General features: G+C 44.5%; 1 protein-coding gene across 2 annotated transcripts; it reads right to left on the bottom strand.

Annotated features, from left to right (window-relative positions):
* Nucleotides 1–1,392: 1,392 nt before the first annotated feature.
* Nucleotides 1,393–36,019, bottom strand: LOC115086951 (GDNF-inducible zinc finger protein 1-like). 2 transcript variants are annotated; one of them, XM_029593470.1, is made up of 8 exons: nt 35,969–36,019; nt 32,625–32,712; nt 27,405–28,715; nt 25,053–26,009; nt 19,273–19,367; nt 9,972–10,139; nt 6,800–6,957; nt 1,393–3,753 (listed from the first exon to the last, which is right to left on the bottom strand). In XM_029593470.1, the coding sequence occupies exons 3-8, from the start codon at nt 28,712–28,714 to the stop codon at nt 3,529–3,531; spliced, it is 2,913 nt and encodes a 970-aa protein (XP_029449330.1). In that variant the 5' UTR covers nt 28,715; nt 32,625–32,712; nt 35,969–36,019; the 3' UTR covers nt 1,393–3,528. The 2 variants fall into 2 exon arrangements, with proteins under 2 accessions (XP_029449330.1, XP_029449329.1); XM_029593469.1 differs by lacking the exon at nt 35,969–36,019 and having other exon boundaries at nt 32,625–35,779.
* Nucleotides 36,020–60,948: the final 24,929 nt, after the last annotated feature.

Genomic DNA, 60,948 nt, shown 5'->3' with positions numbered 1-60,948 from the left:
CATGTGTGCCCTTGCCTGGTCGCGTAGCTGTTGTGAGGCCCGATCGCGATCGCATGCGATCGGGCCTCCCTACCTCTTTTCCGCCGGCGAGTCGGCACGCCATCCTTCCGGCCCCCCAGAGCACGGCTCGCAGCGTGCAGACGTCCTGCCGTCGCGGGACGGCATCGGGTGCGACGCGGCTAGCTCCGCCCCTTAAAGGGGCAGGATCGCGAGGACGAGGCCGGCCCCGGAAATTGACGTCAGCAGGGAGGGAGATTTAAGCGGTGCAGTGCAGGCATCAGACGCCTTCACAATAGGTCCCGTGCTTTGCTGTGCCCTGGTGTGACTTTGCTGTGCCTGACTCTGCCTTGCCTTGCTACCTGCCTACCGACCCGGACCGTGCCTGACGCTGCCTTGCCTTGCTTCCTGCCTGCTGAGACCCGGACCGTGCCTGACGCTGCCTTGCCTTGCTTCCTGCCTGCTGAGACCCGGACCGTGCCTGACGCTGCCTTGCCTTGCTACCTACCTGCTGAGACCCGGACCGTGCCTGACGCTGCCTTGCCTTGCTACCTGCCTGCCAAGACCCGGACCGGACTTGACTCTGTTTGCCTGCTGCTTGCCTCGACCCGGATTGGATTTTGCTCTGTTTGTCTGCCTGCCTGCCTCGACCCGGATGGGACTTTGCTCTGTTGCCCGCTGCCTGCCTCGACCCGGATTGGACTTGACTCTGTTTGCCTGCTGCCTGCCTCGACCCGGATTGGACTTTTCTCTGTTTGCCCGCTGCCTGCCTCGACCCGGATTGGACTTTACTTTGCGCCACCTGCTATCTGTCCGGACCCGGATTGGAGTTGATCTTCACAGACCCCTGCTTCGCGTGGAACCCGGCTTGGGCTCGCTGGCCTGTACCTGTCTGCCTTCTCTTGCTAGGTACTGAGGGGTCTTGCTCCGGATATCCACCCTCCGGTGACGAAGGACATCCCGGTTCCTCAGGTGGGTGTTCTTCTGTGCCGGGTCAAGGGTCCACTGTTTAACAGTAGCATCCTGGGTGTGCAGGCAATTGCAAGTCCTCTGCCGCCTCGGTTCCTCCCGCAAGCTGCTCCGTGCTTCCTTTTCTGCATGCTTCTCCCCTGCCCTTAACCAGCATCCGCTACCCAAAGCGGGCAATAACATGGCGGCTCCCACGTGCTGATACCTGCAGCTTCTGCTTTATTAAATTACATCCCACCGCACTTGCAATTTGGCAGGAGAGGTTTGAAAATGTCCCTCCTTCTGACACCACAATTCAGGGGTGTGGGGGAGGCCGCCCCCACCCCTCCCCCTGAAGATATGAGAGACCCCCCTCCCCAACTCAAGGTGCAGCCTCTTCTCCGCTGCCTCTGTCTAAACAGCTCTTCTTATACAAGGCTGAGGGGCTGCAATTCGTGGCTAACAGCAGCTTCTGACAGACTAAATCACTCTTTACAGAACAGGTAAGAGAGCTGGAGGAGGAGGAGGAGAAGCAGAATTACAGGCAGCAAGGTTGCTCCATTTTTAAGCGTTCCAACAGGCGGCTGGTCTTAGCCATAGGTTTCTTAACCCCTTTCCGGACCACCCCGAATATATTTGTCAATGAGCCTATTGTATTGTGTTTTCTTGTCCTGAAAGGGGTTAAACAGCCTTGATCAGGCATCCGAAGAGGGCATGAAGGCCTTTGAGGCCATCCTCTTCTCAATTTTCTCTACCAGGGACAAGGCCTCTTGCCAACAAGACGCACTACCATAGGGCTGCTCTGCACATGAATAATGATTAAGTAGCTTTTGCTTGGGGGTTGGCTTTCACGCCTCTTTCTACTGCACCATCTACAGTATCACTGACCTTTTTAACCTTTTGGGGGTTTATATCCCCTGGTGCAGGGTCTATCTACCCTTACACAGGGCAACAACTGCTAACAAACAGAACACATAATGCACCACTTTTATTGATGACAGTTAATTTTGACAGTTATATAAAAGTATGAATCTACAGTATTTACATATCCTTTTTACATTTTTGGAATGCAAAAAAAATGAAATATCTACAAATAAGATCCAATCTTTACAGGATATTGTAAAAAATAAATTAGCATCGTTGGCATTATTAAAACAATTTTCATGGACTCTCTCGATGACTTTGCACAACTTTAAATTAATTACTTGAAAACATATTTTTTAATTTACAGAAACAAACAATGAGGTTGACATTGAAAAGGGCTGGGTCCAGATTACTTTGAAGTCTCTTGGACAAACCCCTCATTTAAAATTTCCACCCCCTCGCAGAGGTGAACTTTTCACCAAGCGAAAAGAGGCAGGGCAGGGGGCATTCCATGAGCGTGACTAAAACGTATCCAGCTAGCGCCGATATTCAGCACCAGCTGGATAAACTTAGCCGAGTAAGTCTGGTCAGAAAAATCACAGTCCTGAAGTCACCCGAGTCTATTCAGCGGAACACTGACCCAGCTATGATCCATCGAGCAGAGGAGTGAAGTTACCCTCATAACTTTCCCGCTCCCTGGCTTTACCAAACATTTATTTTCTCTTACAACTGTCATTTTTAAAAGGTCATTTAAAAAACAAAACAAAAAACCTCCTTACACAGGTCGTATCAAATTGGATGCCATGTTTCTCTTTGGTGAGGAAATATGTGCAGTTCCCCTCTCTTTTTCCTGATTATAGGCTCAGCTCGTCTTCAAATGATCCCAGTCTTGCTCAGCCTATGTCCTCACATCTGCTTCCAGATGCCTGTTTCGAATCAGGGTTAGACTGGAAGAAAACCAATCCGCCAGCCAGGGAGGTGCTGTGCTATGTTGCTTTGATCTCCTAAAAGGAGACACTGCTGTTTCTCCAGGATGTTTATTTTGCCCACAACGATTAGTTTGACAACTGAGCTGCCTCTAACTTTAAAGGTTATTTGTCTTACTTTCTCATCCAAGGATCGGATAACGAGCGGGTCGCATTTTGTGCAGGTATTTCTGGCTGGCACAGATAGTGACGAGAAGCACAACACAGTTAAGTGACAGTGGAACATAACACGGCACGGGTTGTTATTAATCAGGGTCCCAAATCTGGGATCAGTCCATGCATACTTAAGATTCCTTCGCTTGCAATTTCCCATAATATGCACAGAGAAAATCAAATCTCCAGTTAGTTAAAAAATCTGAGATTGGGAAGGGGGAGAGGGGAAGGGAGAAAATACCGTGAAAGCATAGACCATGACTAACATTTTGAAACCATGAACTAGAAAGCAGCAGACTTCCACAGCTGGGAGGTTGCAAGCTTCAGAAGATTAGCTGATTACAAGTAGGACTCATGACAGATTAGGGACCAGATTTATAAACTACACAACCTTTTTTTCTTTTCAAGGGAAGATAATAAAAAACACTTCCCAATAACTTAGGGATAAAGTCATGGATTGTATTCATCCCTATATGCTGTACCAGTAAGCAAGAGAAAACATTTACAAGGGTAAAATGACAGGCTTTGATCAAAAAGATATTTCCAAACACTCCATGCTAGAGAAACATGCTATTACAGACTACATGTATGTACGAGACTTATGTTTGTCTTTAACACTAACATTTGGGGGTATGTGTTCTGTATTGGCTGCACTTGTATTGTCAGATTTGTACGGTTTACCTTCATGTGTTGAGTCCTCCTCAACACAGGCACCTGACAAAGTCTCAATCTTGGACCAGTTGTGGTCCTTTTTAGTAGTCAGATCTATTAAGAAACTCCTCCAATGAACATTCCGATCATGGATCTAGGAAACAAGACAGTGACAAACAAAATGTACTTAAGCAGGTAAGTGGTTTTTAATTGGCATGCATTAGAATAAGCAACAAGAGCCTCCCTATGAAATCACAGGTGTGTGAAAAGAGTTTTGTAAAGCTCTGAAGTCTGCACCATTGATTAGAGCCAGGCAAGGGGCAGACAAAGCTTAACCTCATGACCTACAAGGCCCCTGGCCATCATACAGGTTGGTAATACCTCAGCACACTATAAACTGATTAGGGATACTGTGTGGACAACTATCAATCCCAAATTAAATGATGATCACAAAACTCGTTTGACTTTTGACTTTAGCAAGTGTAAGGGAGTCTGTGAATTTTCTTCTCGGTAGCATAGTTCCCCCTTGCCAGAGTAGATACAGTAGTCTCAACAGACTCTGAATGCCATGAGGGATGTCAGAGTACAGTAAGAGTGTTCAACCCTACCCAGTGGGAGATGTCATGGATTTAATAAAACTCCTGTGCCCACCATATCAGTGCAGTCTTGGGGGTGCATTTCCAACAGATTGGTACTGGTGTGGGTCTTGTCCTCCACAGTCATAGGACCAGGAGTTGGGCCCTCTCTCAACAGTGGGGTGTGTGGAGAAGAGTTCTGTCTTGGAAGAGAGGCTGGAGCCCTAGGTCGGGATGGCCAGGCCCACAGGACTGGGAAGAAATAGTCTTAAGGAAGAGAAGTTTAAGTCCATATTACTCATCTGTTCAAAGGGGAGTGTTTTAGAAGTTTGAATAAGAAGATTCCTTTATGGCAGGCACAGAGAAAACTGCCCGAGGAAGGTCCTGAAGAGTTTCTGACTGACAAAATGAATCAACCAGGGGCTCATCTGAGTTTGGGAAATGAGAGATATTCCAGAGAGGATACAAAGCTGCATCTAGAAACAGATACCAGGGGAGAGCCAAGAGAGGAAGGTTCCTTCCCCAGAGAGCTTATCTGCCAGTGTGCGTAGCATTGTGATACTGTGAGAGACTGAGTTAATTTTTGTGCTTTTGGACTTTATTTTTCTGAACTGTTTGGTGCACCGACTCTTAAGGGTCAATATTCAGCTACAGGCCTGTCTGCAGGCTAACTTTTCGACTTCTCTGTTGTATAATTCTGACTGCTGGACTGCTGTATTAGGCCTTAGTAAGCCTGTGCCAGCACATGTCAAATATATGCTGTGCTGTTTCTAAAAGGAAAGTAGCTCATTACAACTACAGGATGTGGGCCTAAGTCAGCGAGAAGTGAAGGACATCTCACAGGACATGTGTATGTGTGTGTGTGGGCTTTATGAGAACCAAAGGAGAATATAGAGCCTGATAAGAGATGATCTATGTCTTCCTACAAAGTATTGTGGGGAGATGAAAATAGAATGGAAAATTGGACCCGAAAGAAAGGAAGAAGGAGAACAGATGTTGGGGTGCAGGTGGTCTAGGGAAAGGAAGCCAGGCCAGAGTGACAAATTTAGAAATGATCAATACCTGACTAGGAAACTAGAAAAAAAAAGTATAAAAGCCTTGCAAGATTGTGACATAGGCAAGGATCTTATGCATTCCTCCTTCCCAGTCACACATACTATGATTGGCAATCATTTATGTCCTATAATAAACATTTTACTAAATTTCTAAAATATTTCTGAGTCTTCTGTCTGGTATATGGGCGCTAAAACCATACACTATGGCACAACCAGAGTTAGCCGGATAAGTTATCCGGCTCACTTAACTCTGCCCCAGAACACCAGATAAATACCCAGAAGATTCAAAAGTCAGTATTTAGCTGAATAACTCACAAGTCAGCCGGCTAAATACCTTTGAATATGGACCGCTTAGTGTGCTGCTGTGGATTATATTTTTCCTGCCATTAGTGACAAGTGAAGATTTATTTTGGACAATTCTGGTGTACAGTGTAGTGTGTTTGTGACTTTGACTGGACTAGTGTGCAGAAGAGCCCCAGAAGAGAGAAAATCCTAAGGGCCTTGAAACTTTGCCTCCCCTCCCCCTACCCAGGCAAGAAGAACCAGGGAGGCATGGGAATCGATCTGGCTCGTGACCCTCTCATTAAGCCTCTGGTGCCTGGATAGAAAGCGGGGTAGGGGGCTACACTAGCTCAAAAGGTCACCCTAAGATTAACGAGTAGTCTGAGCTGGTCACGGCATAAAACCAGTGAGCCCCAGGTCTGCTATGCCTGCGTGTAGGTCTATCTCTGCCCTGAAAGAGTACTCCAATATGCTGGGTACTGATGCTAGTGGTTTCCTCAACAAAAAATTATTTCGTTTCTTGCAAATAGCAATGCCTCGAGAGACATAGAGGAAACTCTCTTTCCTTACTCTCATAAGAAAATGTAGTATTTTTCCTCTGAAGCTTTGAGTTGACTTGGTTCCTTTCTAAACTGAAGGGCAAGTGATATATCTAATAATCAGGTTAGAAAACATATTGGAAGGTATTTCAGCCTGCCTCCAAATGCTGGCTGAGTCGATATATTTCCAGACATTGCATAGTGTCACACAGTAGGTGGCTTTACATTTAATTTTCATGTAACTTCTAAGGTTTCTCTTGCATGCCATGCAATCAGCTGCCTTCTAACCTCCTGCTCAGCTCATCAGGAAACCACTATAGACAAGCAAGGCTTCCCAATAGGCTCCAAGGTAGTTGCAGCACTACTGGAAAGGGAATCAATGTTTTCTTAATGGATGCTAAAAGTCATGACCTTTGGAGAGTTTATAGCACTATATATATCATAACCTAACAGATGACAGCAGATAAAGACCAATTGGCTCACTCAATCTGCCTAGCTGTATACCCTTGGGCAGCATTTCATCCTAGCCAGCTCTGAGTGGGCTAAGCGCAAGAATATTTTCCCATAAATTGATCTGCCCTCGCTGCAATCTTCCTCCTTAACTATTTTGTGTTTCATCTTCCAGCATGTGAGACTGTCTCTCACACTAATGTTGGGAAGGCTGACAGATATGTCCATATACAATAATAATAATAATAATAATAATATCTGTAGTAAAATATATTAATCTAAAATTTAGCTTGTTTTACCGATACATGTCTTCGTAATGTAGACATATCCGTGAAGGTTCTCTCGCAGGCTCTGCATTTGTACGGTTTTTCCCCTGTATGAATTCGTTGGTGGCGCCTGAGAGCTCCCTGCTGGGTAAATGTTTTTCCACACTGGTCACAGAAATAAGGCCGTGTTTCTACAAACCAAAGAAACAGAACAGAGTGACAATCTGCTCAGCCTTGATCTCAACTTCCAGTAGCATCTGCACAGACTACATGACAAGGCATACATTAAAACACTAAGTGGTTTCTAAAGTTTTTTTTCTAACTCATTCAAAGTATTCCCTCAGGCTATTACTAACTGAGTACAGTTTTAGTTTTGGTTTTTTATCCCAGTAGGTCTGACAATGTGAAGTTGTGCATTTCTGTTCAGTTTAAAAGACATCCCAGATTCTGGTATTAAATATTTAAAATCAGCAATGCCCAATGCGCCAATTAAGATATCTGAACAGACTGAAGAATGTACAAATCGACATAGCCCAGTACAGTGGGTTTTTAATCTGCCATCCTATATCAAAAGAATCCCCAAAGGCTGCTCCATGGAAGAATGCATTTGCTCTTTATTCTGGAAGCTTACGCTGCCATGGCTAGCTTACTTCCATATAGGAAATGTGTGAGCCACCTTTCTACATAATTTATTAAAAAATGTTGAAAATGTAGTGAGAGAACAGGGGGAAATACACAGATGGTAACCGTTTGCCTAACAGACAGCACACTGTCTCATCATCGTAAATCCCCTCTCCTCCTTTCAGCAACTCAATTTAAAAAAAAAAAATTGTGCAATTAAAGATATATATATATATATATATATATATATATATATATATTTGTATGTTTTAATATTCTTTAAATGTTTCTTTTCAAATAAGCAAATGTTCAACAAGTTTTCATTCTATGTGATGTGCTCAGCACATTTCCATTAAATACATAATGTCAGCGACATATGATAATCACAAGAGTCCAATATAGGCTGTGTTTCGAGAGAAATTCTTCTTCGGGGGCATGTTGCTCCTTTGCGTGCTCTAACAATTCTTCCGGACAGCCTATTCGGAAGTGGCATCAGACGCCAGCAGCGACGAGTTGCTGATGCAGCCCAGGTTGGTCATGAGGTTACCTTAGCAATGGCTTCAGAACGCTACGTGTGCCGAGTAGGACCGAGCTGTGTGAGAACCCAAAGTGGATCACCTGGAACTGTCCAGAATCGAGTCACTTTTCACACTAAACTAAATCATTAAACACAGAAATGCTGCCAACATATCAGGAAAGTCACAATGGCCCAAAGAATGCTAACTAGCCCTGACTGCCCAATTTACGCATTTATACCTTTCAAAAACGGCACGATGACAATTTTAAAGCACACGAAATGCCCAAGTCCAAGCTGAGGGTTTATCTGGGACCTCTGACCCTTTCACACATGTCTCCATGTCTCCCCTTATGAATTTTTACTGATTTTACTATGTTTTTTGCTCAGAAAAATTGGTGGTAAAACTAGAGACATTTTTACTTTTTTTCTTTTTTATACCACATTTTGCATACTGTATTCTCTTTAGTTTTCATTTTTCATAATTTCGCCTCTCTGTGCTTCCTTTTGTATTTATCAGTTGCCCTGTTCCCCCTTTCCCTGTTTATTGTAATTTCCACCTTTTTTACGTTAAAATGTAAACCGATATGATGTGTACTTTAATGTCGGTATAGAAAAAGCTGTTAAATAAATAAATAAATAAATAAATACATAAAATAAATGATGGGGGTTTACTCAATATCCCTGACCACTGTACACTTGCCCAATTTTTATTTGTATTTATTTATGCTATTTTCACTTATTATTTATTTATTTCTAAGCCTCCCTGGGCCGGGACAGCAACCTAGATGTGACATCACAATGACGTCACAAACTTTGTGGTCTTTACCTCCAAAACCAGACTGCGGCAAGAAGCGAATGCCCCAGGACACCTCCCCAGAGCCTCTGCCATTGAAACTATGGCAGTGCAAACTCCCACTTGACACCTGTGTGGTCCAAAAATGAGCAAGAGTGGGGGCAGCGGTCTTGATGTCTCAATGCTCGCTCCACCCTCCCCCGCTCCTGCGACATTCCTATTATTGTAGCTCACAGCCGCCGGCCGCACAATGCTGCCTCACCTCTGCTCCTAGGCCCTTCTCTCAGAAGTAGCTTCAAGCCAAAATGCTCCCCCTACCCCACAGGCAGCCCCTCTCCCTGCTGATGCAGTACTATGCTGCCATCAGCCACAGGCATCCCTTTATAGGACCCCCAAAAACAAAAATAAAAAAAACAAACAGCTCTCTGGGCAGGCAAACCCTCACTCAGCTGCCCTCCTAGCCACAGGCCCACAGTCTTAGGACCCCCCCTCTACATGCAACCACAGCCACCAGCCACCCCAGGGCACCAAGGGACAATTCCAGGTAACTCATTTTATTTCTGTAGCCCCTGTTTACATTTTACTATTTTTATGTTTTGGCCCAGAAGTTTCCTCCTTCTCCTTTGGGCTTCCAGCTGAATCGGAACCAGGGCTGGGGGGGGGGAGGGGGGGAGGGGAGGGGATCTGGTGCCATGAGTCTTCATTCTCAAGTGGCCGGAGATAATTCTCCCTCAACCCATTCAGTGCAGCAAAAATCCTCAGCTGGAGCCATGCACCACGGCTCCTTCCAGGACCTTGCAATTGTAGGCCCTAAGCCTGGCTCCTAAGTGTCGCTTTTTGCATGACGACAGAGATGTTCTTCCCCCTTACTGACTATGACACAGCCTCCACAGCATCCCCAGCCCCAGTCAGCCAGAGACACGGAAGAACCGATCCAGGAATCAAACCCACGTTTCTCCACATGGCACGGCGTGGGCCCCAGTTTACTACTATCTGTATCCACAAGGCACTAGACCTTTGCATGTATGATTTTATATTCTACAAAAGGGCATAAGGACACCACCAGACAAGACACTACCAATGCATCGAACACCCCTTTTTAAAATCATTCTCTTAAACAATAGAGCCCTCTTAAGAGATGGAGAACTAGATACAAACATTTCTTAAAGAGAAACTTGCTAACCTTGTGTACACAGACAACGTCTACAGCAGGGACAGAGACTGCGGTTGCCTGTGGCATGCAGCAGGTTTGTGTGCATGACTGATTCTCTTACCTGCATGGACATTACTGTGCTGGGCCAGGGAGGCTCTCAGTCCAAATGTTTTCCCACACACTTCACATTTGTAAGGCTTTGCTCCCATGTGACATCGTTTGTGACACTTTAGGTATTCATTGGTTGCAAAATGTTTTCCACACACATCGCATTTGAAAAGACGCTCTCCTATGTGGATGAAGAATCATGTTAAATTCCTCTTGCCATTTGTAATAAAACAACTTAGCTCTAAAATAGGTATGCATATGTCAAGGGTAAAATTGGGTGTGCACATAAACTTGGAGAAAAGACATTCTGCTTTCTGCCTTCTACAAAATCTCCTAAGGGAATTTAAATGAAGCCATATTTCTCCTAATCCTCAAGCACCGACTTAATACACTAGAATTTTAAAAGGTATGGATTATTGACAAATAGTAGGATCTTTCCTGGAACAGGAATTAGGGACATAATCAACTGGCACGATAAACACATTTATAAAGTTTCCCTAATATCAAAGGAGCCCTTTTTTCAGGGTGCTGGAAGCTGGTCAGTTTTTCTAGTTAGCTGAGACTTGGCAAATACACCTGCTAGGTGCTAACATTCAGCCCTGCACATTCTCAATAACCCCAGAATTGCTACATTTAGGAAGTCAGGGCTCTATTCACCCACAACCCAGTGTTTTGGTTTTTTAACTCTGGAAGATGAACCTCAGGCTATTCGGGTTTTCTGAAGCACAATCCTGATCACACCCAGCTTTACATATGAAATAGCTCCCAGGCATCTCTAAAATATGAACAAGCACATTCACTGTGGCCACAGACTGCAATGCTGAATATGCTAGGACTCCGTCAGTCACACATTGTGGTACCACAAAACTCTACTATATATTGTCTACACTCTAAAACTACACCTACTCGTAGATATAAGCGAACTCTTACACAGCCACTCCAACACACACAACTCTTAAGTCCACATTCACATCACCTCACACACAATGCCTAGAAGATATGGCACCATAAATGTATTCATATTAAAAAACACATTTTACAGGAGATATAAAATATTTTTAAACAAATTAAGTTTTGTTTTATTTTTCTTATTTGCTCCTTTGGGGGTGGGGGTGCAGGAGAGGAGTTCTCCGATGGGAGCTGCAAAGTCTCTGCATTTTAAGACGATAAGAACATAAGAAGTTGGGAGTCAGACCAAGGGTCCATCAAGCCCAGCATCCTGTTTCCAACAGTGGCCGATCCAGGATACACTGGAGGCAGTATATACAAATATCTCTCATGCATGTTCATCAGGGATATCCTGATAGCCCGACTGGGTGGGCAGTAGTGAGGGGTGAGGACCAGCGATTTATAGCGCTCGGAGTCTCTTGCTATTTCTAGTAGAAGATCTCTGTTCTAAGGCTAGCATGCCAGCTGGACCTGAGAGATGGTGCTCACGGCAAGGGGGGTGACCATATTCCCTCAGGAGAATTGCCTGAACTGAGAGTCAGATGTCCCAGGAAACAACCAGGACATCTAACAACACGGCAAGGGCAGTGTCGCTATTCAAACACATGGAGGACAATATCTGGAAAAGCAGCAAGTGGACAAGTTATACGGTCAGAGTTTTTTTGGGAAAACCTGTGACAGATATTCAGTGGGACAAGTTTCCCACTGAATACACTCACCAAAGATTTCTGGATATCGTTCCCCGGATATCTTTCAATCTAACTGGCTATATTCTGAATAAAGATTTAAAGGTATCCAGGTCCGTTTAACCGGATAAGTTTCACTCTACCCGGATAATTTCAGAATATCGCAGGATAACTAAAACAAAAAAACCCCAAAACCCCCCCACCAGCAAAATTACCCTCCCGATCCTTCTGGCCTGACTCCCCAGCTCCCCAAAACACTTTCACATAAGTGCAGGCCAGTACCCGATCCGCTCCCCAACCTCCCTATCCCCCAAAATAAAAAAAAAAAAAAAGAAACAGACCGAAGAGATGCAAGGATGGCCACCCCCCCCCCCTCCCTCCACACAAAGGCACTGAATCCCCTTCTGTCCCCCAGCCCCACTCCCCCCCACCCCAACAAAACCCCAGGCAGGAGCCTGATCCCGTCTTACCCGCTCCCGAAATCGCTCCGACAAAACCATCGCTGGCAGTCACTTCTGGCATTCCCGACGTAGCAACGCCGGAGGTGCCCAGGAGCGGATGAGACGTTACCGCACTCCTGGCTGGGGTTCGGTGGGGATTCGGTACTTTTCCAGTAAATGTAATGGGGGGGGGGGGGGGGCTGTTCTCGAGTCGCTATGGCCAGCTTTACGGGTTGTTGTTTTTTTTAATTTGGGGGGTTACAGGGTAGGGGGGCAAATCGGGCACTAGCCTGCACTTAGGAGTATTTTGGGGGGCTGGGGAAAATTGGGCCAGAAACTCTGGAAGGATTTTTTTTTTTTTTTTTTTGTAATATACTTAAGTGTCTATATTTTGAATATAGCTAAGAATCCAGTTATCCAGGGACACATGCCCGGATAACTTTAGGATGCTCAAAGGCAGTTCTAGAGAGTTCTACAGCCTCATGGCTGAGGTCCGATGACTGGGGCAAGGTCAGGTTGGTGCCATTTTGAATAACGGCATCGACCAGGTGGGATGTGGGGAGGCCCTGGCCCTAATGAGGGACCGGAGTTGAATATTTAAAGTTCAGGGGGTACAAATTTTTTAAATTCACACCTTTGGGGGTGGGGGGGGGGGGGGCCAGGACTCTTGCCATGCGGACATATTATTCTAATTTTTAACTTTTGGGGAGCTGAGGCCACCTCAAGTGGCGGCCCCAGGTTGAGCCAGTGGTCACCCCTGAGCCTTGCTCAAGCTTTTTTTTTTTTTTTTTCCAGTGGGCAATTTTTAAGCGGCTGGCCCTTTAAGGCGATGGCAGTTCCTTGAGGTTGGGGCTGACATCACGTTAAAGGGCCACTAGCCGCATTCTTCTGTCCCACGCTGTTTGGCCGCAAGACAAAAGAATGCGCCATAAAGCTGTGATGATTTTTGGGGGAGGGGGCCCCCATTATCACAGCAACACTGTCCCGCGATAGTGGGACCCATCCCACAAAAAAAACAAAAACAAACAAACATCGCAGCTTGACGAATCCCGGCCTGAGTTAGCCAGATAACATTACTGCGCCCTGGAACTCCACCAAGTGAATCGATGGGATTTTCATAATCTGTTGTTTGTCTGACAAAGTCCCAAACTTATCCAGACAAATGCTTTGAATACAGACCACAGAGAGGCCAAGTTTTAAAGCCATTTATATCATAAAAACGGATCAACACAGCTTGGGTTGCTCTGAATCCAGACTAGCAGAGCGCGACAGCTCTTCTCGCAACGCATTCAGGGATCAAGCATAGCTGTTAGCTCTCCAGCAAAGGGCTTGAACTAAATCCTGCCCTGCACAACTTCCAGCTGTGCGCTGGAACTGTAGTAAGAAAAATACAAGTTATTTTAAAAAACGTTTTAAACATTTCAACACTTTGAACATTCCTAGCGCTGGCAGATTTTTATAGTTTGATTGCCATGACATTCAACAATTAATCGGTAGTGAGGAGCAAATTATAATAGCAGCACCCATAATTTTGATTTGTGCAATACTTTCCATTACACAGCCCACCTCCTAAGAACATAAGAAATTCAGGCCAGTGGGCCATTAAGAGCAACGTCCTGTCTCCAACGGTGGCTAATCCAGGTCACCTGGAAGTACCTGGCCTGTCCTAATGGGGAGATTCGTTTGCTCTCTTCCAGAAGAGATGATGATCCCCAGCTATACCTGGCTAGTAATGGAGAGAGGGGGCTGCCCTCCATAAACTCTTCCAAACCTTCAGGCCGATACGGTACCGACGCGTAAAAAAAAGTGCAGCAGTGCCGGGCGCCCGCGCATTTGGCGCGCGCACATTTTGGTTCGCAAGCCGCTCAATTCAGTATTCAAATTAGACGCAAATCCAAGCGGCGGCAAAGAAGCGTCAAAAGCGCGCCTATGAAGCGGTAGGCGTTCGCAATCCATTTTACTGTATAGAGCGGTATACAGCGCCTATACAATATCCAGGGTGCGCTGGCGTCATACCTGTCATTTCAAATGTCATTTCAAATGTCATTCCAGCAGGTAAGTGGATGGTTCTTTTCTACAGACCCCGCATGGAGACCGGGGCCGCTGCCCTGAGTAGCTGGACGTCCTTGATCGGAGGCCACCCCCTACCTTCCACGTTCGGGCGCTTAAGGACGTGCAAGGGCGTCCGGGCGTCTGTGAAGGTTGGGGCCTCCGAGCATAGACGCCCGGAAAGAGACGGGAACGCTGCCTTCCAACGTCCATGGCCGCTGCCTTGAGTGCCCGCCCGGACGTCCAAGGTCGGGGCTTCCGTTCATGGGCGTTCCCGCCTCTTTCCGGGCGTCCTCTGATACCTTCCCTTTCCTCGCCTCGGCCTCGCCCACCTTATCCTGCAGATAGAAGTGCACACGCTGTACAACAACGCTTGCTCTTTCACCCGCAGTCAGGGGGACAAAAATCTAAAGGGTGAAAATTTTAAAAGCCCGGCGGGGAGATACGCGCGTGGACGGGCCGCGTGCATTTTCAAATGCTTACAGTCAGTTTTTAAAAAACTGGCAGACCGAGGGCGGGGGCCAACTGGGACAGCGCCATTAGCCACTGTTCTGGTGAAGCGCGCGCAGGCAGCCGGCCGGCACGAGCTACTTACTACTGCTCCGGAGAGCAGGTAAGTATAGGGGGGAAAAAAAACAAACAACTTAGTAGAGGGGATTTAAATGGCAGGGAAGAGAGGGGAAAAAGGCAGGCAGGGTAGGTAGGGGGTGTAGGAAGTACCCTCCCAGTTCACTCCTTTATTGGAGCGGACTGGCAGGGAACTGGGGAAAGGCCCAGCTTGCTGCTGCGTGCATTTTAAAAAAATGACTCCCCCCTCCTTGTGCGCGGGCAGCCGATTTTATAACATGCGTGCGTGCCAGGAACCGCGCCCACGTGGACGCTCGCTCGTTTCTTTTAAAATCATCCTTAAACTGTTTTGTTATGTGGGTACATGCACTGACCCAGGTAAAAATGTTTCATTGTTTTGCCCGTAGCTGCGATTGTTTTGCCTTATGTACATTACTCTGTACTTGTCTGCATTCAATTTCATCTACCGTTTAGATGCCCAGACCAGAGTCTAGCAAGGTCCTTCTGAAATTCCTTACACTTTGCTCATGTTTCAAGTATTTTGAACATTTTTGTGTCATTTGCAAATCTCATTGCCTCACTTACTGGTCCCTTTTCCGGATCATTAATGAATAAGTGAAACAACCCTCATCCCAGTACAGATCCCTGAGAGCACAAGACCCACTCCCTTTTCCTATCCTTTAACGAGTTACATTGCCTTGTATCCCAGCACTTTTTCTTTTCCTGCAAAGGTCTCTCCAGAGGGACTTTATGAAATGCCCTCTGAAAATCCAGATGTTTTATTTTTATTTTTTTATCTGATTTATATTCCACCTTGCAGGCCCTTCAAAGTGGATTACAGTTACGTACTGTAGGTATTTCCCTACCCCAGAAGGATAATAATAATCATAGGGATGAATTTTCAAAATGAAAATATATGTACATACTTTCACTTTTGCATGCGCACATACGCACGTATAAAAGGGGCGGTGTATATTGGTGCGCAAAAATGTAGTTCTATATTTTATAACCCGCATTTATATGATATGTGCGGGTTACAAAATATGGTAAATGTACCCTACAACATGTGCACGCATGTAAAAAGAAGAAAAAATCATGCGAATAGGTATTGCACTTATTCAGATAATTTCCGGCTAAGTAGCAGCAAAGTCAGGTAGATGGATGAGTCTCAAACAGAGCTACTTATCTGGATAAATTCCGATTTATCTGGATAAGTGGCGCAAAACTTCTATACCAGCAAAGTTTTATGTCTATCTTTAAAAACATACGCATGGAGATTTTACCTACGTAATTTGCATGCATTTGCCCCCGTAAGTCGGGATTTATGTAAGCTAGAAGATTTTCAAACATGCACGGCAATAAAATTACCAGTTTTACCAATTAGTCTACCAATTCACCCAGATCATCTGCAGATCATTGAGACCCTCCTGGCTCTTCACTCAGGCCCCCTACTCAGTCAGTATTTCACTTACTCAAGATATAGAGCAAGCAAACTGCCAAATAAACGTTTGTTAATTCATATAACACAGCAACTTATACGTGTTGCTGCTGGCCTCGCACCCGGAATGCCACTGGCTTGCTTTTTTTTTTTTTTTTTTTTTAAATCATGCGCAAATTTACTTGCGACCCATTACTTACGTGTGTATGAGGTTTATAAAACAGCATATACCATGAGTACAAGCTATTTAAATGTGTATATGCTGATTTTTACACACTCAGCTTTTCAAAAATTCACCTTTAAATTTGTACCTGAGGCAATGCAGGGTAAAGTCATTTGCCCAAGGTCACAATGAGCACTAGTGGCATTTGAACCCTGGCTGCTGCTCTAACTCCTCAGATACACTATAACGACCGGCTTACCCTTAGCCATATGTTTATTTGCACCTTCAAAGAATTCTTGGTTGATTGCTGTTCTAAGAGAAGTTGCAACAGTTTACAAAGCAAATACATAGCAATACATACAGGGAGCCCAATTTTATAACATAGCGCTTAGTGCTGAAGTCCATATGTAGGACTTCAGCCATAATTTGCAAAGCGGACTTATGTATATAAGCTTGTTTTGGCAATTAGCAGGCGCATGTGAACCCTTGTGCAGCCTATATGTGCACATTTATGCTTGCATGGGAGCAAGTGTAAATATTCACTTGTATATACATTTACGCACATGCTTTCGATTTTAGATAGTAGGCATGTAAATGGTTTCCCTGCCCTAACTCCATCTTGGAACGAGTACACATAAAAGTACAGGTGAAACTGCTTCTGTGCGTACTTTTGGGAAACAGTCCCCAGGGTAATTTTCAAGATGCCTATATCCATGTGTAAAACAGAATTTTATGTGCGTACATGCTTTTGAAAAGTCACTCCATACTGTACAAAGCAAAAAAATCCCCACAATTATATACAATAAATAAATAAGCAAAAAAGAAAAAAAACATATTTAAAAACTGATAATTAAGCCAAAGATCCGCAGTAAAGATACTCGCTTGAGTAACCACTTAAGATTAGGGGCACAGGTGCACATGGTAAGCGCATTTTAAATCACAGGCGTGCAACTGCGTGCCCGATTTAAAATTCCAGCAAGTGTGTGCTTGCGCGCCCAATCAGACACCTGCTTGCTTGTTTTACGTCTGTTCAGCTAATTTAGATAGCTGGCTATCTTTTGAATATCTACCCCACAGTGATCAGCTTCAATTTATTTCTTCTATAGATTTATATTCTGCCTTTCAGCCACTTGTGGTAATGAAGGTACTTCCCAGTCCCCAGAGGGCTCACAACCTTACTTTTCTACCTGAGGCAATGGAGGGTAAAGTGACCTTGCCCAAGGTCACAAGGAGCAGCAATGGGATTTGAACCCTGGTTTGCAGCCTGCTGCTCTAATCTCTAGGCTACTCTTCCACTCAATTCCCCCTACCCATCTGGTATGGGTATGTCCCCAACACCCTTTGCAGTGAAGATCACTCTTTCCGCAAAGAAATATTTGTGGATGTTGCCCCCCGAGATGATTCCCTGGGGACCATACCATGACCTCTTGTTCTAAAGCTTTTTTTCCACTTAAAAAAAAAAAAGGTTTGCTTCATGTGCCTGATTAATATTAGAGAAGGTAATTATAAAAAGCCCACACAGCAATAAGTTTCCTTTGAAAATAATCAGGTAAAATGGCCAGGTATGCACACACATTCACTTGCACAGAGTTAGACCTCCTCTTTGGACTTTAAAATAAAAAATATGTGTATTAAGTGCCGACTCCACGCCCCCTCCTCCCAAGAACGCCTTTCTGAAGTGTGCGTAAAAATACAACAGAAAGCAGAGTTACTCGTGTAATGTACCATCCACCGAGCTGGGGTCAGTTTTAGAAGTCATTTACATGCAAAAACGGCTTTGAAAATTCCCTCTAAATGTCTCGGTCACAGTACACTGTCTCTCTCTCTCTCTAGAGGATACAGATTTATCTCTCTAAGTCTCACGTTATAAACTCTCTAATTTTCCAGTATACATATTTAGTTCCCCAAGTCATTCTCTAATTTTCTGAACTTAATTTTCAGAAATCTGGCATTTATATACAGAGTCTGAAATAGATTCTTTTTATTCCTATTCCTGTGTATCATTAGCAGTTGATTCAGGTCATTTGGAATAATTTCATATTTAATACCCAGCTGTGCTTCCTCTGCATCAGGATACTCTTACTGGGGTAGATTTTAAAACTTGCACGAGGGCGTCCATGTGCGCGCACTACTCGGCGCACGCACATGGATACGCAATTTTATAACATGCGCGTGCATGTTATAAAATCAGGGGTCGGCGCACGCAAGGGGGTGCGTCGAGCCGTGCAGCCTTTCCCCGTTCCCTACCCCCCCATCCCACCTTCCCTTCCCTCCCTCGCCCTTTCTCCCCCTACCTTTTTGCTGAATTTTCTTTTATTTCAAAACTTACTTCAGCCCTGGGTTGAAGTAAGTTGTGCGCGCCGGCTGACTGCCGGCGCACGATCCCTGGCAGACTGGCAAATGGCCGCTGTGCCGGGAGCCTCTCCTGCCCCGCCCCGCCCCCTGGACTGCCCTGCCCCCTCCCCGCCCCTTTTTGCAAGCCCTGGGACGTACACACGTCCCGGGGCTTTACGCGAATCGCCGGGCCTTTTGAAAATAGGCCCCATTGTCATGTTGTAGCAGCATCCTTTGAACATACCTCACTGAACCGTGCACTCCTGAGCGACTGTTGGTGTTCCCCCATGATCTAGTTTAAACACTGCTCTATCTCCTCACATCTTAACACTGCAGAAACAGGTCTGCCCCACCTCTGGGACATATTCTTGGGGCTTGGACTGCATGACAGCATCTCACATACAGATGGAATAAAAGTGTGTTTTTATTATTAAGGAATTAAAGTTGGGTAAATTGAGGCACAGTACACACACACACACACACACACACACAAACACAAGAGTGAAGACTTGCATCTTCCAGGTTCACCTGAGTCACAAGTGAAGACAATCTAAAGCAGGAGCTCCCAACTCTGGTCCTCCAGGGCTGCAAACAAGTCTCTGTTTTCAAGCTATGCATATTAGTCTTTAGTTGGTTAAACAGAGCACAGAAACCATGGTGTTTTGTTTTGTTTTTTTTTTAATACCAACCAGTGTGAGTCCTCCTGTGGCCATTTAGCTTGCCTTTATCAGCAAAAGAAGCCCCACATTCCTCACACACATAGGGCTTTTCTCCAGTATGGGACCTGCAGTTAATAGAAGACAAACACATTGGTTAGATGAGAGGTAACATCAAAGGCCGGATTTTAAAAGCTCTACGCGCGTACATCCAGTGGATTTACACGCGTAGACTGCCTTATGTGCGCCAGGCCTATTTTATAAAGGCCCGGCGACGCGCGTAAAGTCCCGGTACTTGCAAAAAGGGGCGGTCCAGGGGTGGGGCCAGAGGCCTCTGACACAGCAGCCATTTGCCGTTGTGTCGGAGGATCGCATGCTGGTAGGGTGCCCGTGAGTACAACCTGCGCCTGTCTCCAGGCAGGCACAAAAGGTTTGATAAGAATTTGGGGGGGGGGTTAGAGTAGGGCTAGGGGGGGGGGAAATGTAAGGGGAAGGGGTGGGAAGGTTAGGTTAGGGGGAAGGAAAGTTCCAATTTTGGAGCGGCCTGGGAGGGAACGAGGGAAGCCCACGGGCATCAGCGCGCGCAAGGTGCACTAGTGTGCACCCCCTTGCGCGCGCCGACCCCCGATTTCATAACTTGCACACGCCTGCAAGTTATAAAATCGGATGTAAATGTGTGCGTGCCGGGTAGCATGCGCACATGTCACCTGCACGCAGGTGTTAAAATCTACCCCTAAGTCAATTGAAAAAAAAAAGTATTTAATCTTAAAATCAGCTACAGTATTCACTTATGTTTACAATAGCAAAATCAATGTGTAAGATCAGTGGGTCCGAAAAACTTGCCCTCAGGCAGCCTACCAGCTAGTCATGTTTTCAGGATATTCACCATGAACATGCCTGAGATACAAGTGAGGCAATGCACATAAATACAATACATCTCGGGCACATCCACGGCAGATGAAATCCTGAAAACTCAGCTTTCTAGGGGGTTCCTGAACAGGTTTAGGAACCACTGCATAAAATTATCCCTAAGAGCAGACAGCTAGAAAAACTGGGCTGGACTGCACTGATATATCGTGGGGGCCGATGCAATACAGTGCGCTCAGCCAAGCGCTCAGCCCCTTATACAGTAAGGGGTAATAGCGCATCTAAAACTTGCAGACAAACCGGGGCTAAATGTGCGCTCAGCCGAGCGCACCATAATGAATCGGCCCGTAAGAGATTAGCACAGCTATTACCCCTTATAGAGTAAGGGGTAATAGCGCGTCAAAAACGCCCGGCCAACCCCCCCCCTCCCGAAACTAATAGCGCCCACAACAAGCAAATGCATGTTGATGAGCCTATAAATTATTCCTGCGCAATACAAAAAGTAAACCCCACCCCTGCGCGCGCCGAGCCTATTTTGCATAGGCTCGGTGGCACGCGCAAGCCCCGGGACGCGCATAAGTCCTGGGGCTTTCATGGGGGGGCATGTCGGGGGCGTGCCTCGAGCAGGCGTAACTTTGGGAATAAAGGTAGGGAGGGTGTAGATAGGGCTGGGGGGGGAATGTGGGGAGAGGCGGAGGGAACGGGCAGCGCGCGCAGGGCTCGGCGAGCGCAAGGTGCACAAACGTACTTTTGTTTGCGCCTGGTACGCGATCAAAGGTATGCGCTCGCGCTTTTTTATAAAATGTACCCCTAAGTCTATTCCATGCTACTGTTGCTAGTAATAGCAGTGGCTATTTTCTAAGTCAACTTAATTAATAGCAGGTAATGGCCTTCTCTTCCAAGAACTTATCCAATTCTTTTTGAAACCCAACTACACTAACTGCACTAACCACATTCCCTGGCAACAAATTCCAGAGTTTAAGCAGTGGATTTCTGCAAATCCACCTTAATGGACTGTTCCATACGAGGCATTATGATATTCTCTGTTTTATTCTCCTTTCCTTTCCTAATAATCCCTAGCATTCTATTTGCTTTCTTGGCTGCTGCTGCACACTGAGTAGAAGTTTTTAACGTATTAACAATGAGACCTTGATCCGTTTCCTGCCTTGTGTAGCTATAACTCGGGTTACTCTTCCCTAAGTGCATCACTTTGTTATTGTCCACATTAAATTTCATTTGCCATGTGGATGCCCAGTTTCTCAAGGTCCTCTTTCAATTTTTCACAATCCTCTTGTGATTTAATAACTCTGAATAATTTTGTGTCCAGCAAATCTGATCACCTCAATTGATGTTCCCATTTCCAAGTCATTTATAAAGATGTTAAAAAGCAGTGGACCCAGGACAGATCCCTGGGGCACGCCACTATTCACCCTTCTCCACTGAGAAAATGTATAATGTATCCCTACTATCTGTTTTCAAACTTTTAACCAGTTCCCAGTCAATAACAAGATAATGTCCCCATTCTATGACTTTTTAATTTTCTCTCATGAGGGACTTTGTCAAATGCTTTCTGGAAATCCAAATACATTATATCAAGTGGCTCTTCTTTATCCACACCCTGAAAAAAATGTAGCAGATTGGTGAGGCAAGACACCCCTTGGCTAAATCCATGTTGGCTTTGCCCCATTAAACTATGCCTATCTATATATTCAGTAATTTTGTTTTTTATGATAGTGTCTACCATTTTACCCGACACAGACGTCAGACTCGCTGGTCTGTGGTTTCCTGGATCACCACTGGATCTCTTTTTAAACATTGGCATTACATTGGCAGCCCTCCAGTCTTCAGATACCATAAGATGATTTTAACACTTTGGGGTGAATTTTCAAAATGTTACATGTATAAAAATTCTTGTACTCAATATTCAAAACAAATGAGGAATACCAAATTTCTCACTCAATTTTCAAACATTTTTTCATAACTCAGGGAATTAGTATCAGAATGTTTTGTGCTCAATCCTTTAGGCTCTTGCCCTTACAGGGCTGCAACAATATTCATGGTAAGAACAGCACTTAGTTGTTGACCTCATTTACCAATTCCCATTAGACCACAATTTGTATTTATTATTATTTTAAAACTACTCATTAATTTACTAAATCACTTATCTTTTAAAAATGCTCCGTGAAAACTCCAATTACTTCCGTCACCTCCTCTCGTGACTCAAAACCCGATGTGCTCATTAACACCCATTCAGTGTATCTGTTTTTTGGCTATTAAAAACTTTTCAACTTCCCAACATTGCAATGTTTTTGAAAACTGAGTGAGAAATTTGGTATTCCTCATTTGTTTTGAATATTGAGTACAAGCATACATGGTGAGGAAATATTAGCCCCAATAGTAGGATTATTGACATGTATAAAAATAGCATATATATATATATATATATATATACACACATGTAAGTAGCCTTTACTCATGAATTCCATATTTTATAAAAGTGCAAAATACACGTAGTTCTTTTTTTTCACTTTTATGGGCACATGTATGGAGTGTATAAAAAGGGGCGGTCTAGGAGAATTCCGAGACGGACCAACATTTAAGCATGTAAGTTGATATTTTAAAAGACACTTACACATGTAGATTTGCCAGCTTGCTCGTGTAATTTTGCACCTGCTAATTATCTGGCATAAGTGATATTAAACACTTTATTGTGTGGTATTAACTGGGTCAGAGCTCTGGGTGAACTGCTGGGAGTTTAGGCTGAAGAACCAAGAGGGTCTCAATGACCCGGAGAAGGACTGGGTGAACTGGTGGGCTAATTGGTATAACTGGTAATTTTCTTGACATGCGTATTTACATAAGTTCCACTTTATTTTCACATATGATATTTTAAAAATATGTCGAAGTGTGCACGCTCAATGCACTGACATTCATGGTTTCATTGCATGGTATATATTTGCGTGTAAGCCTGCATGTGTTGCAGGGCAGAGATACACACATTTTATAAAACACGCTTATACCATATTTGTGGGTTATAAAATACTAGAGTAGATCTATTCATGGTCACATATGTGTGTGTATATGCCACCGCACATTTGACTGAAAGTTATGCTCATTGCTTATGCCTTGTGATAGGCAATAATAAGGAGATTATCCAGGCAATTTCCCTATGAAAATCAGCTGCATGTGCACACAAAGAACACATGTATTTTGCATCTGCTTTGTCTGCAGGCAGGAGGCCAATCAGGGATAAAACAGCACAAGTACACCTGAGAATCAAATATCCATACCATAGGCTTGTTGGAAACATGGTGTTTCCAACAAGCCTATGGTATTGAGATTTAAAGGACTACTGAAAGCTGAAATCCACATGTTGTTTCTAGTTTATCTATTTATTTCTTAACTATTTTAATTCTAACAAAGCTTTTAGATTTTTAGCTTATCATAAGTAATATTAATTATTTATTCTTATTTTATCTATTTTATTGTATTTTCTGTTTCCTACTAGTATTTTAATTATATTGTAAACCGTAAAGATAGAATCATGTGTTCTGACTCACAGTATATAAAAATTGCATAAATAAATAAATAAATATACATGCTGTTTTCCTCCCTTGACCTAACCAAATCCCCAGGTACGCCTCTTTTTAACCCAGCTAAAAGTAGGTACATTGTAAATCCACATGAATACTTTTAGCATCTCCAAGGGGGACAATCTTCAGCCGGGGCATCCTACCCATGTAAATACCTATCTACAGTACCTTTGAAAATTATCCTCTACCAGCTTCATTACAAGGTGCATAACACTCATTATTTCTTTCCTGAAAGGAAAATATTTCTCTCCTGACATCACCAACATCTGGAGTTGGACAGAGGACGTGCTCTGAGCATATGCCCACCATGATGCCAGCTCATATCAAAGGTGAGAAGCTAAAAGCATTTGCCCATACTTCAGTTACCACACTACCTTATTTAAATATAATCAAAAGCATAACACACCCTATTGTATAGAAAGCAATGGAGAAAAATGATCAGTAAGAACCACCATACAAACATATTTGTCAGGGGACAACATTAGCTGGGTTTGAACCGGGGATAACTTTAAAGAAGGTCCAGAGCCCTAGCAACAGAACTGACAAGTTAGAAGCAAATTAAGGCCAGAGGTCAAAAAATGGAGCCTGTGGGTCACTCCCTCAACGAATCAGATTGGCTGAAGCCTAGTTAGAAGTGATTGTTGGGAACCAGGAACTTGTTCCCGGCCCCCAGAAGATTGTCCAAGCCCTCTGCTGAAGCAAACCTCCCTCTTTTCTCAGCTAAGCTTTGAACCTTGCCATGTTCCTGGTTTCAGCTCCTAGACCCTGCCTCCGCTCCAGCCTCACCAGCTTCTGGACCCTGATTCAGCTCAAGCTTCGCTCTCAGCCTTCCCATGACCCTTCACCAGTTCTCAACTATAATCTGCAGCTCCAACTTCCAGTTAGCACCAAACACCCTCCACAGTGACCTAGCCCCTACCCATGAGTACTGTTATGGGCAAGGGAGTCTGACAGTATCATTCATGGTAGGCAATGAGTAAGAGAAAATTTAAAATAGTATTGTACAGGCTTTCGAGATGGCTCACATAAGCAGGATAAAAATAAATGTTAAAAATAAACATCTCATCCTGTCTGCATATTTGCCTTGTGCTTTTTGCATTATCTGCAGCAATTCATAATAAGCAGGAGCAATCCTTTCATCGACAACATATGCCGTACATTTTGTTGAGCTTCTGGTGCCTATACCAACTAAAATCTTAATACAGGTCACTGAAAATTCATCCTCTGTATCAGCAGTAGTCCCAAAGAAAGAAAAGTAATAGTCAGGGACCATGCAAAAATAAATAAATAAAAGTTTAAAGTTACATGCACGGAATACGCAGTTTACAAGAAAAGACTCCTGGAGAAGCTGACCTGGTATGAATCTTCAGCTGAGAAGGCTGAGCAAACCTTGAGCGGCAGATGCTGCATTCGTAAGGTTTCTCCCCTGTATGCGTGCGCATATGAAACACCAGCGCTGTCCTTGAACTCAGTATCTTGCCGCAGACAGAACAGAGCGGCCGCTTCACTCGTCCTTCATGCTTGCGGATGTAATGCGTCCTCACATCTCTTTTCCGTTTGAAGGCGGTGTTGCAGAGGGTGCAGGCAAACTGCCTGTCTTCGGTGTGAACGCAGGCTCTGTGCTCTTTCCAGCTGTTGTAACTAGCAAACGATTTGCTGCAGATGTCACATCGATAGACTTTGCCGGGTAAACACTGGTGAGTCTCTTTGCAGTGGTCTACGTAGTTTTTCCGTGAGACAAACTGCTCGTCACACCTTTCGCATTCAATGACATAGGCCGACTTCTTAATTAGGCCTATTTTGCCGACCTTCTTCACTTTAAAGTTCTCATCAGATTTGATGTCTTCAGCATCTTTATCAGTACAGTAGAAATCATCATCATCAGAGCAAACAGACTCGTTGCCTTTCCCGTTATCGACTTCAGCTTCTGAACAGCCAGTACCATAGCCTCCTTCTTTATTATCCCGTGCTCTCATTTCCTCCTTGGTCTTCTCCTTGCACTCTTCTTCCTCTTGGTTTCCCTCTTCTGTTCTGCTGTCCTTACTAGTCTCCCTTTGATCATTTCTGGATTCCCTTAGAGTACTCCAGTGAGCTTCCACATCAGATGAGCTTCCTGGGTCTCCATCGTCATCTGTGGCCTCTTGGATATCGACCACTAGTGAAAATCCTCCGTTTCTTTTCTGCTCTTTTCTCTCTTGGTCACTTTTAACACATGCATCATGGTCAGTGCTGTCTTGATGGTCCACAGGTGGCACCACCTTCCAGTACACTAGTGGAGATTTCTGGTCTTGCCCAGACTCGTGTATTTTTCTATTAAAAAAAAAAAAAAAAAATGAAAATACAAGTCTACAAAAACAGGGCGGGTGCAAGCATATTTGGCATCCTAGACAAATCTTTGCGCATGCACTCCCACTACCACCAGCCCCCATCCCCCCCCCTCCCCAATTAACTGCTGGTGACAGTGGTTGTAGCACAGTGGTGATCCTGGCTCTGGATCTCACACTGGCAGAATTTTGCTGCCTCCTATAGTCTTGGCACTCTAGGCGATCACCTAGTTTGCCTAAAAGAAGCACCGGCCCTGCACATAAAATACTCAGAATATATGAACTTTTGTTGATGTATATTGTCATTTTTCATCCATCATTTGACCAGCCGGTATGCAATTCTGGACCGTAAACTTGCAATTTATATTCACCACAGACCACAAGACACAACACTGGAATAAACTGCACAGAATCTGATACTGAACCACACTATTCTCTGGATGATCTTGTACTCGCAGGGTCTATATTTTGGGCTCAGTTTGCTCAAACAGAAGCCTGAAGTGCTGTTTGACTCCTCTCCTTATACATGGAGCATTATGTACAATAAAATATAAAAGCAAAATGTTAACAAACTATTCCAACCAACAGCTGTGCTCCATTCTCTGTACATGCATTTGGGTTCATATATCTCCTTTCAGCACTAGGGTACTAGACAAGCTTTAAAAAAAATCCTCAAAGCTGGGATGAGTGGATTTTCAGGGCTGGTGGGAAAAGCTGAACAGAAAAGGCGGTATCTTTGGCCCCAGCTGGGGCCCAGAGGAGGCAACCGCAGCGTCTTCAGTCGAAAACCAGGAGGAAGAGGAGGTGGCCCCAGTGCGCAGCTGCAGGGGTGGGGGAAGGAGGGTGAGAGAACCGCAGGGGCTGCAGGAAGAAGGAAGGAGAAAACGGTATTTGAGGGGATGGGGGGGGGAGGGGAAAGGAAGGGAGGGAGGAGAAAGAGAAATGCAGCGAAAACAAGAGGAACAGAAGTATAATGCATGGCAACTGCACTTCTTCCCTGGCAAGTAAGGCATGGAGACATTTTAGAATTCCTGGCTAAGAAGACAAGTACACACTGTTAGGGTACGGGAGGGAAGCAGGACTACCGGCTGGAAGAGGAATTCCAGTCTGCTGAAAATGGGCTTTTCCTAGGTTATAGAAAACCATTCTCCAGAATTTCAGAATCTGCCTGCTCAGAATAAAGGAGCAGCAGCTAATCTGGGCCTCAGCATGAAAAATCCAGTGTAAGAATAGCGGGTAAATCTTGCCATGCCGTCATTTGAATATAAAATGATTTAAAGAGACAACAGAAAGCTTCAGTGTGTTTCGGTCATTACATTTCATCAGTGTGTGAAAGAAACAGTTGTGTGTCAGCAGACCCCATGCCCACCAAATACTGCACCTTATGTGAGTGTTGTAGGTCGACCTCTGAGCAAAGTTGGCTGGGCAGTGCTTGCACTTGTACGGCTTTTCTCCCGTGTGAGTTCGGATATGAACGGTCAAGCCACACTTGGAGCTGATGACCTTGCCACAGAAGGGGCAGGCCTGAGGGGTCCTTTTCCTCTCGTGCACTCTCCGGACGTGCTCATTCATGTCCTTCTGGCGCTTGAAGCTCTTCTCGCAAAGCTGGCAGGGGAAGGGGCGCTCATGCCGGTGGACGGTCAAGGTGTGCTGCCTCAGGTTTCGGTGATTGGAAAAAAGCTGGTGGCACACGCTGCAGCTGCACTGGATAACCAGCCTGCCACCGTGTTCCTTGCCCACATGCAACTGGTAGCGCCTAACGGAACGGAAGGACTGGCTGCACTTTTCACAGACGTACATTTCCGGCAGATTTTCTGAGGCGCCACGCAGTGAATTTCTGTGTTCCTTTTTGCGAGGGAGCTGTGCGACGGGATTCCTTCCTCCGCAGCGCTGCTCGGGCTCTGCATTTGTGCTGGCTGGGCGTGTTTCCTCTGCGCGAGACTGGTTTAGCGCCCCCTTGCTCCCTGCGTTTTTCTTTCTGTCGGCAGGGGACCTGCTACGGACCTCTTCCACCTCTCTTTTGTGAGGTCTTTCTACCTGTGCCGTCCTGCCCTTTGAGTTCTGGTAAGCTTCTCTTGCTTTATCGGGGATGCTCGCTTGATCCTCTACGGTTCCACTGCCAGCCGGTAAGTTTGTGCTGTCCAGGCTGTCGCTAAGTTTTCTTTCCAGGGGCATCGTCCTGATTTGTGAAGATTCACAGAATTCATTACCTTCAATCTGCCGAACCACAGGGGACTCTCCGTTCTCATCCCCCAGACCTTTCGCTTGAACCTGTGCGTCCGCGTTCTCAGCTTTGCCACTTGTCTTCACTTCTTCACAGATGGCCAACAAATCCTTACACTCCAATCTCTCTGCTACCTCCTTCATTCTACACATTCTCTCTGGTTCAATCTCTACTCTTGCAGTGTAGACAAATTCCAAAAAGGAAGTGAATTCCTCACTGTAAATGCCTGACAGAGTGACTGTACAGTTCTTAGTGGCCACTGTCTCGTGGCCAAGGAAAATATCCTTGAAATAGTTGCTCGATGCAGCCAGCACAGCTCTGTGAACCAAAAACTCTTCCTGAACTCCCAGATGCTCAGTCTGGACGGTCGCATCACAAAGATGACCAAACAGATACAAAGAATGCAGAGCACTCAGAAGATTTGAAGCTGCAGCTTTCGAGGTCAGGAGAATTTTCGTTTGTTCCATTCTGTCCCAAGAATTGATTTAAAAAAAATAAATAAATAAAAAGCTGTTAAATCAACAGTTTATCACATGCAGTGAAGTCAGGTTAAATTATACAATCAGTGATACTCAACCCATGATCTTTCTGTATTTATTTCATTTAATTTGAAATGTATAGATTGTTATTTACAGGTTAAACCATATCAAAACAGTGAAGCAGCAGATAAAATGAAAATGCAAAAATTAAAAACAAAATAAAGTAATCATACAATACAAAACAGTACAACACAATACAGTAAAAATCCCATAAAATGCATTAGAGACCAAATTTCTCACACCACTACTAGCATCATTTCTCCCAAAGCACAGAAGGGCCCCAAACCTCTCTAAAACTCCCAAAAATGAAGCCATCACCCCACATCTCTCCCCTCTGTAGAATGTACAACTCAATTTATCCAACAAGGGAAGTCAAAATTTACTGTAGAGAGAATACCAGATATCATATCATACCAGATATCTAATCTCTTGCTGCAGGACACTTGAGACTTTCTCACTTATACGTTATAATTTTTATGCTCAATAAGACCTGTCAACTTAATTGTTTAAGTCTTTTTTTTTTTTTTTCTCCTTTATCTTTTGGTCATCAATGTTACAACGTTATTGTTAAATTTTGAACTTATGTACACTGTTCCAAGTTTCATAACCTTGTTCTATGTAATGCCTTTTGGCAATTTTCATGTTCTGTTTCAATGTAAACCGATGTGATCTTTATTTCATATAGGAACACCGGTATATAAAATCTAAAAATAAATAAATAAATAAAATATCATCTGCCAAAGTGACTTCATCGAAGCACAGGCGGTGATTCTGCTGCTGTTTGCTCATACCGTCTACAAAAAATACACATTGAGATTAAAGCTCTCTCTCTCTCCTCTGACCCCTACCTTCTCACTAGAATCTCTCTCCCCCTGCCCCCCTCAAAAAAAGGTTCCTTCCTTCCCTCTCATCTGATTCTGCTCCACACTCCATCCTTGCATTTCTCCCTCCCGGGCTTTCCTTTCCTTCTTCCCCCCTCAGGTTTCTCCTCCCTCCCGCCCCTCCCAGGATCTCATCTCTCCCTTCCTTTCAAGCCTTTTCTTGCCCTCCCGATTTCTCATTCCTTCTCGTCGCCTCCCTCTCCTCTCCTCTGGCTCTTCTTGTCCTCCCTCTCAGCGTTCCTCCTGCTCGGACCCCACTACCGCCAGCGGCACAGCCCCTCTCTTTCCTGTTCCAGGCAGAAACATGGCTTGGTTTATGGGGGGGGGGGAGGCCAGCGGCGGGCAGGGCTGGCAGGGAGAGGCGGGCAGCCCTGCAGGACCGCAGGAGGAAGGCAGCTCGCTGCAATTGTGTGTGGCAAAGAACAAATCTGGAGCAGCTGGCAAAAGAGAATCAGTAAAACTGTAACACTGAAGGAGAAAACAACAGGAATTTTTTATTTATTTTTTTTACAAGGAACTTCTCTTTAACAAAATTATTCTTGCATTAGTTACTCACGTTGGAAGAGGGGGAGGCTAAATCTGCACACAGTTTGGTATACAGGAAGCACATTTTGGATGCAATTTTCCAAAGCAGGCCAGGCAGGGAAGGAGTCTACAGGTAGGTTTTACCCACAGGGCTTGCACCAGTCCGCGAAGGGAAAATGCACGCACACTTGGAAAAGGACCCAAGGAAGAAGCGCCTGCTCCTACGTCCGTTTTCTGCAGCTCTACTATTCCTGGCCAAAACTACGAGCATGAGACGGGGGGGGGGGGGGGATAATCAAAGCCGCCCGCGCTGGTGCAAACCCTCTTGCTACTTTCACCCTTAAGATCTGCACCAATAATCAAAGCAAAAGCCGGCATAGGCACTTGCTCCGATTCCCCCCCTCCCCCCCAGAAAAACGATCTGCTTTCTGTGCGGGAAAGGTTTCTGTTGGATTTGATCGTGCAAAGTTACACACGTTGTTCCAATCTCCAACCCCCCCCCCCCCCCACCCCAAAACAAAACACCTCCAGAATCGCGGGCAGACGTCCGTGTGGTGTCGACTGACACTCCTGCCCTTCCCCACAGACAGTCCAGGCAAAGAAAGCCCCAGTTTCCAGGGGGAAATGTGGTTTTAACCCCCAGAAAGGGGATTTCCTTATTGCCCTCATGATTTTGAGAATGCAAAACTGCGCATGTTGTTGCTGCCCCCTGCCCAGCGTCGCCCCCAGGGACGGCTTCTCAAAAATGCAGGTAAAAGCACACAGGTTGTGGAACAATGCAGGCGCTTGAACCCGCATCAGGACGGGCAATTTTCAAAAGCCTTTTGCCCATGGAAATGGCTACTGAAAACAGTAAAAAGGGCTATTTGAAAAGTGCCCTCTTTGAGAGTAGTTTTATAACAGCCCAAAGCACAAGCTTTGAGAATCCGTGGGTTGTCCAGTTACACACGTACCCAGGAGCGCAGAAATGTATGCCCGCTGCCAAGCAGGTATAACTTTCTGCTTGCACATTTATGCTCCATACTTTTGAAAACTGAAAGCATGTACATAAATGCTTTCCTGCCCCAGCTCCACACCCATCCTGGAACATTTGCTGGTGCGCAAAATTTAATTTAATATAAGAACATAAGAAATTGCCATGCTGGGTCAGACCAAGGGTCCATCAAGCCCAGCATCCTGTTTCCAACAGAGGCTAAACCAGGTCACAAGAACCTGGCAAGTACCCAAACACTAAGCAGATCCCATGCTACTGATGCCAGTAATAGCAGAGGCTTTTCCCTAAATAAACTTGATTAATAGCAGGTAATGGACTTCTCCTCCAAGAACTTATCCAAACCTTTTTTAAACCCAGCTACACTAACTGCACTACCATGACCTCTGGCAACAAATTCCAGAGCTTAATTGTGCGTTGATTGAAAAAGAATTTTCTCTGATTAGTCTTAAATGTGCTACTTGCTAACTTCATGGAATGCCCCCTAGTCCTTCTATTATTCGAAAGTGTAAATAACCGATTCACATCTACTTATTCAAGACCTCTCATGATCTTAAAGACCTCTATCATATCCCCCTCAGCCGTCTCTTCTCCAAGCTGAACAGCCCTAATCTATTCAGCCTTTCCTCATAGGGAAGCTGTTCCATCCCCTTTATCATTTTGGTTGCCCTTCTCTGTACCTTCTCCATCGCAACTATATCTTTTTTGAGATGCAGCGACCAGAATTGTACACAGTATTCAAGGTACGGTCTCACCATGGAGCGATATAGAGGCATTATGACATTTTCCGTTTTATTAACCATTCCCTTCCTAATAATTCCTAACATTCTATTTGCTTTTTTGACTGCTGCAGCACACTGAGCCGACGATTTTAAGTATTATCCACTATGATGCCTAGATCTTTTTCTTGGGTGGTAGCTCCTAATATGGAATCTAACATCGTGTAACTATAGCATGGGTTATTTTTCCCTATATGCATCACCTTGCACTTGTCCACATTAAATTTAATCTGCCATTTGGATGTCCAATCTTCCAGTCTTGCAAGGTCCTCCTGTAATGTATCATAATCCGCTTGTGATTTAACTACTAGGAATAATTTTGTATCATTTGCAAATTTGATAACCTCACTCATCGTATTCCTTTCCAGATCATTTATAAATATATTGCAAAGCACCGGTCCAAGTAAAGATCCCTGAGGAACTCCACTTTTTACCCTATTCCATCTTTCATGGCTGGTCGGTCACTTCACTTCAAGGCAGATTACATAATGGGGTTTCACGCCTACTTCTGCAAGCACGAGCCCCTAATTAATTTTCAAAGAGCCCCTGACGCGCATTAAGCAGAGTTTTATGTGCATAAGTCTCTTTGAAAATCATGCCCTTTATGAACAGGTCCATCCCTACAGCAATATACAGTACTGGTATATATAAGACATTTTTACCTGCTATTCTCTCACCAGGATAATGCTCTGGATGTATTGATTTTAAGCAGTGTAACTTCACTCCATTCCTCCTCTGTCTACAGCATTCCTTCACATATTAAAAAAAAAAAATAAATAATAAGAAAAATAGCAACATAAGACATCAAATTTTAAACAGTGCAAGAAAATGCAAGAATCATAAACCAGGAATGTAACACTAAGGGCCTGATTCATCATGCTCTTTTGCCATAGACAAAAATGGAAAATGTAACCTTACCTGTTAATTTCCTTTCCTCGAGTCCTGCTAGACCAGTGTTGACTAGAGGGATATCCATGATCCATAGCTGCCGAAGACAAAGGACACACTTCCATTCTTCCCTTGTGACCTCATCGCTGGCTACAAGGGAAGTGTGGTCCTAGGCAATTGACTTATTGCTCTGACAAAAACTACTGACAATCACAAAACCCAAATTTAAGGAAAATAATTTGAATTGAAAAATAAGAAAAGGGATCTTCTCCAATTCCCCTCTGTATGTGTATCTGAGAACAGAAAAACAAAGGTTTTCACACCTGAGAGAGAGCTTGAGGCCCTGACCCCTGCCCCAAGATGGGGGGGGGGGGGGGGTTGTGTGGAGGGGGAATAAAGAAAGAAAGGAAAAAGCTAGGGCCTATCTTGAAGGCCATTCTCTTCCTATCAGTCCCTGTGTTCCCTGGTGGGAATTGGACTGGCCTAGCAGGACTCAAGAAAAGGAAATTAATAAGTAAGAGTAAATTTTACATTCTTTTTTCTTTCTGCTAGACCAATACAGACTAGAGGGAAATACCTAAGCTATACCTAAATTGGGTTTGAGGAAGACAGGGCTGCCCTAAAGACCCCCCAACCCAAAGGCTGAGTCAGCCTTGGCTTTCACATCAAGTCTGTAAAATCTTGTAAAAGAATGCAGAGATGACCATATCTGGGGGTACTGAAGAGGCTACTGCCCACAATGATGCTTGGGGCTTTGTGAAATGTGCCCTGAGCATTGAATAGTTAAGCAAAAAAGAGATTGCTTCCTTGATCTATCTGGCTAGCATAGCCCTGTAGACTGCCTCCCCGTTCTGGGGAAGTCCGAACAGGATGAACAATCTATTCGTTTTCCAGAAGTGATTAGTGACTTTTAGGTATCTTAACAGGACGTGCCTTACATCTAGGAGGTATAGTCTCCAGTCACCCTTTTGGCCCTTGCTATTTCTAAAGGCAGGGAGGGAAATGGCCCAATTTAAGTGAAAGGGAGAAATTACCTTGGGCAAAAAGGAAGGGACTAGCCAAAGAGTGGGTCCCTGCATGAAAGGGTCTACAGTTCCGAGCTTCATCTCGCGGAACAGATAGCAACAAGAAAGAACATCTTCAGGGAAAGATCCTTCAAGGATGCCTGTCTAATCGGTTTGAAGGGAGGGCCTATTAGGGCTTCCAATTGCAATTGTTGGAGGCAGAGACTACTGGAAACTGCTATGACCACACCTCCCTTATAGCCAGCAATGAGGTCACAAGGGAAAAAATAAGAGGTGTGTCCTTTGTTTCTGGCAGTTGTGGAACATGGATATCTCTCTAGTTCAAACTGGTCTAGCAGGAAGAAAAGGAAGGGAGCCATATTGTGTAGTCCGCAGAGTTGCAAGATAAAGTCCCTGCGGGCCTGGAAGGGAACTTTTGAAAATTTGGGTGGCACACACACAACGGGTTCTTGTTTGTACTTGTGTATTTTGTGCCTGCATGGGAGCAGGTGCAAAGTACATACTGGAAACTATGGAGAGTGATCTGGAAATGAAATCATTGCACTTACCTTCCCTCTCCAAATCTAACTCTATCCAGTTTTCCCCTCTGGTAAAAGTACACACACTTACCTTTATCTGCACAAAGGAGGCAATATTAAAACCACACATTTACCACATAAAACTTTTGATGATTGCCCCTTATTTTTCCTAACCTAACTGAAAGCAACGATAAGCAACTGCATGATCTAATAGACAGAAAGTAACATGATACAAAGCATACAACAAGCACAATCTGGGAAGACACCCTGCCTATTTTTTGTTTTTTTTAAAGGATGAGATGTTTGGTCTTTAGTTCTAGGGATAATCAATTCAGAAGCTGAAATAATTTTGTTTGAACAATGCATAGCGATGGATCTGCAAATAAGTACAGCACCCCAAAGATCTCACTGTAAGAGATCCTGATATGGCCTCGGGTCAAAAAACAAAATCTCAGGATAGTCAGCACTCCAGGAGCTACAGGCAAAGAACTAAAGAACAGAACGAAAATGTGAAAAGTAAAGCGAACATAGCGCAAAGATCTGCTTTGCGAATATATTTAGTGTTCAGATGAGAAGGGACAATTATGCATAATGAAATAATACCAGTGTGCGCAAGCTTCACTTGAAAAGTATGAAACCAGTCATGTAAAGGAATGAAAGAAGTAGGGTTTAAGCTAGTTAGGACTGTACTTAAAACTGCAGTAAAATTTTAAATTTTGGGATGCATAGGAGAAACTGCTATTTTAATGCACCTAAGCTCTCCCCTGGTGGTGAAGGAGCTCCAGAAGCTGGCTCATGCCTTCCCCCTGAAGAGTCCGGGGGTTGTATGTGCACTAGGAAGACAGGAGTGAGGGGAATGGGGTATATGAGTCTAGGGTTATGTTTTTGGAGATGGACGGATCACGTGTGTGTATCTGTCAAAAAGATATAAAGATCATGGAAGAGGGCTGGAAGGAAAAGAGACAAAAGGGAAAATGAAAGCTGAGAGAAGGTGAAAGATAGAAAGGGGGAGATGGAGGCTGAGAGTGGTGGAGAGCCAGAGGGGGAAGGGAAGGTGAGAGATGGAAGCTAGGAGAAGAAAAAAAATGCGGGATATGATAATAAGAACTAGTCTGGCCAGGGCACACAAATAATCATGTGCCTGCTGGTTTGACAGGTGAACCATCAACTGATCACGAAACTATCCTTATCAACTATTTGACTGAACGTGAGATACATCACAGTCTCTTATGAGATGATAAATGCCAGAACAAAATCAAACAAACCCGGTAAATATGCACTGCAGAAAAAAATTACAATACAACAAAATAATATTAAACCAGGTCAGCTAAAAGATACATTGCAAAGAGAGAAAGAAAAAAAGCTTTGCCACTTAAGATCAAGTTGCATTTTTTACCGTATTTTTCGCTCCATAAGACGCACTTTTTCCCCCCCAAAAGTGGGGGGGAAATGTCTGTGCGTCTTATGGAGCGAATATAAAAAAAAAATAAAAAATCTAACAAACCCCCCGCCCCCTCCTGACCTTCCAAATTAATTTACTACAACCCCCCACCCTCCTGCCCCCCCAAGACCTGCCAAAAGTCCCTGGTGGTCCAGCGGGGTTCCAGGAGCCGTCCGCGAGCGATCTCCGGGACTTGGGCCGTCGGCTGCCAGCAATCAAAATGGCGCCGACGGCCCTTTGCCCTCACTATGTCACTATAGTAAGGGCAAAGGACCGTCGGCGCCATTTTGATTGCTGGCAGCCGACGGCCCAAGTACAGGAGATCGCTCCCAGACCGCTCCTGGAACCCCGCTGGACCACCAGGGACTTTTGGCAGGTCTGGGGGGTTTGTAGTAAATTAATTTGGTAGATCTTGGGGAGGGGTCAGGAGGGTGGGGGGTTGTATTTAATAATTTGGTAGGTCTTGGGGGGGGGGGTCAGGAGGGGGGGGGGTTGTATTTAATAATTTGGTAGGTCTTGGGGGGTCAGGAGGGTGGGGGTTGTATTTAATTAATTTGGCAGGTCTTGGAGGGGGGGTCAGGAGGGTGGGGGTTGTTAATTAATTTAAATGGTTGGGATGTTCTTTTTTTTGGGGGGGGGGGGTTCCCACAGAAATAGAAAGACAAAAGTTTTCTGATCTGGGGAGTGGACCGAAATGGCCCTCCCCAGACCCGAAAACCAAATGGGGAGAAAAAAATGTTATGCACTCCCCAAATTTGCTCCATAAGATGCACAGTCGCCTGGGGACAGAGCCGGTTTAGCACAAATTTTTTTTTTTTTTAATTTTCCCCCTCTGAATCCTAGGTGTGTCTTATGGAGCGAAAAATATGGGTAAATAACATTTTATGTGTACTAAAGCTTTTTCTTTACACAAGTTGTCTGGTTTGTGTGCATATTTTAACACCCAATGCATTAGCATGCCATTAGATTACTGCATTTGTAGTTAAAAACATTTTTAGCAAGTGCGTTAAGAAACTACACTGAATTTCAGGGCACAATTTTAACACTCATCAGGTCCATAGATTGTTTCCAAGGCAAAGATTTGCCTGTTGATTGACTTAATTAGGTAAAGTGGGCCCAGCCTTTCATCAGACGCCACCCACTGTCCTAGCTCTGAAATTTACATCTCAGTCTGGGCTCTACACTGGGGATTGCATCTCTCAGATATGTCTCATTACACAAGAAAAAGCCATTTAGCAACATTTTACATAACCAGAGCTTTCCTAAAACAGTTTCACACCCAAATATACTATCTGATGAGGCTCTCTTAAAAACTGCCTCTGCTCAATTTTATCCCACCCATTTTATAGCTTGCAGTCTTACCTAGAACCTCCTATTTGTCCACACCAGTGGCGTAGCCAGAATTGATTTTTTGGGTGGGCACAAGGTTAACATAGGTGGGCACAAGGCATGCAGGTCTACTAGTTGTTTTCTTACTGATAAATAATGCCATATACTGCACCCTAGAATGGCTTTCTAAGTAGTTTGCAACAGCCATTATGTGTCATGTATGAAACTTTAAAATAATTTACTTCAAATATTTCAAGTATAGAAAACAATCAAATCCAATCATATAATAAAACAAAAATTAATGTATTCTTTCATGAACCATCTTTGCAGAAACCCAGAAATCTTCATAAATACAATAAAATATAATTAATCATCAGAACAGGTGCAGCGCAGAGCTAGGGCAATGTTACAAGTAACATGAAAAAAAAAATTCAAATTCTGGTGTAATCTCAGCAAAAAATAACCCTCCACTGCTATTTTGTGAAGTAACAAACTCTTGCAAAGAAAGAGGCATCTGGAACCTTGCCAAACAATCACAGCACTGACTCTCAGGATTCAAACAGCAACCTTATGAAAAAGCAGCAATGCAAATACTACACCAGGCCCTAGAACATTAATACATCACCTATGGGAATAACAGAACAGGCTGGACTACTACTACAGAGAAACTATATGCTAGAAATACTCATTTCTGTCACAAACAGGCAAAACTGAGACCGACCCTTACCTAATATAGAAATAAGAGACTATAAATTAGAAACAGAAACATGTAGATAAAGCCAAAATAGAAAGCCTGAGAAACTAAAATGTCTGAACAGTGGAATACTTAAAGAGCAAAATACAAAAATATAAGAATGCACATTCCCAAAGATGACATATTTAAATTGCTAACATCTCCCTCTCTCTCTCTCTCTATATATATATATATTTTTTTTTTACCTTTGTTGTCTGATCTTTGTATTTTTCTAATCAGTTGGTCCTGGTCTCTCTTTCCCGTTGTTTCCCTTGTCGCTCATTTCCTAATTCCTCTTCAGTGTCTTTTCTACTACTGTCTTCTTCCCTTCCACACACACACACATATATACATAAATGCTTTCTCTCACAGACTCCCTCACACACTCAGACTCTCACTCTCATATGCTCTCCCCCACCCCAAGCTCACATTCTCTGCAGACACACATACAAGCTCTCACTTTCTCACCCCTCCCCAGGCTTATATTCTTATGCACACACACATGCACATCCAGGCACCCATTCTCATCCACACACACAAACCCATTCTCCCATTCTCACCCACATATACACACATTTAAGGTCCCATTCTCACCCACACATACACACTTTTCAAGCACCCATTCTTACCCACATATTCAATTCCATTCTCACCCACACACACAAACCCAGGCTCCCATTCTCACCCATATATACACACATTCAAGCTTCCATCCTCACCCATATATACACACATTCAAGCTTCCAACCTCACCCACAAATTCAAGCTTCCATCCTCACCCACATATTCAAGCTTCCATTATCACCCACACACATTCAAGACTCCATTCTCACCCACACACATTCAAGACTCCATTCTCACTCCCATACACACCCAGGGTCCGATTTTCACCCACACACACACAACAAGGCTCCCATTCTCATCCTCACATACACATTCAAGCCTGTGCACAGTTTCCGCTTCCTTCCCCCAGAGCAGGAAGATCAGCTGGCCTCTCCTGCTGCCACTGGCCTCCTGCTATCTTCGGGCCGTATGGCCGACCGATCTTCCTGTTTGGGGGGGGGGGGGGAGGAGAGCGGAAGCGCCGCGCACAGTTTCCGCTTCCTCCCCCCAGAGCAGGAAGATCAGCTGCCTCTCCTGCTGCCACTGGCCTCCTGCTATCTTCGAGCCATACGGCCGACCGATCTTCCTGCTGGGGGGGGGGAGCGGAAGCTGTGCGCGGCGCTTCCGCTCGTCCCCCCCCCCCAAACAGGAAGATCGGCCAAACCTCATGAACCAAAATACGATCATATCTCCAATCAACCATGCCCGCAACCTCGGAGTAATTATTGACAGAGAACTTTCTTTCAAAAACCATATATCAACAAAAATCAAAGACGGTTATCATAAACTACTTACACTCCGTCATCTAAAACCTTTTCTTTCCAACAATGACTTCAGATCAGTCCTTCAGTTACTAATTTTCTCCAACATAGACTACTGCAACTCTCTTCTTCTCAACTTACCTCTAACCACCATTCACCCACTCCAGATCCTGCAGAACGCAGCTGCAAGAATCCTCACAGGATCAAAAAAGCATGACCACATCACTCCAACACTTATTTCACTTCACTGGCTACCAATAAGAAACAGGATTGAATACAAAGTCCTATCCATCTTACATAAAATTATATATGAAGAACAAGAAAATTGGCTAAGCCCCTACATACAACTACATACCCCAAGCAGAAACCTTAGATCAGCAAATAAGGGACTCCTAAAAACACCACCAACGCACTCAAATCAACTCACCTCAACCCAAAAAAGAGCAATCTCCCTTGGAAGCCCATAACTTTGGAACTCCCTACAGACTGAGCTCAGAACTCAAGAAAACCTAAAAACCTTCAAAAAGGATCTAAAAACGTGGTTGTTCAACAAAGCATACCAACTCACCCAATGAACAACACAACAACATCGCCCTCCAATCCACCCTCAAGAATAAATGAAATTCATCACATCTAAGTGAAACATACAACTGAACCATAACCTTGCACATGATACCCCCTATGCTTAATAACAGTTTGTACCTTTGAAACCCTTGTTTAACCCCCCTTTATCCCTATAACCTTATATTTTCTAAACCATTATGATGGCGTTATTTTAACGATTCCGAATGACGGTATATAAAACTCGTTAAATAAAATAAATAAATACTCTGTGTCCTGTCTGTCCTGCCTAGATTGTAAACTGCAAGGATGGGGAACTGTCCATTATGGGGTACATTTTTTAAAAAAGCGCGAACGCATACTTTTGTTCGCACACCAGGCGCAAACAAAAATACACCGGATTTCAATAGATACGCACGTATCTTTTAAAATCCAGGGTTGGCGTGCGCAAGGGGGTGCACATTTGTGCACTTTGCGCGCTGAGCATTGCGCACGCTGCCCGTTCCCTCCGAGGCCGCTCTGAAATCGGAGCGGCCTCGGAGGGAACTTTCCTTCCGCCTCCCCCCACCTTCCCCTCCCTTCCCCTACATAACCCACTCCCCCAGCCCTATCTAAACCCCCCCTACCTTTATTGCAAAAGTTACGCTTGCTCGAGGCAGGCGTAACTCACGTGCACCAGCCGGCTGCCGGCGCGCAGTCCTTCGGCCCGGCAGCTGTTCTGGAAGCCTCTGGCCCGCCCTGGAACGCCCCCGGGCTGGCGCCATGCCCCCGGACACGCCCCGAACGCCGATCCGCCCCCAACACGCCCACACCCCGCCCCTTTTTGCAAGCCCCGGGACATTCGCGCATCCCGGGGCTTGTGCGCACCGCCGAGCCTTTGTAAAATAGGCTCGGCGCGCGCAGGGTTTTTTTTAAAGGCTTACGCACGTAACCCTTTTAAAATCCACCCCTATGTGTCTCTGTGCAGTGCTGCATAATTCTAGCATACACTATACAAATCATGATTACAGGAATAACACCCAGTATGAATAAATGCATCTATTTAATGTTTAAAAAGTGTAACTCGGAGGGGTAGATTTTATAAATGTACGCGCGCACTTACTTTTGTTCGTGCACCAGGCGTGAACAAAAGTACGCCGGATTTTATAAGATACGCGCATAGCCGCGCGTATCTTATAAAATCCGGGGTCGGCGCGCGCAAATGGGTGCACATTTGTGCACCTTGCGCACGCCGAGCCCTACGCAAGCTGCCCGTTCCCTCGGAGGCCGCACTGAAATCGGAGCGGCCTCCGAGGGAACTTTCCTTCCACCCCCCCCATAACTTCCCCTCCCTTCCCCTACCTAATCCACCCCCCCCCTGGCCCTATCTAAACCCCCCCCCCCACCTTTGTCAGCAGAGTTACGCCTGCCCGAAGCAGGCGTAACTCTGAGCGCACCAGCAGGCTGCTGGTGCGCCATCACCCGTCCCGGGGGCTGGTCCGGAGGTCTCGGCCACGCCCCCGGGCTGGCACCACGCCCCCAGACCCGCCCCGCCCCCTGACCCCCGAACACGCCCCCTCCCACCCATTTTACAAAGCCCCGGTGGCCTATGCAAAATAGGCGCGCAAGTGCCCTGCACGCGTAAATCCAGCCGGATTTACGCGCGCAGGGCTTTTAAAATCCGGCCCAGAATGTTTATCTGGTCTATACAGGAGCAAAGTTATATGTCTGTAAGCTTTGTTAAATAAAGAGTTTGAGAAAAAAAAAAGCTTAAAAACTGAACTACGAGAAACCAATATGAGCACAAACTGCAGCATGCTGAGAAGTGGGAGTTTAAATGTACTCGGGTCCTGTCCCGTCCCCTCCTTACAAACGCAGGAAGGTAACAAGTGGCTCTGGACCAGTGACAGACTGTACAGCACTATCGGCACTGAATAAGAACACAGATGCGGCAGCTCATGGCGGCTTGTGGGGACGCGAGGATGAGTTCCTAAGCTTCATTGCCATTCTATCTCTGTTCTCTTACTGAACATTATTATTTTCTTACATTACCGGGTACAGGGTTTCTCACGTCTGCTTAATTTAAGAGCTCTGACTAGCGAAATGCTTTTCAAAAGCTGCTTACCACTGGGAACAGTCTGGGCATGTGCGCCCCAGGTGCTGCTCAGCAAAAAATGCACAGCTGCCCGCAGATCACGAAACTATTTGACGCCTTCATCCGATATATTTTAAATCGTCAAAAATTGTTAGAGGCGATATACAATAGGAATTCCCCCGATTTATCGTCAAAAATCGTAAATCGGTGGAAGGGGGAGGGCGGGAAAACCGGCACACCAAAACAACCCTAAAACCCACCCCGACCCTTTAAAATAAATCCCCCACCCTCCTGAACCCCCCCCCAAAATGTCTTAAATTACCAGGGGTCCAGTGGGAGGGTCCCGGTGTGATCTTCCACTCTCGGGCCACGGGTGCGTTAATAGAAATGGCGCCGGCGCTACCTTTGCCCTGCCATATGACAGGGCAAAGGTAGCGCCGGCGCCATTTTGGTTCCTGTCCCCCGACGTCACGAGCGCAGATCGCTCCCGGACCCCCGCTGGACCCCCAGGGACTTTTGGCCAGCTTGGGGGGCCTCCTGACCCCCACAAGACTTGCCAAAAGTCCAGCGGGGGTCCGGAAGCGAACTCCTGCACTCGAATCGTATTGCCGTATTGCAAAATGGTGCCGGCAATATGGCCATACGGCCGGCGCCATTTTGCAATGTCACGCAGTAATTCCCCAGCTGGTCCACAGTTCTTAATTATGGTATTACCGCCGCCTGGAGAGCTCCAACGATCCTCCTCTCTCCCTCCTTCAGCTCCCAGCACGGGTTTTTTTAAGCAGGTTTTTTAGTGCCTTGGTCAGGGCAGGAGTTAAGTGTAAGCATCTATCTGGTGGTCCAAACATTTAGCGGCAGAAGCCAGAAGAGAGATCAGAGATGGAACAGGCACATATCAGAAATGAATACTTTTGTAGCCCCTTCCAAATCTCTGCTGCATTTCCCCAGCTTACTGGCATCCTTTATTATAGCTCCCACGCAGTTGGTGATGAATCATGAAGGGTTTATACATTGCTCTATCTACCTCAGTCCCACTCCCGGACTCCTAACTCACTACTGTCTTAAAGGCTTTCAACCAAGAAACAATTACATTAATGCAGGTTTATGCATGGTTTATTGCAAAGGGCCTTCAGTGCACATTTTAGCACCCATACCTGCACGGAGATTTGTTTTGCATGGATTTTCTGCACGTATCTCATTTGCATGCCACCCCCTTATTACATCTCACTTTTACTGCACATGCTAAAAAAATATGTGCAGACAACTAGTGCTGATTTTACCATGGGTTTTATTACATCAGCCCCTATAACAGTTACCTAACTAGACATTTTTCTTAATTGTAGTTCACCTGATGTTGTAATATTGCTTGCTATTGCACAGTTATCTCTGTTTCTATAAGAACAGTTGTTTAAATCTTAGGCGGTAATTTTCAAAAGGATTTGCACATGTAAATTGCTACGATATATGCTACTTTTATACGCATATATCCTTTGAAAATTCACTCCTTAGTTTGCATTTTTCAGGCTGCAATTGTTTTATGCAATCTCAACATGCAATTGAAATCTCAAAATGCAATTTTTATTTTGAAACTAGTGCAAACCAAAGCTGTGATGTTGATCATTAATACAATATTTCTTTATTCTATTAAAAAAAGTATTTTGATAAAATGCATGAACACTAATTTACATTTACAGTATGCATACATTTTATGTAACAATTATCTGACTTGACATTTTGTAATTATAAATATAACTGTGATGCAACTTGTTTAAATAAACAAAATAAACTTTATTGATATAAAGGAATAGAATGAATATCACTGCAATTACACAATGTCATCAATCTTCTGTGTATATATAATAGGCTTGCTATTCAGAAGAAAATGGCTAGGATAAGATTTATCTAGCTAACTTATATGGGATATGCAGCTGTCCAGCTAAGGGTCTAACTTATCTGATTAACTTAACTGGATAAATACAAATATCGCTACTTATCTGCTAAATTAGCCGGATAAGTAACTGTGACCGGACTGCCTGATTTGGGTCCCTGCCCCCAGACCTTACCTGGCGCAGGGATGTCTGGTGTAACCCAGGGACAGAAAAAATTAAAACAAGCAACAAAAAATAAAACTAGACCGGCGACAACTGTATTCCAGATGTGCAGTGAGGGGACAACTGGGCACTGTTATTTTCTCTGTGGAGCAGAGAGATGTCATAATAAAACTGTTTCAGTTTAAATCCAGCATGAGACTTGTGCTGTTGCAAAAAAGCAGCAGTTATCGGATTACAAGAGGCACAGGGGATTCAGTTACTAAAATGAGCCAATGGGGAGCCAGCTTACTACCTGGAGAGAGGAGAGAACATCAGACCAATGAGTGAGAAGCAAGCTAGAAAAGGCATGAGGACTGATTGCTGGATGGGAGACCAGAGAGGGAGCAGCAGGGGAAGGAAAGCAGAGAGCTGTGCTTGGGCTAGGATTCCCTCCTTGCCCTTCACCCATGGCTACTAGGAGACAGAGCACAGCAGGAGAGTCCAGGAGCTGAGAGTTTATATCCTCCTCCTGCAAGACTTTGTTCAGCTAAGTAATCCTAATTTGCTCAGCAGCTGCACAGCGACTCCTGTTGTCTTTCTGGGGCCCAGACTGTTGCATCAGTGAGCTGCAAGACAAACCCCTGCTGTTTGCTACTAACCACATAGAGGCCTACCCTGAATTTCTAAATCCCTGCATCAGGGCAGGGAACCAGCTTGTTTTCCCCTGCTTTGGAGCCTCTATAAGCTTGGAGCTTCCCCAGAGGGAGCCATTACTTTTCAACTTATACAGCCTGCATTGACTATGATTTAACAACCATTTTCTTAGTTATACCTGGGCCCAACGTTGTTGTGATTTTTCCTTTTTTTTAAATTTTTTTTTAGGGTGTATACACTCCTTGGTCTGGGGACTAATGAGAGTAACAGTAAAACATTCTTTTGTGCATTAGTATGACCTTTACCCTTAAGGTCTTGGGTAACCCTCAGATTTTCCAGAGGGGCAGTCTGTGCAAGAGAATCCACAGACTGCTACTGATAATTCAAGTTGCTCATAGCCCTGGTTGACTGGGCAGGGTGCTTAATTTACTAGACAAATATTTGGCCAATTTGTGATTGCTATGCTTTTGGATACATGCTATTAATAATTATTTTCCCTCCGTTTGCTTTATCGTTTCTGTTGTGTTTTACTTACCTGTTAATAGTAAAAGAACTGAATGTTTACAGTGGAGTGGTGATTTTTGTGCTGTACACTATTCCCAGGGGTGGGGTGGGAACCACAGATACTCATAGAAGAGAGGATTGGGGCATTTGGATCTTTTATCCCAGAGGTGCTAATGTAACCCGCAAACCCCCCACTCTGACCCTCTTACACACTGGTGCAGAATCTTCTTGTGCAGGCCCTCTCCCTTGGCAGCATACTACTTGAGGGGGGTGCTACATAACGCTGCCCAATACACCCATTGCCCACTCACTGGATATCCAGCTAACTACTTAAGCCATATACGTGACTTATCCAGATAAGTGGTGGCTGCTGAATGTAGCTGGATATTCTGTGCCTGCCACTTAGCCTGATAAATCACTACTTATCTAGATAAGTAATGCTAAATATCGTCCTCAAAAGAATTTAGGAGGACGTGGTGCCTGTCTCCAGCAGAGGACTGGAAGGCTCATCTGGATACTTTCTAACAGCAGCCCCAGCAGAGGACACTGCAAGCTGTCTAGGCTTCAGCCTCCGAAAACCCCACACTATTTCCAACAGCTCAGTACTGGAAGTCTAATTTGCATACTTTTCTCAGCTGCCCCAGCAGAGGATCTAGTGGACACTGTTAGACATCTAGGTTTCAGCTTTCATAGCCCTCACTCTTTTTCTATGGAAACTCCTCAGAGATCTCTATTGATTGCCTCCCCCCCCCTCCCCCGCTCAGCCTGCTTTCCCAGTCCCAACTGCAGCACAGTCACCCATGGAAATTCCTTGGAGGCACCTATTTATTGCTCTCTAACTGCAACACAGCCTGCCTTCTCTCTTGTATTAGTGTGTAATTCTGTCCTTTATGAGAGAAAAATATATAGTTATGATTTGTTTTTAATGATTGTATGCAGTCTTAAGAACAGTTCATGCATCATGCCCCCCCCCCCTACCCCACCCAGTATTACAGAAAGCACAACTTAGATTATGTACAAGGTCAGCACGTGCACACACACACACACCACCTTCACAGTTTTACTCTCCCTTCTCCCCCACCTCCCCAATTCCCTTTTGCTAGAAGCAGACTGGCACATTTTACTAGTGCTGAGCTGGAATCAACTGGCAGCTGCTCAGGACAGAATGCGTTAGGTTTACAATATGGCGATTAGGGGCATTGGATAAAGACCAGAAGTCCACCATCTTAGAAAACATACACAGTAACTGGCTGATGCAATACAGTGCACTCCGTCAAGAGCACTGGTTAACCCGTGGTTGGACATGCATTTTGGATATGCGTCCACAATCTCTTATGTTATAAAGGGATTAGCGAGTCCAAAACATGCGTCCAACCCTCTGCAAAGCTAATAGTGCTTATCACATGTAAATTCATGTTGATGAAGCTATTAGCTATTTTCCCCTGGTTTAAAAAAAAAAATATGTGCCCACTGCGCACATTTTTACTCTTCAAAATTAACACCTGCCCCGGAGCAGGCGTTAATTTTTGAGCAGCTCAAAAAGTGTACAGAAAATCAGTATTTTCTATTTTTCTGTACTTCCTCTGACTTAATATCATGGCGATAGTAAGTCGGAGGAACATAAAGAAGAGCGTTTAAAAAAAAATATCAAAAAAAGTGTGCCACAATCTGGCTGTGCACAGATTAGGCAAAGGGACACTTATAAAATCGAGCGTCCGTTTTCCTAAGCCGCTGACAGCCACCTCTCCTGGGCACCCGCTGCCAAGGAGGCTGCACAATTTCCCCCTAGCACCTCCTTTCTACCATAGCAGCCAATTTAAATATTAAATCGGGCGCCCCGGAGAGGTCTATTGGTGCACGTTAGGAGAGCGGGCGCTCAATCATAAGCGCCTGTTTTCCCTGTGCCGATATTGAATCAGCCTGTAAATTTTTCTTTTCAGTAGTTTGGCAAAATATCAAGAAGGGCTACACAAAAAAACCTAAACAGCGTATGTCCTATCCCAGTGATGGCCAACCTTTTGAGCTCAGTGTGTCAAAATTCATAAAAAACCCGAGCATAACTCGGGTGGTGTGTCACTTATTTTATTTATTTATTTAACACTTTTTTTATACCGGCATTCGTAGGACACATCATGTCGGTTTACAAGTAACTGAGAAGGGAAATTACAATGAACAAGGGAGGGGCTAACTGGGTAATATGCAAAATACAAAGGAAGAGAGTCAACAGCAGAATTACAACTTTTTGCATTCAAGTTAGGGTTAAATATGCAAAAGAACTTATAAACAAATTAAGCGAGGCATGTACACTTGAGAAATTAGCATATGAGGGCTTATATACAGTAAGAGGAGGCAAGTGCACATATGTATAGTTAAAAGCTAGTGGGGGGGGAGAAAGGAGGGAGGGAGCAGGGGGAGAGGGGCGGGTGGGGTAGAGTGAAGAAGGGTACAGTAAGGCACGAGTACTTTGAGGGAGGGGTTGCTAGGGGGTGAGAGGGAGGGGTAAAGGGGGGCTAGGAGTGCAAGGGAAGGAAACAGGAAGGGGTGGTATGAAGGCTGAGTGTGAGCTGAGGTGGTTCGTTTTTGTTTAACGACAAAATTAGGGTTGAGAGGAGTTGGGGTATGCCTGTCTAAAGAGCCATGTTTTGATTCCTTTTTTGAAGTGGCTCATGGATGGTTCTAGGCGGAGGTGGATGGGGAGGGAATTCCAAAGTGTGGGGCCCGCAATAGAGAAGGCTCTATCTCTGGTAGTGGTAAGGTGCCCAATTTTAAGTGAGGGGATTTGGAGAGTGCCAGCAAGGGAGTTTCTCGTGGGGCGATTAGCTTGGCGGAATTGTGGCATATTTTCAAGCCAGGGTGAGTTGTTATTGTATAGAGTGTTATGGAGGATGGTGAGTGTTTTGTACTGGGAACGGAAGGCGATGGGGAGCCAATGGAGGTCCTGGAGTATGGGAGTGATATGGTCTGTTTTTCTGGTGTTTGTAAGGATTCTTGCCATGGTGTTTTGGAGGATTTGGAGGGGTTTAATGGTAGATGCTGGTAGGCCTAAGAGGAGGGAGTTGCAGTAGTCGAGTTTGGTTAGTATAGTGGTTTGCATCACAGTACGGAAGTCGTGGGCGTGGAGGAGGGGCTTCAGTTTTTTGAGGATTTGGAGTTTATAGAAGCCCCCTCTTAGTCACTTCTAGAAAAATCCATAATTTTGTGGTATTTGTAGCTCTAATTAATAACAAAGTTATAATTTTAATATATGTACTGTATTTATTAATAAAGCAAAAACAAATAATTCTTTACCTTACCTGCTTAGTGACTTTTTTGTTGCTGAATTTCATTGGCTAAATCTTTAATTGAAGGTTGGTATTTCGTACACTTCAAGCCCAAGCAAGAGTTACAAACTTCATCTGTCAGTCTGTTTCTTTTATTGGCTCCCATTCATTTTCACACCACTCCCTCCCCATCCTCCAGGCATGCACACATTCATTCTCACACACACAGACCCCCAGGCAGGCACCAATTCATTCACACACATACACCCCCAGGCAGAGGTCCCGTTCATACACATGCCACACACTAAAGGCAGATCCCCCTCTCTTTTGCCAGCAACCTCGGAACCTCTCATTCCTCTGCTGCCACTGTCACTGCTGCCGCGTGGCTATTGGGGAGGTGCCGATTGCTGCTACTGACACTGAAGTCCATTCTGTTGCCTCCTCTGTGCAGGCCCTGTGGGCTTCCACTTTCTCCATGCTGATCTAGTACATTGTGAGATCCGTAGAAAAAGTGCTATTCTTGCACATTCCCAAAGATTACATGTGCCAATCACTAAAAAGTAATCTTTTTTTTTTTTTTTTTTGCCTTTGCTGTCTGATCTTAGTTTTCTAATTGGTTGGTCACAGGCTTTTTTTTTTCCCACCTTCCCTTTCTTATTTTTTTTCCAATTCCTTTTATATTGTCTTTTTTCTGTTTCGTTTCTCTCCATCTTCTTCCCTCAAACACACAGTCAGGTTCTCATTCTCACATGCATTTCTCTCTCTCACACACACACAATCTCTCACTGGCACATGCTGTCTGACTTACACACCCAGGCTCTCTCTCACTCACACATGCTCAAGCACAGGCTCTCACTCTCACATGCTCTCTCTCATACAATCATTCATACACACAGTCTCTCACTGGCACATGCTGTCTCTCACACACAGGCTCTCTCTCTCTCTCTCCCACATGCTGTCTTGCTCAAGCACATGCTGTCTCTGCAAACATTCAGGTCCTCACTCTCAAACACAATCTCTCAACTCATCTCATACACGCACACAATCTCTCAACTCATCTCATACACGCACACACACTCTACAGACCCTCAGCCTATCTCTCACCTCTGGGCCTCCTCTTCGTGGGTCGCCGCAGGATGGGCCCTGCAGCGGCCCTGATCTTCTCGGGCCGCGGTGGCCCTGCTACCGGGCCTCTTCCACTTCTCGGACCGCTGCGACTTGGAATTCGCGGCGGCCTGTAAGCACAAGTGCTGCTCCTCTTCTGCACGCGCTGATGCTTCACCTCCTTCCTGCCCACGCGGCTCTGGCAACGTTTACTTCCGGGGCCGCACAGGCAGGAAGGAGGAGGAGCATCAGCGCGTTTAAATGCGATCTGTTTCTTTGGCTCACGTCACCATGGCCCTGCCTATCGCTGCGCCGAATGAGCCTCCCTGCGCCCGGGGGCATTGGGGAGGGGGGGGGGTGGAGGGGTCTGGAGGGTGGGGGATACTAAAAACCTAATTTTAAAGGGTCGGCGCAGCCGATAAAAAAAAATAAAATTCCCGATAGTCCATGAAACGCTGCGTGTGTCAGCAAAAACGTCTCGGCGTATCACCTCTGACATGTGTGTCAGGTTAGCCATCACTGTCCTATCCCAAAGGGCATATAACCCCAGCACACCCTATGCCAGACAGATTCCTGGCTGAGAGAGCTGACTCAGAACAGATAGCACAACAAATCTCACACCAGTACTGACATGTGTGATGATAAAATATTTATGGTAGGCATCTGTGCGGTGGAATTCCAGGGGGGCACTGCTTGCAATTTGAGGCCTTCTTTCGAACTGTCTCCCTTTAGATAGCAGAAGAAATAATGTATCTCTTTGTAGTCTTAGAACCACAGTAAAGAGTCATAAAAAATGTAGATCTTCAAGGTTAGTTAGTTTCCCAGGACTCTTTGGAATGTCAGATGTAAGCAAATGTTTCTTTTCACCATGTGACCTTAAATCAAAGGAATGTTGTTTTAATTACTAGGGCAAAACTGTATTTAAGACTAGCCAATTCAATATCTAACCAAGTCAGGGCGCTCGGCAGTAAAGCCGGCAGCTTAAAAGATAGGGCACGTGGCTTCAGTAAAAGCCTGTAGCTTACAGATAGGGCACGAGGCTCCAGTAACAGCCAGCTGCTTAAAGACAGGGCGCTAGGCTCCTGGGAAAAATACCGGCCCCGGTGAAATACAGGGAGGTGAATTTCCTGGGAATATAGCCTAGAAAAAGGCTAGGATAAGTAGTGGAAGTGCACCCCTGCTTATGGTATTAAAAAACAGAAAACGAAAAAAAAGAGAAAAAGGGGGACAAAAATACAATAAACATAGACCATAAAAAAGGTAAACAGGATATCAGGGGATAACAAAGGGAATCTTGATTTCTTGGGAAATCTTGCATACATGGAGTATTTGTGATACAAGAGGAGAGTGTCTGTAATCTGACAAAGGATTGCTACTTGAGAAAAAAAAATGGGAGATTTACCCAGCAAACAAATACCAGAACCACCATTAAAAACCCCTGCCCATTATATGTGGAAAAATTATGGACCACAATCAGTCCAATATATGTTTGAATGGCATCATGCCACTAAGGGGGTATTTCCTTTAGAAAAGTTACGGCAGTTAACAGAATTTCTGCTATGGCAGAAAGATTTCTTTTTGGCCAAATGCACTATTTCTTTTGATCTACTTTGGGAACGACCATTGTAGACTATTTTACTTAAGGAAAACTTATTAAAAGTGATTGTGAATTATTTGTCTGTATACTTGTTAATAAATGAGTACTGGAAAAAACTATAAACCAGAGGCTAACAGGCTTTAAACCAGAGGCTAACAGTGCCAGTTAGCCTCTGGTTTAAAGCCCTTGCCCTGCTTGCGAGGCTGAGGGATTATTAGAGGAACATAAAAAAGGGAAAGTGTAGCTTGCAATCTGGTTTTTATTTATGTCTGATTTCTGCTGTAGTATATTGCATTACAATTGTTGTGGCAGTTTCAGCACTTGAAAGGGCACTGGGAGCTGGAGAGTTAATTGGGTTGGCAGGTAAAGCAAAGGGGGAAGGGTAAAGCTCCAGGTGATTCATATGCACAGTAGGACATGGTGGGGGAGAACTGGTTTACTTGACTTGCTTTTATTTATTTTGAATTTTTATATACCGAAGTTCCTGTAAGAAATACAAATCAATCCAGTTTACATGGAACAGAAAAACGCCAAAGGCCTTAAATAAACGCCCAAGGCTTTACATGAAACAGTTAAACAGAACATCTCCATAAAACAATTAAGCAGTAAATCTCTCCGGGTTTTACATACATGCCCAAAGGCTTTAAATAGAACAATTAACACAATTAAAACAACTATACAGAAAAACGCAACGGTTTTACGTAAACAATTGAACGATGTAGTAGGGAGGGAAGCATATGACAGGAGAGTAAATATGAAATAAAATAATGGGTGGCATTAGAGATAATAACTGGATTGAGTGAGTTCCGAACTGAGGACTACTGATGGAAAGTTCTAGCTGCTGCTTGACTAGAAATTCAAATTTAATAGGGAGGGATACCAAAAAAATAGAGCACAAATAGGGGGAGAGATCCGATTGGACTTTGCTTATGTGTCTGGGAAAGCTTGGCTGAAGAGCCAGGTTTTTAGCTTTTTTTTAAACACCGGATGGCTAGGTTCAAGTCGTAGGTCTGGGGGGAGCGCATTCCATTGGTGGGGTCCTGTAGCAGATAGAGCTCGCTTCCTTAGTGATGTTTTTGCAGGTGGGGCATACAGTGTGCCTTTGTATGCGCTTCTGATGGGTCTGGAGGAGGCGTGCGGTCGAAGTTGTGTCTTTAACTTGATGGGAGAGATGTTGTGAATTGCTTTATGAATGATAGTGAGGACTTTGAAGAGGATCCTGTATTTGATAGGTAGCCAGTGTAGGTTGCGGAGAATGGGGGTGATATGTTCTCTTTTGTTGGAGTTTGTAAGGATTCTGGTGGCGGCGTTCTGCACCATCTTTAAGGGTTTGATTGTATTGGTGGGGAGTCCGAGTAAGAGAGAGTTGCAATAGTCGATCTTTGTTAGGACAATGGATTGTAGTACTAGACGGAAGTCGTTGAACTGAAGGAGAGGTTTTAGCTTTTTGAGGACTTGCAGTTTGTAAAAGCAGTCCTTTGTGGTGGTGTTTATACATTTTTTTAGGTTTAGTTGGTTGTCCAGCCATGCTCCTAGATTCCTGACATCTGGTGAAATTAATGTTTAAGCTTGTGGTTTGAGCGATGCTTGCTGGGTTGGTAAGGGAGTTGTGGGAGATAATAAGCATCTCCGTTTTGTTGACGTTCAGCACTAAGTTGAGGCTGGAGAGTAGGTGTTTAATTGGTTGAAGGCAGTCATTCCAGTGGATAATAGTTTTTTGCAGGGACTCTGTGATTGGGATGAGAATCTGTATGTCTTCTGCATAGAGATAATGAGTGAGTTTGAGGTTTGAGAGAAGTTGGCAGAGTGGGAGGAGGTAGATGTTGAACAGAGTGGGTGAGAGAGAGGAGCCTTGAGGGACTCCCTGGTCTGACAGGACAGAGTGAGATTCTTTATTATTTCTCCTAACTTTATAGAACCTGTTGCACAGGAAGGACTTAAACCAGCTGAGTGCAGAACCTTTGATGCCTATGTTTGCTAGTTGGTCTATGAGTATTGTGTGATTTACCGTGTCGAAAGCTGCAGATAAATCTAAAAGCACCAGCAGGTAGGATTGTTTTTTCTCCAGATTTAAGAGGATGGTGTCCATGAGTGAGAGAAGAAGGGATTCAGTGTTTAAAAATTTGTGAAAGCCGTACTGAGCTGGGGAGAGTATGTTGTGATCTTCGAGGTATTCTGAAAGTTGCTTGTTGACCGTTTTTTTCCATCAGTTTAGCAATCATAGGTAAGTTTGCGATGGGCCGGAAGTTAGCTGGGTCCTTTGGAGAGGCGTTTGGTTTTTTTAGAAGAGGTTTGAGAATTGCTAACTTTAACTGGCTGGGTACTATGCCTTGAGATAAAGAGGTATTAATGATTTCCGCTAGTGGTTTTCCGATGGTATTCGGGATGGCGATGAGCAGGTTTGTTGGTAATGGATCTGAAGGGTGGGAGGATGGTTTGAGTTTCTTGAGGGTATTTTCTATCTCGAGAGTGGAGGTGGGTTCAAAGGACTCTAGACTGAAATTTTTTTGAGGCTGGGTTGTGAGGTGGGGTGATGGTGTGAGGCTGTGGGTTGTAAGAGAACAGGTTAGGTTGGAGATTTTTGACTTGAAGTATTTGGCAAGTTCGTTGGCTTTGTTGAGTGCTTGGTGGTCTGGAATGAAAGGAGGTAATGGTTTGGTAAGTGATGAGACATATGAGAAAAGTGCCTTTGAGTCAAAGATGAAATTGTGGATTTTTTTTGCGTAAAAATCTTTCTTGGTTTTGTGGATGGCGTTCCTGTAGGTGTTGAGGAGGGATTTATAGGTAGCATGTGACGAAGTGGATGGGTTTTTCCTCCAGCTTTGTTCTTTATTTCTTAGTTTTTGTTTTAGGGATTTAAGTTCAGGGGTAAACCAAGGTTTTCTGTTGTCAAGTGCAGGTTGTATTACTTTGGTGGTCGTTGGGCAGATTTGATCCGCAATTTTATTGGTGAGATTGATCCATGAGGTAGTGGCTGTGGTTGCGTCTGTGAGGTCTAGCAGGTTTAGTTCTTTGGAGATCTGTTCGCTGAGTAAGTCCAGTGGACACGGTTTCCTGAAATGTATGGTGGTTTTGGTGGAGGCTTGGGGTGGGAGGTTTTTTATCTTGAGGGTCGTGTGAATGACTCGGTGGTCTGACCAGGGGACTAGAGAGCAGTTGGGATTGGAGAAGATGGAAAAGCAGTCATTGATGAAGATGAGGTCCAATGTGTGCCCTGCCCTGTGAGTGGGGCTGTTGACAATTTGAGTGAAACTCAAATGGCTGAGTGATGAAAGAACTGTTTCACAATTGGTAGATTGTGGATAAGTGTCAACATGCAAGTTAAAGTCACCCAGGATTATTGCTGGTTTGTCTACGTTAATGTGTTTGGCTATAAGCTCGATCAGAGGAGAGGGGTCTGAGTCTAAAGTTCCTGGAGGGGCGTAGATGAGGCATATTTGTAGTTGTTCAGCTTTGAAGAGGGAGAATTCGAGTTTGGTGGTGAAGTTTGTATGTTGTAAGGTTAGGCCTAGTCCTTTTTTCGTAGCAATGAGGAGCCCTCCTCCTTTTTTTTGGGGTCTGGGGACTGAGATGAGGTCATAGGCTTGTGTAGGAAGCTGGTTCTTTAGTACTATATCGGTAGGTTTTAACCAAGTTTCCGTGATTGCACAGATGTCTGGGTTAACTTCTATAAGATAATCATTGAGGATGTGCATTTTTTTGGAGAGCAACTGAGCGTTGAATAGAGTTAGCGTGAATAGTGAGAGACCCAGGAGTTGTGTAATTGGAGATATCATGATAGGGATTAGCCTTTGTTGTCGAGTAACGTGATGAGATGCAGGTTTTATGTGTGTTCTTAATTTGTTCTTGATTATGGGTATGGCGAAGAGGTGCATCTTTGTGGCAATGTCGAGGGGAAATATAGTGCGAGGGCGGGGAGTTGGTGCTGTGAGGAAGGCACAGGGGGGATATTTAGTGTAGAGTGAGATAGACCGAGTCCTAGGAACTTAAGACTGTAGCCTAGATTGAACTCTGAGTCTAAGTCTAGATCTCTCTTCCCAAGTTGGAAGCACTTGCTGGCAGCACTTGGGGCGGCATAAAGGGGGCGTGACACCCAGCGCCTGGGATCGGGTAGTGGCAATAAATGCCCTGCAGTCGCGGCTTGGTGCGGTCACCAGGGCGACTGTTTCCTGTTTGGTTGAATTCGGCTTGGGGGGCGTCGATTTGTGGGCCTCTGGGTGGCGAGCGGCGGCGGTCACGTGGTCGGCGCAGGCCCTTCGGTGGTAGGGGCGAGTTTAATGGGGCCTTACTCCGACGGGCTGTTGCGCCGGCTGCGCAGCCCTATCTCCCAGCTCCCTCTCAAGGCCTTCCCCGTGGGTCTCCCTCGACGACGAATCTTGCAGCTAAGAGAGGACCAGTATGAGGTTTGATGAGGTTTGAAGAGATCCTGATGTGTGCTGGAATAAGTTTAAAGAGTTCCTGAAGAGTAGTGGAGGATGATTGATGCAGTCATGCAGAGTGCTGGAGTAAGTATGATTAGGTCAGGTTGAGTGTAGGAGTATGCTTGATGAGTTTGGGTGATTGCTGGCGGAGGCTTGATGGATGTTTGAGAGAGCGGGTGGCTGAATGAAGGTTTGTGATTGTTGTGGTTCGAGCGACTGAGGCGTTGTTGATGAGGTCGTCTGTGAGAGGGAGAGGCGCTGGTCCTGGGTCCTGGTGCTCGCTAAGGGGCCTGCCCCTTAGCAATCTTTCTTTGTTTGAAAGATATAAGCAGACTGCTGAGGAATTAAAATTGTGGGGAAAGGTTACAGTAAGGGATTTAATTTAGTAGATTTTTTTAGAAAATGTGGTTTCGTCAGCTTTCTCTGGCTGGCTAACATTGAATTTGGTTAGAAGTTAATAAGCTTATTGAGTTTGTAAACAATAAACTTAAAAGACTTTACAGCAGACACAAAGGATCCAAGATGGCGCTGATGTGAGAGGAGTGGAGAAAGGAGCTCCTGATCCGTTTGCATTGTAAAATTATTTGTCGTCGTTTTTGGGGTCTAGCAGAGTGCGATGCCCCATACGAAACGTAAAGGAAGGGTCAGAGAGGATACCCCGACCCCATCGCGACCCTCTCTTATTCAAACAACGATAGAGGGTTTCTATCCACAAGCAGAATGTCCAACCCTGGAGAGTCCCGCGAGAGCGCTAGGTGAGGAGCAAGCGCCAACGCTCATGGGAGAAGTCACGCTCAGTCCCAGGGCTCCAACTGTGCCTAAACCACCAAGCGCCGAAGAAGCCACTGATCCAGGCCGGTCCCAGCAACGGATGGCGTTGTCTGCGATAAGCCCGATCGGGGAGAGATCAGTGGAAGAGATTTCGGCGGTGAAAACAGCGCGAGGACTGTTAACTTCCTCGCCTTTGATGGAGGGCGAAATCGAGGACGCTCGAAACCGCAGCGGTGAAGAAATGGCCGCTTCGGGTGGGAAGAAAACACAGCCCCGAAAGACTCCGGACCTCCAGGCAGATTCTCCAGTGCAAACGGTAACCATATTACCTTATACTAAGTTTGAGAAACTAAAGGTTGTTACAATGGAGACACTGTGGCAAGCGATATCTGCTCTACAAAATAATGTATTAAATCTAACTACATCTATAAAAGAATTACAAAACAGCGTTTTATAATGTCAACCCTGTGATATCTCAACATACTGAGACCATAGAGACACTGGATAAAGAGATTAATCAAATTAAACAAGTGCAAGCTGCAATAATAAAAGGAGAAACACTTCTAAGCAAGAAGGTGGAAAACCTGGAAAATCTGCAGAGATATAATAACCTTAGAGTTATAAATTTTCCTAAGTGCAGGTTAGTTTCTCCAAGAGAACAATTGAAGAACTATTTCCAAGATGTATTACAATTATCTACAGAAGCATTACCTAAGATAACATCAGCTTATTTTGTTTCCTGGAAAAATGTTGGAGAAATGGAAAATCAACCAGCGGAAGGAGAATCATTGAATGTAACTGATTTGATTGAATCTTCTTATATATCTCAGATTGAAAGAAGAGGTACTTTATTAGTAAAATTTAAGTCACCCTCTGAGAGGGATGACTTGCTAAAATTGTATTTGCAAAATCGTACCTCCCTTTATCTGGGTCAAAGACTATGGATTTATCCGGACGTCTCTAGGGAAACCCAGATAAGACGTAAAAAATTTTTGGTTTTGGCAAATCAAGCCAGAACATTAGGGATACAAATTATGATCAGATTCCCTTGTAAGTGCGCTATGCGCGTAGATGGTGTAAAATATTCTTATTTTGATCCAGAGCAACTGGAGAAATTCCTGGAAACCCGACGTAGTCAAGGAACTGTGCAAGCAACTATAACTTCCCAACAGTTGGTTTAATGTTTTGTTTCTGCTAAATCTCACTATATATATGGTGTATATCCTTATGGTAATAAGTGCTCCTTTGAAATTTTGGATCCCCTACAATTGTTTTGTACACAGGAATACTCTGGTAATTCTAAATATGTAAAGAGAAGTTATATTTTGATTATACTTGCTTTTTGGTTCTTATATTTTTCAGGATAACTAACTGAATGTAAAATTTAATAATTATGTATATCCTGTTTTTCTTTAAACATTATACTTGATAAATGTATTAATGAAAATTTGCAAAATAAAAAATTAAAAAAAAAAAAAAAAAAAAAAAAGACTTTACAGCAGACATAGGAGACATATTGTATTTTGTTCAGTTCTCATTACCATCAGAAATGTCTGCATAGGGAGCAGAATTCATGAATTGTGCTCTGGTTCTCCTGACAGTTTTCACTGCTTCACATTATATATATATTTTTTCATCTATTAATAAACACTTAAGAAAATGGAATAGTAAAAAGGCTTTGTTTCAACTACTGGAGAATCTCTTTTACATGTGCAGACTTTGCAGCACAAGAGATTACTAAACAAGCTTGTCAATTAGCAACGAAGTTAAGCAGGATTACAAACAGTGCAGCAGCTGCATGAATTTATAGGGAAATGGAAAGCTGCAGGCTGTACCTTTAGCAAGAAGGCAGGCTGGGTAAACCCAACTGGTACTCTGTTATGCTTTAAAGGTTTTAGATTTGATATTTGATATTATATGAGTTTCACTGACTATGCACAACGGTGCACAACCCATGTACTAGCATGTGGGTTCCAAATTTACAGACACCTTTTTCTTTGTGACCAGGGCTGGAAAATAAACTATGATTAGAAATGTTTCTTAATGTTTGTCATTATAGTGATTTGTATTTGAAAAGAAAAGAGAAAAGAAGCTGAAGATTAATAAACTTTCAACTAAGTTAGCATTAGAAGAATACACTATGGCGTGGTAATGTAGTGTCTATAATTTGAGTTAATCACACAAAAATAAGGATTCAGAATTAACCATGACTTACAACATTTAGGGGTAGATTTTATAAACTTGCGCACACGCGTACTTTTGTTTGCGCACCAGGCGCGAACAAGAGTACACGGGATTTAAATAGATACGCACGTAGCTGTGCGTATCCATTAAAATCTGGAGTCTGCGCGCGCAAGGCTGCCCAAAATCGGCAGCCTGCCTCCGTCCCCTCCGAGGCCGCTCCGAAATCGGAGCGGCCTCAGAGGGAACTTTACTTCCACCCCCCCCCGCACCTTCCCCTCCCTTCCCCTACCTAACCCATCCCCCAGCCCTATCTAAACCCCCCTACCTTTGTTGCACAAGTTACGCCTGCCTGAGGCAGGCGTAACTTGCGTGGGCTGGGCCAGCCGTCGGCGCGTCATGGTCCAGTCCCGGGGCTGGTCCGGAGGCCGCAGCCTCGCCCCCAAAATGCCCTGATGACGCGCCGGCCGCGACACGCCCCTCGACACACACCCCGGAACGCCCCTGATGACATGCCGGCTGCGACACCCCCCCCCCCCCCAGGAAAGCCCTGGGACTTACACGCGTCCCGGGGCTTGCGCGCGCCGCCGAGCCTACTCAACATAGACATTTTGGTTTGTTAATGCTCTTTTTGTATTGTCTCACCCAATTTTGCCTGTCTCACCCAATTTTGCCTAGGCCATATTGAAGTAGAGATGTGTTTCCTGCATTCATTAGGTCTTAAAGTATTAAAAAGTAAACTTCAAATGTGTCAATTATAAATAAGATATTACGCTTTGTTCACAGTTTTACATAATGCAAAGACTCAGGTAATCACATTGGAACGCATGACAAAGTATGAACTCCTTTTACAATCAAGGAATATTATCTTTCATCACTGTTCTGCTCTCACCCCTGCTACTTTATTACCAGAAATAATTGATTCAGAGATTCCAAACCATGATTGTGCAGTACTGATGGAGTATGAATTACAGTCCCGGGAAGGCTTAAAAAATATCCCTCTTTCTAATGCTGACGCAGTTTATTTTGTAGATGGCTCTGCTCTCCATGAGGATACAGGCTCGCTGCAGATTGGATATGCTGTATGTACCCAGTGGGAAGTGCTAGAAGATGGACCTCTCACTCATGCACGATCAGCACAGACAGCAGAATCGGAAGCCTTCACTTGGGCTTGTTTTAGAGGAAAGGGATTATGTCTCACTTATGGGGCATCATGGAAAATGAAAGGATTTTTTAACAGCAAATGGAGAAATGATTAAGAATAGGTCCTTTGTTAAAGTTTTGCTAGAAGTTATCTTGTTGCCTCTTGAGCTGGCAGTAGTTAAATGTACAGGGCATAGCAAGGAAGATTCAACTGTAGCCAAAGGGAATAACTTGGCAAGATCAGACAGCCAAGCATGCAGCTCTGACTAACAATACTGTGGGAATTGCAGGATGCCCTTTGCTAAAACACATTTATTTATTTATTTATTTATTTAACGGTTTTATATACCGACATTCATCAAAGATATCACATCGGTTCACAGCGTAACAAGAAACTAGTGCCAGTGACGGCGCTTTACATCGAACAGGTTTAACATAATACAATTAAAAAATATTGGAACATAATAACTAGAGCAAGAGGAAAGGAAGGGGAAATAAAACATTAAACTAAAATTAGAATAACATGATTACAAGATAGTAAAAGCAGAGAAAAAAGGGGGGAAGAAGTGACAGAAGAATAAAATTAGATTAGTAAATTATTGTAAGCGAAGATTGCAGGTATATACAAAATGTACAATTATAGGGAATAATATAAAATAACAATAGTTCAGGGAAGGGGAGAGGTGAGGTGAGAAGGGGAGGGGGAGAGGTAGGGAATGGAGGGGGGAAGGGTAACACAGGAGGGAGGGAGAAGAGGAATGGTGTAAGCTTAGGTAGAAGCCGGTTCAAGCGGGGGCTCACCCGCTTATAGTGAAAAACCAAGTCAAGGGGGACAGAGAAGGGAGGGTGTAGATGAGAGCACGGGGACTTTAAGTATATGCTTTGGTGAAGAGCCAGGTCTTGAGCTTGCGCTTGAAGGTTTTTGAGCATTCTTCTTGGCGAAGTTCAACTGGCATTGTGTTCCAGAGAATAGGCCCGGCGATAGATAATGCACGGGCTCTCGTGGAGGTTAATTTGTAAAGTTTGGGTGAGGTGGTGGGCATGGTGGCGAGATGAATGTGTCTAGTGGGTTTATTGGCTTGGTGAAATCGGAGGGTGTCATTGAACCAATTCATTTCAGGATTGAACAAGGCCTTATGAACGAGTGAGAGAGCCTTATATTGTATACGGGAGGCTATGGGAAGCCAATGTAGATCTTTTAGGACCGGTGTGATGTGGTCGTGTCTGTGAGTGTTGGTCAAAATCCGGGCTGTTGTATTTTGTAGTATTTGAAGGGGGTGGATGGCATTGTTGGGGAGTCCGAGGAGAAGGGAATTACAATAGTCGATTTTGGCAAAGATAATGGTTTGTAGAACCGTACGGAAGTCAGGGGGATGAAGTAGAGGTTT

This window comes from Rhinatrema bivittatum, chromosome 3 (assembly GCF_901001135.1).
Source record: "Rhinatrema bivittatum chromosome 3, aRhiBiv1.1, whole genome shotgun sequence".
Classification (NCBI taxonomy): Eukaryota; Metazoa; Chordata; class Amphibia; order Gymnophiona; family Rhinatrematidae; genus Rhinatrema; species Rhinatrema bivittatum.
This window is presented reverse-complemented; position numbering and strand designations above follow the sequence as displayed.

Bases quoted from the DNA above. Each gene is read 5' to 3' on its own strand.
- LOC115086951 (XM_029593470.1), bottom strand. From the start codon at position 28,714: ATGGAACAAACGAAAATTCTCCTGACCTCGAAAGCTGCAGCTTCAAAT. The intron at 19,368-25,052 runs GTCAGCTTCTCC...TATTAACTGCAG, and splicing joins CAGCTGAAGATTCATACCAG to GTCCCATACTGGAGAAAAGC. The intron at 10,140-19,272 runs GTTGGTATTAAA...TCATCCACATAG, and splicing joins CCACAGGAGGACTCACACTG to GAGAGCGTCTTTTCAAATGC.